The sequence below is a fragment of the Ranitomeya imitator genome, chromosome 7 (genome assembly GCF_032444005.1).
Source record: "Ranitomeya imitator isolate aRanImi1 chromosome 7, aRanImi1.pri, whole genome shotgun sequence".
In the NCBI taxonomy this organism is placed as follows: Eukaryota; Metazoa; Chordata; class Amphibia; order Anura; family Dendrobatidae; genus Ranitomeya; species Ranitomeya imitator.
The window spans coordinates 219,773,924-219,834,871 of record NC_091288.1 but is presented as its reverse complement, the minus strand read 5'-3'; the positions used below and the strand labels follow the sequence as shown (position 1 = coordinate 219,834,871).

Below are 60,948 nucleotides of genomic sequence, written 5' to 3'. Positions count from 1 at the left end.
GAGGAGAGAATTGAAGGTGTTGAATAACTGTTTAGGGTTGTGAGACAGGGAGGATATGAGAGACGAGAAGTAGGTTTGTATAGCTGTGGCGAGTGTGGTCTTGAAAGTAGTGAGGGACTGTTTGAAAGCGATGAAGTGCTCGTTGGAGTGGGATCTTTTCCATCTGCGCTCAGCAGCCCTGGAAGCTCGCCTCAGTTCTTTGGTCAGCCTGATGTGCCAGGGCTGTCACTTTTCAGGACATAATTTCTGGCAAAAATTGGCGTAAACTGTTTTATAAATTATTGCCCGTATGTCTTTCCTTACTTCCACAAAGCATAGTGTATACAGCGATGTAAGTCCTTCTCAAGTTTTGACCTGTACAGAGACATAATATCATGTCAATAGACATTTATGGTTCTGCTGCTTCTTTACACTTCTGACTTAATTTGTTTTGTTTTTTTCTCTCTGATCCATAAGGAATTTCGACGGAAAATCATGACATGCTCCAAAGGATGCCGTATTATGGAGAAATAAATAACCTTTGCTTCCATCAGAGGATACATCAGTAATACGATGACGTTGGTTAACTTGTAGCCCATAAGAGAAGATAACCATAAGAGATTCAACTTCCATCTACTTCCTTCCATTTTGTGTAGGAGAAGCTCCTTCTAGGTTGCCACACTTCATTTATCATTTTTTGTTGTTTTTTAGGTATCAGTACATTTTCTTTCATTATCCGTCATCCTCTTAAACATTGGTTCTGGTTGTTGCGCGTGCTTTAAAATGTAGAATTGCCACATGTTGGAGATCACTGCTGTAGACTCAAATTCTACAATGTCTCCTGATTTCCAGAAAATGTGCTAAAAATGTTGAGTAACTTGTGGAATCTCTTCAATCATCTTACGCCTGTGTTTTATCAGGTTAGTACCTTCCATGAGACCACTGTTCAACAAAAGACATTATTGAGAAGCATTTATAAATCTTGGGCGTGCAATATATCCTTCTCCATTACAGTAGTTTGCATACTGACATTTGTTGGAAATAAATTCTGAAGACAAATCTGATGAATTTCCTTTTGACAATCTCACATTGTTGGCATTCTTAGATGATTAGTAGCAATAAGGTTTTCCCGGTTGCAAAATTCCCCTAAATTCATACATCAGTGCATCCGCGTGTTCCTCATAATCCTGTTATCTCTATCGATGTCCTGTAAATTAACATTACTTTGCGAAGATCTCCGTGGTTGGAATTTCCAAGTTGGACACTGTTCTTGGCTCGTAAACAAGAAATTTCTAGCAGAAGATGGTGAGAAAATACGACTGTGTGGGCCTCAGTTTTAGCATTTCATCCAGTCGATGACCACTCTCCTTGTCCTCAGATACCCTTGCCAGGTGGTCCACTTTTTTTTTTAACATTTAATATAATCTTTAAATAAGAGGTTGACTTAATTGACATAGTTTTGATTTTCCAAAAAGAGCCAAAAGTTGGCTTGGAATGATCATGGACGTTGACTAAAATCACAAAAATAATTTGTCTTCACAAATCACGATACAAGGATTTACCAATGTTCTTCACAATGCAATATCAAGACCTTACAGACATCGCTCGATCAGCAGACTCCAGTAGAGTGATGCTGGAGATTTCTTCTTCACTTTAAAGTTCCCATCTTACCAGGTTTATCAGCTTTAGTCTTCCAATCTTTGATCTCAATCCCATATATTTAGGACCTTTGAAAGGCTGAAGTCATGAAGTTACGCACAAGAGGACACCACCTAAATATCCAACACCCTCAATGATCAAACGCATTTTGTCGATCATCCATATGGAAGACACTTCCAGTAGATCCAACACCATGAACGATTTCACCAAATTTCTTAACCATTGTCTTATTCTGATTGGATGAATGTGCGAAGTTTACTTTCAGGCTAAACTAATTCTCGTTCCGAAATTAATCTCTCGGCAAGTAAATAATTAGATCTGGCGAAATTAATTAACTGCATACCTGGTGCGTGATGTGAACACGATGACATGAACAATTGTAATTCTCATCTAGAGCTGAATCAATAAACAGCGAATGAATGGTCAGGGGAAATCGTTAGATATGGCGCTGAGCCATCACGTGCGGAGCAAGGTAGCAGATACCATGTCTCCAGGTAAAATTTACTAGTCTTGGAGATGGAGGCCACATGTCTGGACAGTGATGAAGGAGGAGTGGAGGGTGTGCCTGCACTCAGCTCTATAGGTGTGCCTGCTTCATCTATATATTTACATCTCTAATGACAGGTAAATGCATGTAGAAATACAAAGTCACATTCGAGGACGCAGCAGCATGGGTCTGCTGGTGGCCACGGTCATGTTCTGCAGTGCAGGTGAGTCCCAGAGGCTACATGGGGTCTGTATATTAGGGGTAAGGGTCAGTCTAAAATATATATATATGCTATATAATTTACTGTGTGATCACACAATTGCTTCATCCTGCTTGCCTTCGAGTGGAAGTCTATAGGACTTCCTGGTCTTACGAGCACAATCTTAGGACCACGACAGACGTTAATGACAAAAATCCAACTGCGGAGCTCAGCTGTAATGCCGGGCACAAGTTTTACCAAGAACTCTAAAATTGATAACTCTTGGGGCCTGGACTGAAAATTGGAGCTTAGTCCCTGAGTCAACGTATTCTGTGAAAAAATGTTGAAAGTTCTCCACTTCTAAGTCAAATCTGGATCGGTGAAATCTAAGTGACTGCCAATATGGTGGACCCGACGGTGCTCACAAAGATAAGAACCTAAGCTTTAAACAAACTCTGCAAAAATGTGAAAAAAAATTGACAGAAGTGGATATTTTCTTTGATTTTCAAACTACTTGAGGCAGAATATAACATAAAGCGAATGATTAGGATGTAGTTTATATTCTCAAACGTTCTGTGGGAGGTTAATAGAGAATTATAGTGACCCGCTCTCCGTAACCCTGCTAATGATGCTTTATTTGCCATCTAATCTCTTCACATCACTGCATCGTAACCTGTTTATAGCCATATGAAAAGACAGTAACTGCGTATTATGTCCACTCTAATGAACAATTATCCCATATTATAAGTTTACTTAGTTATTACAAATTTACATAACCGGCACAAAAATAATTCCAGAGTGACACAGTAAAGGACAAAAATATACTATTATAATAGTACTACTACTATAATACTGCCCCCCCCCTATGTACCAGAATATAACTACTATAATACTGCCCCCCCCTATGTACCAGAATATAACTACTATAATACTACCCCCCTATGTGCAAGAATATAACTACTATAATACTGCCCCCCTATGTACAAGAATATTAACTACTATAATACTGCCCCTATGTACAAGCATATACTATAATACTGCCCCTATGTACAAGAATATAACTACTATGATACTGCTCCTATGTACAAGAATATAACTACTATAATACTGCCCCTATGTACAAGAATATAACTACTATAATACTGCTCCCTATGTACAAGAATATAACTACTATAATACTGCTCCTATATACAAGAATATAACTACTATAATACTGCCCCTATGTATAAGAATATATCTACTATAATACTGCCCCTATGTACAAGAATATAACTACTATAATACTGCCCCTATGTACAAGAATATAACTACTATAATACTGCCCCTATGTACAAGAATATAACTACTATAATACTGCTCCTATGTACAAGAATATAACTACTATAATACTGCCCCATGTACAAGAATATAACTACTATAGAACTGATCCTATGTACAAGAATATAAATACTATAATACTGCACCTATGTACAAGAATATAACTACTATAATACTGCTCCTATGTACAAGAATATAACTACTATAATACTGCCCCATGTACAAGAATATAACTACTATAATACTGATCCTATGTACAAGAATATAAATACTATAATACTGCACCTATGTACAAGAATATAACTACTATAATCCTGCTCCTATATACAGGAATATAACTACTATAATACTGCTCCTATGTACAAGAATATAACTACTATAATACTGCTCCTATGTACAAGAATATAACTACTATAATACTGCCCCTATGTACAAGAATATAACTACTATAATACTGCTCCTATGTACAAGAATATAACTACTATAATACTGCCCCTATGTACAAGAATATAACTACTATAATACTGCTCCTATGTACAAGAATATAAATACTATAATACTGTACCTATGAACAAGACTATAACTACTATAATACTACCCCTATGTACAAGAATATAACTACTAGAATACTGCTCCTATGTACAAGAATATAACTACTAGAATACTGCTCCTATGTACAAGAATATAACTACTATAATACTGCCCCTATGTACAAGAATATAACTACTATAATACTGCCCCTATGTACAAGAATATAACTACTATAATACTGCCCCTATGTACAAGAATATAACTACTATAATACTACCCCTATGTACAAGAATATACTATAATACTGCCCCTATGTACAAGAATATAACTACTATAATACTGCTCCTATGTACAAGAATATAACTACTATAATACTGCCCCTATGTACAAGAATATAACTACTAGAATACTACTCCTATGTACAAGAATATAACTACTATAATACTGCCCCTATGTACAAGAATATAACAACTATAATACTGCTCCTATGTATAAGAATATAACTACTATAATACTGCCCCTATGTACAAGAATATAACTACTATAATACTGCCCCTATGTACAAGAATATAACTACTATAATACTGCCCCTATGTACAAGAATATAACTACTATAATACTGCCCCTATGTACATGAATATAACTACTATAATACTGCCCCCTATGTAGAAGAATATAACTACTATAATACTGCCCCTATGTAGAAGAATATAACTACTATAATACTGCTCCCTATGTACAAGAATATAACTACTATAATACTGCTCCTATGTACAAGAATATAACTACTATAATACTGCCCCCTATGTACAAGAATATAACTACTATAATACTGCCCCTATGTAGAAGAATATAACTACTATAATACTGCCCCTATGTACAAGAATATAACTACTATAATACTGCCCCTATGTACATGAATATAACTACTATAATACTGCCCCCTATGTACAAGAATATAACTACTATAATACTGCCCCTATGTAGAAGAATATAACTACTATAATACTGCCCCTATGTACAAGAATATAACTACTATAATACTGCCCCAATGTACATGAATATAACTACTATAATACTGCCCCCTATGTACAAGAATATAACTACTATAATACTGCCTCCTATGTACATGAATATAACTACTATAATACTGCCCCCTATGTACAAGAATATAACTACTATAATACTGCCCCTATGTACAAGAATATAACTACTAGAATACTGCTCCTATGTACAAGAATATAACTACTATAATACTGCCCCTATGTACAAGAATATAACAACTATAATACTGCTCCTATGTTTAAGAATATAACTACTATAATACTGCCCCTATGTACAAGAATATAACTACTATAATACTGCCCCTATGTACAAGAATATAACTACTATAATACTGCCCCTATGTACAAGAATATAACTACTATAATACTGCCCCTATGTACATGAATATAACTACTATAATACTGCCCCCTATGTACAAGAATATAACTACTATAATACTGTCCCTATGTACAAGAATATAACTACTATAATACTACCCCTATGTACAAGAAAATAACTGCTATAATACTGCCCTATGCACAAGAAAGTAACTACTATAATACTGCTCCTTTGTGCATGAATATAACTACTATAATACTGCCCCTACATACAAGAATATACTATAATACTGCCTATATGTACAAGAATATAACTACTATAATACTGCCCCTATTTATAAGAATATAGCCACTATAATACTTCCCCTACTCTGGGAGGCAGGTAAGACTGCATTCTGTGCTATTCCTGATGACTTCATTAATAAATTGTATGAATCATTGTTGAACCGCATGGATGCCGTCCTTCAGGCTCATGGAAGTCACACAAAATATTAAATATGACTCTAATAGGGCCACAACTTCATTCACCAATGTTATGCAACATATATTTGTATTTTAAGTTAATTATTTGTTTCAATATCACATTACTGTCTGTGGGCGACAAAACTTTTGTCTTGCCAAAATCTGACCATTCTGTGTCATTTCACAGATCAATATTTCTGCATTGATGCCAATTTATTTTCTTAACCTAAACCACATTTCGGAGGGTTTCAGCTTCTTTCAAAAGAATAATTTATAAAACCAATGGATGAATTTAACGTCAGGTCATAAGCTTTTATTTACAGAACATGGATAAGCTACATAACTTCTGTCAGGGTGTGTACAGGAGGAGTGGTACTGTGCAGTGTATATATACAGGAGGAGTGGTACTGTGCAGTGTATATATACAGGAGGAGTGGTATTGTGCAGTGTATATATACAGGAGGAGTGGTCCTGTGCAGTGTATATATACAGGAAGAGTGGTCCTGTGCAGTGTATATATACAGGACAGGAGGAGTGGTCCTGTGCAGTGTATATATACAGGAGGAGTGGTACTGTGCAGTGTATATATACAGGAGCAGCGGTACTGTGCAGTGTATATATACAGGAGGAGTGGTACTGTGCAGTGTATATATACAGGAGGAGTGGTACTGTGCGGTGTATATATACAGGACAGGAGGAGTGGTACTGTGCAGTGTATATATACAGGAGTAGTGGTACTGTGCAGTGTATATATACAGGAGGAGTGGTGCTGTGCAGTGTATATATACAGGACAGGAAGAGTGGTCCTGTGCAGTGTATATATACAGGAGGAGTGGTGCTGTGCAGTGTATATATACAGGACAGGAGGAGTGGTACTGTGCAGTGTATATATACAGGAGGAGTGGTCCTGTGCAGTGTATATATACAGGAAGAGTGGTCCTGTGCAGGGTATATATACAGGAAGAGTGGTCCTGTGCAGTGTATATATACAGGAGGAGTGGTACTGTGCAGTGTATATATACAGGAAGAGTGGTCCTGTGCAGTGTATATATACAGGAGGAGTGGTCCTGTGCAGTGTATATATACAGGACAGGAGGAGTGGTACTGTGCAGTGTATATATACAGGAGGAGCGGTACTGTGCAGTGTATATATATACAGGAGGAGTGGTACTGTGCAGTGTATATATACAGGACAGGAGGAGTGGTACTGTGCAGTGTATATATACAGGAGGAGTGGTACTGTGCAGTGTATATATACAGGAGGAGTGGTACTGTGCAGGGTATATATACAGGAGGAGTGGTACTGTGCAGTGTATATATACAGGAGGAGTGGTAATGTGCAGTGTATATATACAGGAGGAGCGGTACTGTGCAGTGTATATATACAGGAGTGGTACTGTGCAGTGTATATATACAGGAGGAGTGGTACTGTGCAGTGTATATATACAGGACAGGAGGAGTGGTACTGTGCAGTGTATATATACAGGAGGAGTGGTACTGTGCAGTGTATATATACAGGACAGGAGGAGTGGTACTGTGCAGTGTATATATACAGGAGGAGTGGTACTGTGCAGTGTATATATACAGGAGGTGTGGTACTGTGCAGTGTATATACACAGGAGGAGTGGTACTGTGCAGTGTATATATACAGAAGGAGTGGTACTGTGCAGTGTATATATACAGGAGGAGTGGTACTGTGCAGTGTATATATACAGGACAGGAGTGGTACTGTGCAGTGTGTATATACAGGACAGGAGTGGTACTGTGCAGTGTATATATACAGGAGGAGTGGTACTGTGCAGTGTATATATACAGGACAGGAGTGGTGCTGTGCAGTGTGTATATACAGGACAGGAGTGGTACTGTGCAGTGTATATATACAGGACAGGAGGAGCGGTACTGTGCAGTGTATATATACAGGACAGGAGGAGTGGTACTGTGCAGTGTATATATACAGGAGGAGTGGTACTGTGCAGTGTATATATACAGGAGGAGTGGTACTGTGCAGTGTATATATACAGGAGGAGTGGTACTGTGCAGTGTATATATACAGGACAGGAGGAGCGGTACTGTGCAGTGTATATATACAGGAGGAGTGGTACTGTGCAGTGTATATATACAGGAGGAGTGGTACTGTGCAGTGTATATATACAGGAGGAGTGGTACTGTGCAGTGTATATATACAGGACAGGAGGAGCGGTACTGTGCAGTGTATATATACAGGAGGAGTGCTAATGTGCAGTGTATATATACAGGAGGAGTGGTACTGTGCAGTGTATATATACAGGACAGGAGGAGTGGTACTGTGCAGTGTATATATACAGGAGGAGTGCTAATGTGCAGTGTATATATACAGGAGGAGTGGTACTGTGCAGTGTATATATACAGGAGGAGTGGTACTGTGCAGTGTATATATACAGGAGGAGTGGTACTGTGCAGTATATATACAGGAGGAGTGGTACTGTGCAGTGTATATATACAGGACAGGAGGAGCGGTACTGTGCAGTGTATATATACAGGAGGAGTGGTACTGTGCAGTGTATATATACAGGAGGAGTGGTACTGTGCAGTGTATATATACAGGAGGAGTGGTAATGTGCAGTGTATATATACAGAAGGAGTGGTACTGTGCAGTGTATATATACAGGAGGAGTGGTACTGTGCAGTGTATATATACAGGAGGAGTGGTACTGTGCAGTGTATATATACAGGACAGGAGGAGTGGTACTGTGCAGTGTATATATACAGGAGGAGTGGTACTGTGCAGTGTATATATACAGGAGGAGTGGTACTGTGCAGGGTATATATCCAGGAGGAGTGGTACTGTGCAGTGTATATATACAGGACAGGAGGAGTGGTCCTGTGCAGTGTATATATACAGGAGGAGTGGTACTGTGCAGTGTATATATACAGGAGGAGTGGTACTGTGCAGTGTATATATACAGGACAGGAGGAGTGGTCCTGTGCAGTGTATATATACAGGAGGAGTGGTACTGTGCAGTGTATATATACAGGAGGAGTGGTAGTGTGCAGTGTATATATACAGGACAGGAGGAGTGGTACTGTGCAGTGTATATATACAGGAGGAGTGGTACTGTGCAGTGTATACATACAGGACAGGAGGAGTGGTACTGTGCAGTGTATATATACAGGACAGGAGGAGTGGTACTGTGCAGTGTATATATACAGGAGGAGTGGTACTGTGCAGTGTATACATACAGGACAGGAGGAGTGGTACTGTGCAGTGTATATATACAGGAGGAGTGGTACTGTGCAGTGTATATATACAGGAGGAGTGGTACTGTGCAGTGTATATATACAGGAGGAGTGGTACTGTGCAATGTATATATACAGGAGAGGAGGAGTGGTATTGTGCAGTGTATATATACAGGAGGAGTGGTATTGTGCAGTGTATATATACAGGACAGGAGGAGTGGTCCTGTGCAGTGTATATATACAGGAGGAGTGGTACTGTGCAGTGTATATATACAGGAGGAGTGGTACTGTGCAGTGTATATATACAGGACAGGAGGAGTGGTCCTGTGCAGTGTATATATACAGGAGGAGTGGTACTGTGCAGTGTATATATACAGGAGGAGTGGTAGTGTGCAGTGTATATATACAGGAGGAGTGGTACTGTGCAATGTATATATACAGGAGAGGAGGAGTGGTATTGTGCAGTGTATATATACAGGAGGAGTGGTATTGTGCAGTGTATATATACAGGACAGGAGGAGTGGTCCTGTGCAGTGTATATATACAGGAGGAGTGGTACTGTGCAGGGTATATATCCAGGAGGAGTGGTACTGTGCAGTGTATATATACAGGAGGAGCGGTACTGTGCAGTGTATATATACAGGAGGAGTGGTACTGTGCAGTGTATATATACAGGAGGAGTGGTATTGTGCAGTGTATATATACAGGAAGAGTGGTCCTGTGCAGTGTATATATACAGGACAGGAGGAGTGGTCCTGTGCAGTGTATATATACAGGAGGAGTGGTACTGTGCAGTGTATATATACAGGAGCAGCGGTACTGTGCAGTGTATATATACAGGAGGAGTGGTACTGTGCAGTGTATATATACAGGAGGAGTGGTACTGTGCGGTGTATATATACAGGACAGGAGGAGTGGTACTGTGCAGTGTATATATACAGGAGTAGTGGTACTGTGCAGTGTATATATACAGGAGGAGTGGTGCTGTGCAGTGTATATATACAGGACAGGAGGAGTGGTACTGTGCAGTGTATATATACAGGAGGAGTGGTCCTGTGCAGTGTATATATACAGGAAGAGTGGTCCTGTGCAGGGTATATATACAGGAAGAGTGGTCCTGTGCAGTGTATATATACAGGAGGAGTGGTACTGTGCAGTGTATATATACAGGAAGAGTGGTCCTGTGCAGTGTATATATACAGGAGGAGTGGTCCTGTGCAGTGTATATACACAGGACAGGAGGAGTGGTACTGTGCAGTGTATATATACAGGAGGAGCGGTACTGTGCAGTGTATATATATACAGGAGGAGTGGTACTGTGCAGTGTATATATACAGGACAGGAGGAGTGGTACTGTGCAGTGTATATATACAGGAGGAGTGGTACTGTGCAGTGTATATATACAGGAGGAGTGGTACTGTGCAGGGTATATATACAGGAGGAGTGGTACTGTGCAGTGTATATATACAGGAGGAGTGGTAATGTGCAGTGTATATATACAGGAGGAGCGGTACTGTGCAGTGTATATATACAGGAGTGGTACTGTGCAGTGTATATATACAGGAGGAGTGGTACTGTGCAGTGTATATATACAGGACAGGAGGAGTGGTACTGTGCAGTGTATATATACAGGAGGAGTGGTACTGTGCAGTGTATATATACAGGACAGGAGGAGTGGTACTGTGCAGTGTATATATACAGGAGGAGTGGTACTGTGCAGTGTATATATACAGGAGGTGTGGTACTGTGCAGTGTATATACACAGGAGGAGTGGTACTGTGCAGTGTATATATACAGAAGGAGTGGTACTGTGCAGTGTATATATACAGGAGGAGTGGTACTGTGCAGTGTATATATACAGGACAGGAGTGGTACTGTGCAGTGTGTATATACAGGACAGGAGTGGTACTGTGCAGTGTATATATACAGGAGGAGTGGTACTGTGCAGTGTATATATACAGGACAGGAGTGGTGCTGTGCAGTGTGTATATACAGGACAGGAGTGGTACTGTGCAGTGTATATATACAGGACAGGAGGAGCGGTACTGTGCAGTGTATATATACAGGACAGGAGGAGTGGTACTGTGCAGTGTGTATATACAGGACAGGAGTGGTACTGTGCAGTGTATATATACAGGACAGGAGGAGTGGTACTGTGCAGTGTATATATACAGGACAGGAGGAGCGGTACTGTGCAGTGTATATATACAGGACAGGAGGAGTGGTACTGTGCAGTGTATATATACAGGAGGAGTGGTACTGTGCAGTGTATATATACAGGAGGAGTGGTACTGTGCAGTGTATATATACAGGAGGAGTGGTATTGTGCAGTGTATATATACAGGACAGGAGGAGCGGTACTGTGCAGTGTATATATACAGGAGGAGTGGTACTGTGCAGTGTATATATACAGGAGGAGTGGTACTGTGCAGTGTATATATACAGGAGGAGTGGTACTGTGCAGTGTATATATACAGGACAGGAGGAGCGGTACTGTGCAGTGTATATATACAGGAGGAGTGGTACTGTGCAGTGTATATATACAGGAGGAGTGGTACTGTGCAGAGTATATATACAGGACAGGAGGAGTGGTGCTGTGCAGTGTATATATACAGGACAGGAGGAGTGGTACTGTGCAGTGTATATATACAGGAGGAGTGGTACTGTGCAGTGTATATATACAGGAGGAGTGGTACTGTGCAGAGTATATATACAGGACAGGAGGAGTGGTACTGTGCAGTGTATATATACAGGAGGAGTGGTACTGTGCAGTGTATATATACAGGAGGAGTGGTACTGTGCAGTGTATATATAATGGACAGGAGGAGTGGTACTGTGCAGTGTATATATACAGGAGGAGTGGTACTGTGCAGTGTATATATACAGGAGGAGTGGTACTGTGCAGTGTATATACAGGAGGAGTGGTACTGTGCAGTGTATATATACAGGAGGAGTGGTACTGTAGCAGTGTATATATACAGGAGGAGCGGTACTGTGCAGTGTATATATACAGGACAGGAGGAGTTGTACTGTGCAGTGTATATATACAGGAGGAGCGGTACTGTGCAGTGTATATACAGGAGGAGTGGTACTGTGCAGTGTATATATACAGGAGGAGTGGTACTGTGCAGTGTATATATACAGGAGGAGTGGTACTGTGCAGTGTATATACAGGAGGAGGGTACTGTGCAGTGTATATATACAGGAGGACTGGTACTGTGCAGTGTATATATACAGGAGGAGTGGTACTGTGCAGTGTATATATACAGGAGGAGCGGTACTGAGCAGTGTATATATACAGGAGGAGCAGTACTGTGCAGTGTATATACAGGACAAGAGGAGTGGTACTGTGCAGTGTATATATACAGGACAGGAGGAGTGGTACTGTACAGTGTATATATACAGGACAGGAGGAGTGGTACTGTGCAGTGTATATACAGGAGGAGTGGTCCTGTGCAGTGTATATATACAGGAGGAGCGGTACTGTGCAGTGTATACATACAGGACAGGAGGAGCGGTGCTGTGCAGTGTATATATAGAGGAGGAGCGGTGCTGTGCAGTGTATATATAGAGGAGGAGTGGTACTGTGCAGTGTATATATACAGGACAGGAGGAGTGGTACTGTGCAGTGTATATATACAGGACAGGAGGAGTGGTACTGTACAGTGTATATATACAGGAGGAGTGGTACTGTGCAGTGTATATATACAGGAGGAGTGGTAGTGTGCAGTGTATATATACAGGACAGGAGGAGTGGTACTGTGCAGTGTATATATACAGGACAGGAGGAGTGGTACTGTGCGGTGTATATATACAGGACAGGAGGAGTGGTACTGTGCAGTGTATATACAGGAGGAGTGGTCCTGTGCAGTGTATATATACAGGACAGGAGGAGTGGTACTGTGCAGTGTATATATACAGGACAGGAAGAGTGGTGCTGTGCAGTGTATATATACAGGACAGGAGGAGCGGTACTGTGCAGTGTATATATACAGGACAGGAAGAGTGGTGCTGTGCAGTGTATATATACAGGACAGGAGTAGTGGTACTGTGCAGTGTATATATACAGGACAGGAGGAGTGGTACTGTGCAGTGTATATACAGGAGGAGTGGTCCTGTGCAGTGTATATATACAGGACAGGAGGAGTGGTACTGTGCAGTGTATATATACAGGACAGGAGGAATGGTACTGTGCAGTGTATATATACAGGACAGGAGGAGTGGTACTGTGCAGTGTATATATACAGGAGGAGTGGTACTGTGCAGTGTGTATATACAGGACAGGAGGAGTGGTACTGTGCAGTGTATATATACAGGACAGGAGGAGTGGTACTGTGCAGTGTATATATACAGGACAGGAAGAGTGGTACTGTGCAGTGTATATATACAGGAGGAGTGGTACTGTGCAGTGTATATATACAGGAGGAGTGGTACTGTGCAGTGTATATATACAGGAGGAGTGGTACTGTGCAGTGTATATATACAGGAGGAGTGGTACTGTGCAGTGTATATATACAGGAGGAGTGGTACTGTGCAGTGTATATATACAGGAGGAGTGGTACTGTGCAGTGTATATATACAGGAGGAGTGGTACTGTGCAGTGTATATATACAGGACAGGAGGAGTGGTACTGTGCAGTGTATATATACAGGAGGAGTGGTACTGTGCAGTGTATATATACAGGAGGAGTGGTACTGTGCAGTGTATATATACAGGAGGAGTGGTACTGTGCAGTGTATATATACAGGAAGAGTGGTACTGTGCAGTGTATATATACAGGACAGGAAGAGTGGTACTGTGCAGTGTATATATACAGGAGGAGTGGTACTGTGCAGTGTATATATACAGGAGGAGTGGTACTGTGCAGTGTATATATACAGGAGGAGTGGTACTGTGCAGTGTATATATACAGGAAGAGTGGTACTGTGCAGTGTATATATACAGGACAGGAAGAGTGGTACTGTGCAGTGTATATATACAGGAGGAGTGGTACTGTGCAGTGTATATATACAGGAGGAGTGGTACTGTGCAGTGTATATATACAGGAAGAGTGGTACTGTGCAGTGTATATGTACAGGAGGAGTGGTACTGTGCAGTGTATATATACAGGAGGAGTGGTACTGTGCAGGGTATATATACAGGACAGGAGGAGTGGTACTGTGCAGTGTATATATACAGGAGGAGTGGTACTGTGCAGTGTATATATACAGGAGGAGTGGTACTGTGCAGTGTATATATACAGGAGGAGCGGTACTGTGCAGTGTATATATACAGGAGGAGTGGTACTGTGCAGTGTATATATACAGGACAGGAAGAGTGGTACTGTGCAGTGTATATATACAGGAGGAGCAGTACTGTGCAGTGTATATATACAGGAGGAGCGGTACTGTGCAGTGTATATATACAGGAGGAGCGGTACTGTGCAGTGTATATATACAGGAGGAGTGGTACTGTGCAGTGTATATATACAGGAGGAGCAGTACTGTGCAGTGTATATATACAGGAGGAGTGGTACTGTGCAGTGTATATATACAGGACAGGAATGGTACTGTGCAGTGTATATATACAGGAGGAGTGGTACTGTGCAGTGTATATATACAGGACAGGAAGAGTGGTACTGTGCAGTGTATATATACAGGAGGAGTGGTACTGTGCAGGGTATATATACAGGAGGAGTGGTACTGTGCAGTGTATATATACAGGAGGAGTGGTACTGTGCAGGGTATATATACAGGACAGGAGGAGTGGTACTGTGCAGTGTATATATACAGGAGGAGTGGTACTGTGCAGTGTATATATACAGGAGAAGTGGTACTGTGCAGTGTATATATACAGGACAGGAGGAGTGGTACTGTGCAGTGTATATATACAGGAGGAGTGGTACTGTGCAGGGTATATATACAGGACAGGAGGAGTGGTACTGTGCAGTGTATATATACAGGAGGAGTGGTACTGTGCAGTGTATATGTACAGGAGGAGTGCTACTGTGCAGTGTATATATACAGGAGGAGTGGTACTGTGCAGTGTATATATACAGGACAGGAGGAGTGGTACTGTGCAGTGTATATATACAGGAGGAGTGGTACTGTGCAGTGTATATATACAGGACAGGAAGAGCGGTACTGTGCAGTGTATATATACAGGAGGAGTGGTACTGTGCAGTGTATATATACAGGAGGAGTGGTACTGTGCAGTGTATATATACAGGAGGAGTGGTACTGTGCAGTGTATATATACAGGAGGAGTGGTACTGTGCAGTGTATATATACAGGAGGAGTGGTACTGTGCAGTGTATATGTACAGGAGGAGTGGTACTGTGCAGTGTATATATACAGGACAGGAAGAGTGGTACTGTGCAGTGTATATATACAGGACAGGAAGAGTGGTACTGTGCAGTGTATATATACAGGAGGAGTTGTACTGTGCAGTGTATATATACAGGAGGAGCGGTACTGTGCAGTGTATGTACAGGAGGAGTGGTACTGTGCAGTGTATATATACAGGACAGGAAGAGTGGTACTGTGCAGTGTATATATACAGGAGGAGTTGTACTGTGCAGTGTATATATACAGGAGGAGCGGTACTGTGCAGTGTATGTACAGGAGGAGTGGTACTGTGCAGTGTATATATACAGGACAGGAAGAGTGGTGCTGTGCAGTGTATATATACAGGACAGGAGGAGTGGTACTGTGCAGTGTATATATACAGGACAGGAGGAGTGGTACTGTGCAGTGTATATATACAGGAGGAGTGGTACTGTGCAGTGTATATATACAGGAGGAGCGGTACTGTGCAGTGTATATATACAGGAGGAGTGGTACTGTGCAGTGTATATATACAGGAGGAGTGGTACTGTGCAGTGTATATATACAGGAGGAGTGGTACTGTGCAGTGTATATATACAGGAGGAGTGGTACTGTGCAGTGTATATATACAGGAGGAGTGGTACTGTGCAGTGTATATGTACAGGAGGAGTGGTACTGTGCAGTGTATATATACAGGAGGAGTGGTACTGTGCAGTGTATATATACAGGACAGGAAGAGTGGTACTGTGCAGTGTATATATACAGGAGGAGTTGTACTGTGCAGTGTATATATACAGGAGGAGTGGGACTGTGCAGTGTATATATACAGGAGGAGTGGTACTGTGCAGTGTATATATACAGGAGGAGTGGTACTGTGCAGTGTATATATACAGGAGGAGTGGTACTGTGCAGTGTATATGTACAGGAGGAGTGGTACTGTGCAGTGTATATATACAGGAGGAGTGGTACTGTGCAGTGTATATATACAGGACAGGAAGAGTGGTGCTGTGCAGTGTATATATACAGGACAGGAGGAGCGGTACTGTGCAGTGTATATATACAGGAGGAGTGGTACTGTGCAGTGTATATATACAGGACAGGAAGAGTGGTGCTGTGCAGTGTATATATACAGGACAGGAGGAGTGGTACTGTGCAGTGTATATATACAGGACAGGAGGAGTGGTACTGTGCAGTGTATATATACAGGAGGAGTGGTACTGTGCAGTGCATATATACAGGACAGGAGGAGTGGTACTGTACAGTGTATATATACAGGACAGGAGGAGTGGTACTGTGCAGTGTATATATACAGGACAGGAGGAGTGGTACTGTGCAGTGTATATATACAGGAGGAGTGGTACTGTGCAGTGTATATATACAGGAGGAGTGGTACTGTGCAGTGTATATATACAGGAGGAGTGGTACTGTGCAGTGTATATATACAGGAGGAGTGGTACTGTGCAGTGTATATATACAGGGGGAGTGGTACTGTGCAGTGTATATATACAGGACAGGAGGAGTGGTACTGTGCAGTGTATATATACAGGAGGAGCGGTACTGTGCAGTGTATATACAGGAGGAGTGGTACTGTGCAGTGTATATATACAGGACAGGAAGAGTGGTGCTGTGCAGTGTATATATACAGGAGGAGTGGTACTGTGCAGTGTATATATACAGGAGGAGCGGTACTGTGCAGTGTATATACAGGAGGAGTTGTACTGTGCAGTGTATATATACAGGAGGAGTGGTACTGTGCAGTGTATATATACAGGAGGAGTGGTACTGTGCAGTGTATATATACAGGACAGGAGGAGTGGTACTGTGCAGTGTATATATACAGGAGGAGCGGTACTGTGCAGTGTATATACAGGAGGAGTGGTACTGTGCAGTGTATATATACAGGACAGGAAGAGTGGTGCTGTGCAGTGTATATATACAGGAGGAGTGGTACTGTGCAGTGTATATATACAGGAGGAGCGGTACTGTGCAGTGTATATACAGGAGGAGTGGTACTGTGCAGTGTATATATACAGGAGGAGTGGTACTGTGCAGTGTATATATACAGGAGGAGTGGTACTGTGCAGTGTATATATACAGGAGGAGTGGTACTGTGCAGTGTATATATATGAGGAGTGGTACTGTGCAGTGTATATATACAGGAGGAGTGGTACTGTGCAGTGTATATATACAGGAGGAGTGGTACTGTGCAGTGTATATATACAGGAGGAGTGGTGCTGTGCAGTGTATATATACAGGAGGAGTGGTACTGTGCAGTGTATATATACAGGAGGAGCGGTACTGTGCAGTGTATATATACAGGAGGAGTGGTACTGTGCAGTGTATATATACAGGAGGAGTGGTACTGTGCAGTGTATATATATGAGGAGTGGTACTGTGCAGTGTATATATACAGGAGGAGTGGTACTGTGCAGTGTATATATACAGGAGGAGTGGTGCTGTGCAGTGTATATATACAGGAGGAGTGGTACTGTGCAGTGTATATATACAGGAGGAGTGGTACTGTGCAGTGTATATATACAGGAGGAGCGGTACTGTGCAGTGTATATATACAGGAGGAGTGGTACTGTGCAGTGTATATATATGAGGAGTGGTACTGTGCAGTGTATATATACAGGAGGAGTGGTACTGTGCAGTGTATATATACAGGAGGAGTGGTACTGTGCAGTGTATATATACAGGAGGAGTGGTACTGTGCAGTGTATATATACAGGACAGGAAGAGTGGTGCTGTGCAGTGTATATATACAGGAGGAGTGGTGCTGTGCAGTGTATATATACAGGAGGAGTGGTACTGTGCAGTGTATATATACAGGAGGAGTGGTACTGTGCAGTGTATATATACAGGAGGAGTGGTACTGTGCAGTGTATATATACAGGACAGGAGGAGAGGTACTGTGCAGTGTATATATATACAGGAGGAGTGGTACTGTGCAGTGTATATATACAGGAGGAGTGGTACTGTGCAGTGTATATATACAGGAGGAGTGGTACTGTGCAGTGTATATATACAGGAGGAGTGGTACTGTGCAGTGTATATATACAGGAGGAGTGGTACTGTGCAGTGTATATATACAGGAGGAGCGGTACTGTGCAGTGTATATATACAGGAGGAGCGGTGCTGTGCAGGGTATATATACAGGAAGAGTGGTACTGTGCAGTGTATATATACAGGACAGGAGGAGTGGTGCTGTGCAGTGTATATATACAGGAGGAGCGGTACTGTGCAGTGTATATATACAGGAGGAGCGGTGCTGTGCAGTGTATATATACAGGAGGAGCGGTGCTGTGCAGTGTATATATAACTCTCATCTTGTGAAGTTTCTTAGTTTTCTGTGCTTCGGCGTACTCTGGGGGATAGTCACCCAATACACCGCCTAGTGGCGCACGTTCTGCCCCCTGTCGCCCACTTTGGTGCCATCCTCAGTGTCAGACTTGTACAGGCAGGAATGTCAGTCTCTGGCAGGAATATGGCAGATCCTGGTGTTCTTGGACTCTTTCATGCATCAGGGTGTTGTCCTTACAGAAAATAACTCAGGAATCAGAACCCTGAGTCACGGCTGCAGAACTCTCCACGATTGGCCAACAATGCTGCCATGTTATCCCGCTCGTCTGGTTCATACTGCTCTCTGGCTATGGCTTTTACATGTTTAGTAGGAAACAACTGGATAAGACTGAGACAGTAATCTTTATATTAGCTGATGTGTCTAGTTGTAGCACCAAGTGCCAGGCAGCTGCTGTAAAGGCTGATAAAATATGTAATGCAAATGAAGGACACAAAACCAAATACAAAAAATGTAACTGACCTCTGCAACCCAATGATCATCCGTCACGGTACACACTGTCCTGTGCTCCAGTGTACAGAGAAGATATAGCAGAGCTGGACCAGGGCAAGACATAAAGACAATCAGTAGAAATCTGTCCAGGTCTCTCCTGGCAGTGACCGGTCGCGCTCCTACAATACTTGTGAGCATGCATACACATTATTATGCGTAAAGGATAAATATAATAATAAGAATGACTGGTGTGAACACTGCAGAGGACGTGTGCGATCTGACTCTGATCTCTGTCTCCCCACAGTGCTGCAGTCTGGACCAGGCGAAGCAGCAGGTAAGAGAAATGACCCTGAATCCCCTCCGGTCTCAGGGCCCCAACATCTAAAAAGTGTCATTTATAGTGTTAGGGTACCGTCACACAGTGCAATTTTCATCGCTACGACGGTACGATCCGTGACGCTCCAGCGTCGTAGACTGCTGTCACACATTGCAATGTACGACGCTGGAGCGATAATTTCATGACGTATGTGCGATGTAGAAGCCGTTGGTTACTATGCGCACATCGTATACGATATATGTTACACCATGCGATCATGCCGCCACAGCGGGACACTAGACGACGAAAGAAAGTTTCAAACGATCTGCTACGACGTACGATTCTCAGCGGGGTCCCTGATCGCAGGAGCGTGTCAGACACTGCGATATCGTAACTATATCGCTCGAACGTCACAAATCGTGCCGTCGTAGCGATCAAAATTGCACTGTGTGACGGTACCCTTAGTGTGTAGTAGAAGACCCAATAGGGCCCCTAACACCAGGGCTAGGGTGCTGCAGTGGCCTCTGCACCCCTGATGGGATAAGGTGCGGCTGTTACCTCTGCACCCCTGATGGGATAAGGTGCGGCTGTTACCTCTGCACCCCTGATGGGATAAGGTGCGGCTGTTACCTCTGCACCCCTGATGGGATAAGGTGCGGCTGTTACCTCTGCACCCCTGATGGGATAAGGTGCGGCTGTTACCTCTGCACCCCTGATGGGATAAGGTGCGGCTGTTACCTCTGCACCCCTGATGGGATAAGGTGCGGCTGTTACCTCTGCACCCCTGATGGGATGAGGTGCGGCTGTTACGTCTGCACTCCTGATGGGATAAGGTGCGGCTGTTACCTCTGCACCCCTGATGGGATAAGGTGCCGCTGTTACCTCTGCACCCCAGATGGGATAAGGTGCGGCTGTTACCTCTGCACTCCTCATAGGATAAGGTGCGGCTGTTACCTCTGCACCCCTGATGGGATAAGGTGCGGCTGTTACCTCTGCACCCCTGATGAGATAAGGTGCGGCTGTTACCTCTGCACCCCTGATGGGATAAGGTGCGGCTGTTACCTCTGCACCCCTGATGGGATGAGGTGCGGCTGTTACCTCTGCACCCCTGATGGGATAAGGTGCGGCTGTTACCTCTGCACCCCTGATGGGATAAGGTGCGGCTGTTACCTCTGCACCCCTGATGGGATAAGGTGAGGCTGTTACCTCTGCACCCCTGATGGGATAAGGTGCGGCTGTTACCTCTGCACCCCTGATGGGATAAGGTGCGGGTGTTACCTCTGCACCCCTGATGGGATAAGGTGCGGCTGTTACCTCTGCACCCCTGATGGGATAAGGTGCGGCTGTTACCTCTGCACCCCTGATGGGATAAGGTGTGGCTGTTACCTCTGCACCCCTGATGGGATAAGGTGCGGCTGTTACCTCTGCACCCCTGATGGGATAAGGTGCGGCTGTTACCTCTGCACCCCAGATGGGATAAGGTGCGGCTGTTACCTCTGCACCCCTGATGAGATAAGGTGCCGCTGTTACCTCTGCACCCCTGATGGGATAAGGTGCGGCTGTTACCTCTGCACCCCTGATGGGATAAGGTGCGGCTGTTACCTCTGCACCCCCGATGGGATAAGGTGCCGCTGTTACCTCTGCACCCCTGATGGGATAAGGTGCCGCTGTTACCTCTGCACCCCCGATGGGATAAGGTGCGGCTGTTACCTCTACCCCAGATGGGATAAGGTGCTGCTGTTACCTCTGCACCCCCGATGGGATAAGGTGCGGCTGTTACCTCTGCACTCCTGATGGGATAAGGTGCGGCTGTTACCTCTGCACTCCTGATGGGATAAGGTGCGGCTGTTACCTCTGCACTCCTGATGGGATAAGGGGCGGCTGTTACCTCTGCACTCCTGATGGGATAAGGTGCGGCTGTTACCTCTGCACCCCCGATGGGATAAGGTGCGGCTGTTACCTCTGCACCCCCGATGGGATAAGGTGCGGCTGTTACCTCTGCACCCCCGATGGGATAAGGTGCTGCTGTTACCTCTGCACTCCTGATGGGATAAGGTGCGGCTGTTACCTCTGCACCCCTGATGGGATAAGGTGCTGCTGTTACCTCTGCACCCCAGATGGGATAAGGTGCGGCTGTTACCTCTGCACTCCTGATGGGATAAGGTGCGGCTGTTACCTCTGCACTCCTCATAGGATAAGGTGCGGCTGTTACCTCTGCACCCCTGATGGGATAAGGTGCGGCTGTTACCTCTGCACTTCTGATGGGATAAGGTGCCGCTGTTACCTCTGCACCCCAGATGGGATAAGGTGCGGCTGTTACCTCTGCACTCCTCATAGGATAAGGTGCTGCTGTTACCTCTGCACTTCTGATGGGATAAGGTGCGGCTGTTACCTCTGCACCCCAGATGGGATAAGGTGCGGCTGTTACCTCTGCACTCCTCATAGGATAAGGTGCTGCTGTTACCTCTGCACTCCTGATGGGATAAGGTGCGGCTGTTACCTCTGCACTCCTCATAGGATAAGGTGTGGCTGTTACCTCTGCACTCCTGATGGGATAAGGTGTGGCTGTTACCTCTGCACCCCAGATGGGATAAGGTGCGGCTGTTACCTCTGCACTCCTGATGGGATAAGGTGCGGCTGTTTCCTCTGCACCCCCGATGGAATAAGGTGCGGCTGTTACCTCTGCACTCCTCATAGGATAAGGTGCTGCTGTTACCTCTGCACTCCTGATGGGATAAGGTGCGGCTGTTAACTCTGCACCCCTGATGGAATAAGGTGCGGCTGTTACCTCTGCACCCCTGATGGGATAAGGTGCGGCTGTTACCTCTGCACCCCAGATGGGATAAGGTGCGGCTGTTAACTCTGCACCCCTGATGGAATAAGGTGCTGCTGTTACCTCTGCACTCCTGATGGGATAAGGTGCGGCTGTTACCTCTGCACCCCTGATGGGATAAGGTGCGGCTGTTACCTCTGCACCCCAGATGGAATAAGGTGCTGCTGTTACCTCTGCACTCCAGATGGGATAAGGTGCTGCTGTTACCTCTGCACCCCAGATGGGATAAGGTGCGGCTGTTACCTCTGCACCCCAGATGGGATAAGGTGCGGCTGTTACCTCTGCACCCCTGATGGGATAAGGTGCGGCTGTTACCTCTGCACCCCAGATGGGATAAGGTGCGGCTGTTACCTCTGCACTCCTCATAGGATAAGGTGCTGCTGTTACCTCTGCACTCCTGATGGGATAAGGTGCGGCTGTTACCTCTGCACTCCTCATAGGATAAGGTGCTGCTGTTACCTCTGCACTCCTGATGGGATAAGGGGCGGCTGTTAACTCTGCACCCCTGATGGAATAAGGTGCGGCTGTTACCTCTGCACCCCTGATGGGATAAGGTGCGGCTGTTACCTCTGCACCCCAGATGGGGTAAGGTGCGGCTGTTAACTCTGCACCCCTGATGGAATAAGGTGCTGCTGTTACCTCTGCACTCCTGATGGGATAAGGTGCGGCTGTTACCTCTGCACCCCTGATGGAATAAGGTGCGGCTGTTACCTCTGCACCCCAGATGGGATAAGGTGCGGCTGTTACCTCTGCACTCCTCATAGGATAAGGTGCTGCTGTTACCTCTGCACTCCTGATGGGATAAGGTGCGGCTGTTACCTCTGCACCCCTGATGGAATAAGGTGCGGCTGTTACCTCTGCACTCCTCATAGGATAAGGTGCTGCTGTTACCTCTGCACTCCTGATGGGATAAGGTGCGGCTGTTACCTCTGCACCCCAGATGGGATAAAGTGCGGCTGTTACCTCTGCACCCCAGATGGGATAAGGTGCGGCTGTTACCTCTGCACCCCTGATGGGATAAGGTGCGGCTGTTAACTCTGCACCCCTGATGGAATAAGGTGCTGCTGTTACCTCTGCACTCCTGATGGGATAAGGTGCGGCTGTTACCTCTGCACCCCTGATGGAATAAGGTGCGGCTGTTACCTCTGCACTCCTCATAGGATAAGGTGCTGCTGTTACCTCTGCACTCCTGATGGGATAAGGTGCGGCTGTTACCTCTGCACCCCAGATGGGATAAGGTGCGGCTGTTACCTCTGCACCCCAGATGGGATAAGGTGCGGCTGTTACCTCTGCACCCCTGATGGGATAAGGTGCGGCTGTTACCTCTGCACCCCAGATGGGATAAGGTGCGGCTGTTACCTCTGCACTTCTGATGGGATAAGGTGCGGCTGTTACCTCTGCACTCCTGATGGGATAAGGTGCGGCTGTTACCTCTGCACCCCAGATGGGATAAGGTGTGGCTGTTACCTCTGCACTCCTGATGGGATAAGGTGCGGCTGTTACCTCTGCACTCCTCATAGGATAAGGTGCTGCTGTTACCTCTGCACTCCTGATGGGATAAGGTGCGGCTGTTACCTCTGCACCCCTGATGGGATGAGGTGCGGCTGTTACGTCTGCACCCCCGATGGGATAAGGTGCGGCTGTTACCTCTGCACCCCCGATGGGATAAGGTGCTGCTGTTACCTCTGCACCCTTGATGGCATAAGGTGCGGCTGTTTCCTCTGCACACCTGATGGGATAAGGTGTGGCTGTTACCTCTGCACTCCAGATGGGATAAGGTGTGGCTGTTACCTCTGCACTCCATATGGGATAAGGTGTGGCTGTTACCTCTGCACTCCAGATGGCATAAGGTGCGGCTGTTACCTCTGCACCCCCGATGGGATAAGGTGCGGCTGTTACCTTTGCACCCCCGATGGGATAAGGTGCGGCTGTTACCTCTGCACCCCTGATGGGATAAGGTGTGGCTGTTACCTCTGCACCCCCGATGGGATAAGGTGCGGCTGTTACCTCTGCACCCTCGATGGGATAAGGTGCGGCTGTTACGTCTGCACCCCCGATGGGATAAGGTGCGGCTGTTACCTCTGCACCCCTGATGGGATAAGGTGCGGCTGTTACCTCTGCACTCCTCATAGGATAAGGTGCTGCTGTTACCTCTGCACTCCTGATGGGATAAGGTGCGGCTGTTACCTCTGCACCCCTGATGGGATGAGGTGCGGCTGTTACGTCTGCAGCCCCGATGGGATAAGGTGCGGTTGTTACCTCTGCACCCCCGATGGGATAAGGTGCTGCTGTTACCTCTGCACCCTTGATGGGATAAGGTGCGGCTGTTACCTCTGCACCCCCGATGGGATAAGGTGCTGCTGTTACCTCTGCACCCCTGATGGGATAAGGTGCGGCTGTTACCTCTGCACTCCAGATGGGATAAGGTGCGGCTGTTACCTCTGCACTCCCGATGGGATAATGTGCGGCTGTTACCTTTGCACCCCCGATGGGATAAGGTGCGGCTGTTACCTCTGCACCCCCAATGGGATAAGGTGTGGCTGTTACCTCTGCACCCCCGATGGGATAAGGTGCGGCTGTTACCTCTGCACCCTCGATGGGATAAGGTGCGGCTGTTACGTCTGCACCCTGTTGTGGATTCTGTTTTTGGGCTCCCTCTGGTGGTTACAGATGGTACTGGGTGACTTGTGTTCTCTGCGGTCTCTGGTGTCCACCTGTTCTATCAGGATATGGGAGTTTCCTATTTAACCTGGCTTTCTTGTCATTTCCTCGCCGGCGATCAATGTAATCAGTGTGTCTTGTTACCTCTGCTTTCCGCTTCTGTAATCATCAGGACAAGCTAAGTTTTTGATTTTTCTGTTCCACGTTTTGCTTTATTTTTGTTTTAGTCCAGCTTGCAGTTATGTGATTCCTTGTTGCTGGTTGCTCTAGTGGGCTGATATTACTCCTCATGTTCCATGAGTTGGCACATGAGTTCAAGTAATTTCAGGATGGTTTTTTGTAGGGTTTTTCGCTGACCGCGCAGTTCACTTTTGTATCCTCTGCTATCTAGTTTTAGCGGGCCTCATTTTGCTGAATCTGTTTTCATTACTACGTATGTGCTTTCCTCTCATTTCACCGTCATTACATGTGGGGGGCTGCTATTTCTGTGGGGTGTTTCTCTGGAGGCAAGAGAGGTCTTTGTTTCTTCTAATAGGGGAAGCTAGTCCTTCGGCTGGCGCGAGACGTCTAGAATCATCGTAGGCACGTTCCCCGGCTACTGCTAGTGTTGTGAATTAGGTTCAGGATCGCGGTCAGCTCAGTTTCCATCACCCTAGAGCTTGTTCTGTTTTTTTGTGCTTGTTCTTTTGTGATCCCCTGCCATTGGGATCATGACAGTATCGCCGGCCCGAAAAGTGGTAATCGTATTGGCTGAAGTAGGAGGAAAAGTAGTCTGAGGAAGTTTTTTTTTTTTTTTCCTTCCCTCAGAGTTTGCTGCCTAGCCTTAATTGCAGCCTGGCTGCGTCTTACCTCCTCTTAATCCTTGAATGGCTCTGACCTCAGCTGTTTATCATGGACGTCCAGAGTTTGGCTTCCAGCCTGAATAATCTTGCTGCTAAGGTTCAAAATATACAAGATTTTGTTGTACATGCTCCTATGTCTGAACCTAGAATTCCTATCCCAGAGTTTTTTTCTGGAGATAGATCTAGTTTTCTGAATTTTAGGAACAATTGCAAGTTGTTTCTTTCTTTGAAATCTCGCTCCTCTGGAGACCCTGCTCAGCAAGTCAAGATTGTGATATCTTTCCTGCGGGGTGACCCTCAGAATTGGGCATTTGCATTGGCACCAGGGGATCCTGCGTTGCTCAATGTGGATGCGTTTTTTCTGGCATTGGGTTTGCTCTATGAGGAACCTAACCTAGAGATTCAGGCTGAAAAAGCTTTATTGGCTCTCTCTCAGGGGCAAGATGAAGCAGAAATATATTGTCAGAAATTTCGGAAATGGTCGGTGCTTACTCAGTGGAATGAGTGCGCTCTGGCTGCAAAATTCAGAGATGGCCTTTCTGAGGCCATTAAAGATGTTATGGTGGGGTTCCCTGCGCCTACAGGTCTGAATGAGTCTATGACTATGGCTATTCAGATTGATCGGCGTTTACGGGAGCGCAAACCTGTGCACCATTTGGCGGTGTCTTCTGAACAGGCACCTGAGATAATGCAATGTGATAGAATTCAGTCCAGAAGTGAACGGCAAAACTATAGGCGGAAAAATGGGTTGTGTTTTTATTGTGGTGATTCAGCTCATGTTATATCAGCATGCTCTAAACGCACAAAAAAGGTTGATAAGTCTGTTGCCATTAGTACTTTACAGTCTAAGTTCATTCTGTCTGTGACTCTGATTTGTTCATTATCAGCCATTTCCGTCGATGCCTATGTGGATTTAGGCGCTGCCCTGAGTCTTATGGATTGGTCATTTGCCAACCGCTGTGGGTTTAGTCTGGAGCCTCTGGAAGTCCCTATTCCTTTGAAAGGTATTGACTCTACACCTTTGGCTATGAATAAACCTCAGTACTGGACACATGTGACCATGCGTATGACTCCCGTTCATCAGGAGGTGATTCGCTTCCTGGTACTGTATAATTTACATGATGTCTTAGTGCTTGGTCTGCCATAGTTACAAACTCATAACCCAGTCTTGGACTGGAAAACGATGTCTGTGTTAAGCTGGGGATGTCAGGGGGTTCATGATGATGCACTTCCGATTTCTATCGCTTCATCTACTCCTTCTGAGGTTCCTGTATTTTTGTCTGATTATCGGGATGTTTTTGAGGAGCCTAAGCTCAATTCGCTTCCTCCTCACAGGGATTGCGATTGTGCTATAGATTTGATTCCTGGCAGTAAATTTCCTAAAGGTCGTTTGTTCAATCTGTCAGTGCCAGAGCATACTGCTATGCGGGATTATGTTAAGGAGTCCTTGGAAAAGGGACATATCCGTCCATCTTCGTCTCCTTTGGGAGCAGGTTTTTTTTTTCGTGGCCAAAAAAGATGGTTCCTTGAGGCCTAGTATAGATTACCGTCTTTTGAATAAGATTACGGTCAAATATCAGTATCCTTTGCCATTGTTGACTGATTTGTTCGCTCGCATTAAGGGGGCTAAATGGTTCACTAAGATTGATCTTCGGGGTGCATATAATCTTGTGCGGATTAAGCAGGGTGATGAGTGGAAAACCGCATTTAATACGCCTGAGGGCCATTTTGAGTATTTGGTGATGCCTTTTGGACTTTCTAATGCTCCATCTGTCTTCCAGTCCTTTATGCACGATATTTTCCGTGAATATCTGGATAAATTTATGATTGTGTATTTGGATGATGTTTTGGTTTTTTCTGATGACTGGGAGTCCCATGTTCAGCAGGTCAGGAAGGTGTTTCAGGTCCTGCGGGCCAATTCTTTGTTTGTAAAAGGTTCAAAGTGTCTCTTTGGAGTCCAGAAGATTTCTTTTTTGGGGTATATTTTTACCCCTTCTACTATTGAGATGGATCCCGTCAAGGTTCAAGCTATTTGTGACTGGATGCAGCCTACATCTCTTAAGAGTCTACAGAAGTTCTTGGGCTTTGCTAATTTTTATCGTCGTTTCATAACTAATTTTTCTAGTGTTGTTAAGCCTTTGACGGATCTGACTAAGAAGGGTGCTGATGTTGCTGATTGGTCTCCTGCCGCTGTGGAGGCCTTTCAGGAACTTAAGCGCCGGTTTTCTTCTGCTCCTGTGTTGCGTCAGCCAGATGTTTCGCTTCCTTTTCAGGTTGAGGTTGATGCTTCCGAGATTGGAGCGGGGGCGGTTTTGTCACAGAGAAGCTCCGATTGCTCGGTGATGAAGCCATGTGCGTTCTTTTCTAGAAAGTTTTCGCCCACTGAGCGGAATTATGATGTTGGTAATCGGGAGCTTTTGGCCATGAAGTGGGCATTTGAGGAGTGGCGTCATTGGCTTGAGGGTGCTAGACATCGTGTGGTGGTCTTGACTGATCACAAAAATCTGATTTACCTTGAGTCTGCCAAGCGTCTGAATCCTAGACAGGCTCGTTGGTCACTGTTTTTCTCCCGTTTCGATTTTGTGGTTTCGTACCTGCCAGGTTCAAAGAATGTGAAGGCGGATGCTCTTTCTAGCAGTTTTGTGCCTGATTCCCCTGGAAATTCTGAGCCCACTGGTATCCTTAGGGATGGGGTGATTTTGTCGGCTGTCTTCCCAGACTTGCGACGTGCTTTGCAGGAGTTTCAGGCGGATAAACCTGATCGTTGTCCGCCTGAAAGACTGTTTGTTCCGGATAATTGGACCAGTAGAGTCATCTCCGAGGTCCATTCTTCTGCGTTGGCAGGTCATCCTGGAATATTTGGTACTAGAGACTTGGTGGCCAGGTCTTTTTGGTGGCCTTCCTTGTCGAGGGATGTGCGTTCTTTTGTGCAGTCTTGTGAAGTTTGCGCTCGGGCTAAGCCTTGCTGTTCTCGGGCCAGTGGATTGTTGTCACCTTTGCCTATCCCGAAGAGGCCTTGGACGCACATTTCCATGGACTTTATTTCGGATCTCCCTGTCTCTCAAAAAATGTCCGTCATCTGGGTTGTGTGTGACCGCTTTTCTAAGATGGTTCATCTGGTACCCTTGCCTAAGTTACCTTCCTCCTCTGAGTTGGTCCCTCTGTTTTTTCAGAATGTGGTTCGTTTGCATGGGATTCCGGAGAACATTGTTTCTGACAGGGGATCCCAGTTTGTGTCTAGATTTTGGCAGACGTTCTGTGCTAAGATGGGCATTGATTTGTCCTTTTCGTCTGCATTCCATCCTCAGACGAATGGCCAGATGGAACGAACTAATCAGACCTTGGAAACTTATTTAAGGTGTTTTGTTTCTGCTGATCAAGATGACTGGGTTACCTTTTTGCCGCTTGCCGAATTTGCCCTTAATAATCGGGCTAGTTCTGCTACCTTGGTTTCTCCTTTCTTTTGTAATTCGGGGTTTCATCCTCGTTTTTCCTCTGGTCAGGTGGAGCCTTCTGATTGTCCTGGAGTGGACATGGTGGTGGATAGGTTGCATCAGATTTGGAGTCATGTGGTGGACAATTTGAAGTTGTCCCAGGAGAGGGCTCAGCAGTTTGCTAATCGCCGTCGCCGCGTGGGTCCTCGACTTCGTGTTGGGGACTTAGTGTGGTTGTCTTCCCGTTTTGTTCCTATGAAGGTCTCTTCTCCTAAGTTCAAGCCTCGGTTCATCGGTCCCTATAGGATCTTGGAAATTCTTAACCCTGTGTCATTTCGTTTGGATCTCCCGGCATCGTTTGCTATTCATAATGTGTTCCATCGGTCGTTGTTGCGGAGGTATGAGGTACCTTTTGTTCCTTCGCTTGAGCCTCCTGCTCCGGTGCTGGTGGAGGGAGAATTGGAGTATGTTGTGGAGAAGATCTTGGATTCTCGTGTTTCCAGACGGAAACTTCAGTATTTGGTCAAGTGGAAGGGTTATGGTCAGGAGGATAATTCTTGGGTGGTTGCCTCTGATGTTCATGCTGCTGATTTGGTCCGTGCATTTCATAGGGCTCATGCTGGTCGCCCTGGTGGTTCTCGTGAGGGTTCGGTGACCCCTCCTCAAGGGGGGGGGGTACTGTTGTGGATTCTGTTTTTGGGCTCCCTCTGGTGGTTACAGATGGTACTGGGTGACTTGTGTTCTCTGCGGTCTCTGGTGTCCACCTGTTCTATCAGGATATGGGAGTTTCCTATTTAACCTGGCTTTCTTGTCATTTCCTCGCCGGCGATCAATGTAATCAGTGTGTCTTGTTACCTCTGCTTTCCGCTTCTGTAATCATCAGGACAAGCTAAGTTTTTGATTTTTCTGTTCCACCTTTTGCTTTATTTTTGTTTTAGTCCAGCTTGCAGTTATGTGATTCCTTGTTGCTGGTTGCTCTAGTGGGCTGATATTACTCCTCATGTTCCATGAGTTGGCACATGAGTTCAAGTAATTTCAGGATGGTTTTTTGTAGGGTTTTTCGCTGACCGCGCAGTTCACTTTTGTATCCTCTGCTATCTAGTTTTAGCGGGCCTCATTTTGCTGAATCTGTTTTCATTACTACGTATGTGCTTTCCTCTCATTTCACCGTCATTACATGTGGGGGGCTGCTATTTCTGTGGGGTGTTTCTCTGGAGGCAAGAGAGGTCTTTGTTTCTTCTAATAGGGGAAGCTAGTCCTTCGGCTGGCGCGAGACGTCTAGAATCATCGTAGGCACGTTCCCCGGCTACTGCTAGTGTTGTGAATTAGGTTCAGGATCGCGGTCAGCTCAGTTTCCATCACCCTAGAGCTTGTTCTGTTTTTTTGTGCTTGTCCTTTTGTGATCCCCTGCCATTGGGATCATGACAGCACCCCCGATGGGATAAGGTGCGGCTGTTACCTCTGCACCCCCGATGGGATAAGGTGCGGCTGTTACCTCTGCACCCCCGATGGGATAAGGTGTGGCTGTTACCTCTGCACCCCTGATGGGATAAGGTGCGGCTGTTACCTCTGCACTCCAGATGGGATAAGGTGCGGCTGTTACCTCTGCACCCCCGATGGGATAAGGTGCTGCTGTTACCTCTGCACCCTTGATGGGATAAGGTGCGGCTGTTACCTCTGCACCCCCGATGGGATAAGGTGCTGCTGTTACCTCTGCACCCCTGATGGGATAAGGTGCAGCTGTTACCTCTGCACTCCAGATGGGATAAGGTGCGGCTGTTACCTCTGCACTCCTGATGGGATAAGGTGCTGCTGTTACCTTTGCACCCCCGATGGGATAAGGTGCGGCTGTTACCTCTGCACCCCCGATGGGATAAGGTGTGGCTGTTACCTCTGCACCCCCGATGGGATAAGGTGCGGCTGTTACCTCTGCACCCCCGATGGGATAAGGTGCGGCTGTTACCTCTGCACCCTCGATGGGATAAGGTGCGGCTGTTACGTCTGCACCCCCGATGGGATAAGGTGCTGCTGTTACCTTTGCACCCCCGATGGGATAAGGTGCGGCTGTTACCTCTGCGCCCCCGATGGGATAAGGTGCGGCTGTTACCTCTGCACCCCCGATGGGATAAGGTGTGGCTGTTACCTCTGCACCCCTGATGGGATAAGGTTCAGTTGTTACCTCTGCACCTTTGATGCGGTTTCCCAGGAATTCTCCTAGGATCAGTGAATGGTGACAGTTTGTTCTCCGGTAACAGAAGCACAGGAGGGTCAGCAGAGATACTGAATCTTCTGTCCTCCTTGTTGTCCTGCGGTTGCAGCTGTTGAACAGCAGTGATCAAACATTGCTAATCCTGGGAATATTCCGGCAATATTCGAGCCCTGGTGACTACCTTTTTCAACATTTTTCAAGCTTTTTCAATCTACACTACATCTCCATCGGCCGCTCTTCTCTATAGTGTCTATTTGTGTTGCAGTCTGTGGAAAGCAGGGATTGCGCTCCAGGGTCTATGGTGGAACCGATGCGGCCCCGGGGGAATGGCCATGGCATGCCAGCCTGAGCTTCAATGGGAAGCCAGAGTGTGCGGGAAACCTGATCTCTGAGAAATGGATCCTCACCGCTGCTCACTGCTTCAGCAAGTAAGTGTAATGAACCCCGAATAAGCACCGGACCTGATGATCTGGTAGCGAAGAACCAGACACTCGGACCCCATGTGGATCCTTTGGCCAATGTCATTACGGTTGGGTACTTTGTTCTATGAAGTTGACTTTCTTCTTTATTTTTAGAAAATCCACAGATATTAAACAGGACCCGACATTATGGAGAGTGCACCTGGGCTTCACCAAAATGGGATATACCCCAGAGGAAAGCACGGCTGTCACTATTGTGCCATCGAGGATCGTGGTGCATGGCAGCTACGCCAGCTACGTCCTAGGACATGACATCGCCCTCATGGAACTGTCCCAACCTGTCAATTTGACAAGGTTTATTTCTCCTGTTTGCCTGCCTGAGGTCACCCACCGATTCCATTTTCGAAGCACATGCTATGCAACCGGCCTCGAGGATGTTCTAGAAGACGGTTAGTAAATTTACAAGTGGCGGGAATGGAGGCGAAGACCATAGCTTTGATCAGTCTTCCAACATTGCCAACCATAGACCTTTGCATGACTCCTCTTCATTTTCCATAGTTCCCCTGGAAAGCAAGAGGTCACTGAAGACAATTGCCCAAACACTGATTGGCTGGAAAACATGTAATTGTATCTACAACACTCACGTAAGACCAGACGTGTTCCAACCTGCAAAGCCCGGCATGTTGTGTATAGTGGACCCTTATGGAAAGAAAGGTCCTTGTCAGGTAACTATGGATGACTGAGACCTTCATGGTAAGTTGGGGGAGACGCCTCTGTTTTCATCCATCTCATGTCCTGTATGTCTTAGGGAGACTCAGGGGGTCCTGTGGTCTGCAATGAAGATGGTGTTTGGTTCCTTGCCGGAGTCATTAGCTTTTCTGAAGGTTGTCACTTAAAAGACAATCCCACCATTGTCACCTCTGCGTCCTTCTACAAAGACTGGATCCAGAAGTGGACGGACTCTTCTGTTACCTTCTCCCCTCAGTTCATTAATGTCACTGATGATGTGGATAACGACACCTGCAGTGACCTACTCAGCAATCTGACCACAGGTAACCTCTACGATAGGACATACTTCATTGCTCATCAAGGTCTAGGCTTTAAGCAATGTACATATAGAGAACTATAATGACATTGAACATAGAAAGTCATCGATGTAGACCAGAGAAATCCCATCATTACAAGAGCATTACAGGCCGGTGGGGGGAACATTGGGATATATAGTAGTGATGCCATCAGTGCCATCGGTAAGGAATGAAGAGATGCATTGCTTCTTGGATCTCCTAGATTGAAGGTTATAGAAGTTGACATCTCACTGGTTAATTGTCCAAAAAAATCGTTACAACATTGACTTTATTTTGTGTGGGCTACATTGATAAACTTTCCATCTAAAACTTCAATTATTTTTCTCAAGGTTGTGGATTTTCGAATGTGGACACTTCAGGCTCAGTAAGTCCTGGGCCGTGGCCATGGCACGTGGACCTGTGGAAAGATGATCGAAGGGCCTGTGGAGGGGCTCTAATCTCAACCAAATGGGTTATAACGGCGGCAAAATGCTTTGTTGGGTGAGACAATCGTCAATGATCAGACGGGGTTAAGGGTAGACGTAATTAAAGGCATAAACAAGGGGAAAATGACTACAAAAGGCTGATTTATGGGAAAGGATTTGGTTCTAGTAAAGTATTGTGGAAACGGAAGATATAAAGGTAGAAATAAAGAAAGTGAAGTAGTAGATGGGGAAACAAAAGAAAGATTACAGGGCAGTCAGACTGTAGGATGGTTGTGGCCATGTTTGGGTCTTCACTCTTGTGTCCATGTCTTCCCTTCGGATGTAAGCCCGGACTCTTCTGACTTCCCTTTGGACTGGTCAGTCACTATAGCCACCGGGACACAGGAAATGAGGCACCTTGCTGTAGAGAAGATCAGCATTCATGGGTCTTACATCACTCCAGAACAGGGATACAATGTGGCCCTCGTCCGGCTCGCCATGCCGCCACCTTTAGGAACCTACGCTGGGCCAATCTGCGTTCCCTACTCTTCCCATAAGATCCCGCATAACTCATCCTGTTGGCTCAGTGGCAATGATGGTGATCATCCAGGTGAGGTTCTCCAGTTCTTTCGTCTTATAGGGATGAATTAGCACTCGAATCCCAAATTTTTATCTCTGATTGGTTTCCTTTTCCACCCTTCAGTTCAGCCTTCCCGAGGAGTCAAAATGGATCTGGTTGGCCCAAACCAATGCAACTGCATCTACAGTCAATCAAACTCTGACAAGCCCAGTGTCTCCATACTGCCCGGTATGATATGTGCCACCAGGCAGGAGACTATGGGCAAGTGTCTGGTAAGTGTGGCTTTGGGGTTTAATATTATTGCGAACTCATTTTAGCACCTCTAGTGGCAGGAGGACTGAAATGCATCTACCAATCATAGAGCCATCATTCTACCAAAAACACCACCTAATGCTTGAGAACATTGAGGCAACTCCAGTGTCTACTGCTTGTAATCACAGCGTGTAAGGTGCAGGAAAGAAACACAATAGGTGAACATCTCCTTTAAGCCTTTACTAAATTTGACCCCTCAAACTACCATTATCCAATATAGATTGATTATTATCAGCATCAAATATGTATAAAATATACAGAATTACTCTCTGACATTAGCCATTTAACGTAGCAGGATGAGAGCGCCCTCAGCAGCTGATGAGAGTCATTGCACCTCTGTGATCATTGTCAGCAGTGGGTGGGCTAAACCATTTTCCATGACTTTCTTTACAGATTGATTCTGGGGGTCCGCTGGCCTGTAAAGAGAATAACACATGGTTTCTGATTGGGGTACAGAGCTTCGGGGGCGGTTGTGGCACTTCACTCCCTGAGGTGTTCACCGACCTCACGCACTATGAAAGTTGGATATTACAGGAGACCCGAGACGCCTTCTTCCGCTTACAGCCGAAAACTCAGCCTGCAGAGCTGGACTCCGACCGGTGCTCAATCAACAGCCCAAGAGGTAACGAGCATGCAGACCTATCATATACAGTGCGTGACCCATGTGAGACCCCAGAACGTACAGTACAGACCAAAAGTTTGGACACACCTTCTCATTTAAAGATTTTTCTGTATTTTCATGACTATGAAAATTGTACATTCACACTGAAGGCATCAAAACTATGAATTACCACATGTGGAATTATATACTTAACAAAAAAGTGTGAAACAACTGAAAATATGTCTTATATTCTAGGTTCTTCACAGTAGCCACCTTTTGCTTTGAAGACTGCTTTGCACACTCTTGGCATTCTCTTGATGAGGTTCAAGAGGTAGTCACCGGGAATGGTCTTCCAACAATCTTGAAGGAGTTCCCAGAGATGCTTAGCACTTCTTGGCCCTTTTGCCTTCACTCTGCGGTCCAGCTCACCCCAAACCATCTCGATTGGGTCCAGGTCTGGTGACTGTGGAGGCCAGGTCATCTGGTGTAGCACCCCATCACTCTCCTTCTTGGTCAAATAGTACTTACACAGCCTGGAGGTGTTTGAGGTCATTGTCCTGTTGAAAAATAAATGATGGTCCAACTAAACGCAAACCGGATGGAATAGCATGCCGCTTAAAGATGCTGTGGTAGCTATGCACCCCCACACCATCACACCTCCTCCTCCATGCTTCACGGTGGGAACCAGGCATGTAAAGTCCATCCGTTCACCTTTTCTGTGTCGCACAAAGACACGGTGGTTGGAACCAAACATCTCAAATTTGGACTCATCAGACCAAAGCACAGATTTCCACTGGTCTAATGTCCATTCCTTGTGTTCTTTAGCCAAAACAAGTCTCTTCTGCTTGTTGCCTGTCCTTAGCAGTGGTTTCCTAGCAGCTATTTTACCATGAAGGCTGCTGCACAAAGTCTCCTCTTAACAGTTGTTGTAGAGATGTGTCTGCTGCTAGAAATCTGTGTGGCATTGACCTGGTCTCTAATCTGAGCTGCTGTTAACCTGCGATTTCTGAGGCTGGTGACTCGGATAAACTTATCCTCAGAAGCAGAGGTGACTCTTGGTCTTCCTTTCCTGGGGCGGTCCTCATGTGAGCCAATTTCTTTGTAGTGCTTGATGGTTTTTGCCACTGCACTTGGGGACACTTTAAAAGTTTTCCCAATTTTTCGGTCTGACTGACCTTCATTTTTTAAAGTAATGATGGCCACACGTTTTTCTTTACTTAGCTGCTTTTTTCTTGCCATAATACAAATTCTAAAAGTCTATTCAGTAGGACTATCAGCTGTGTATCCACCAGACTTCTGCACAACACAACTGATGGTCCCAACCCCATTTATAAGGCAAGAAATCCCACTTATTAAACCTGACAGGGCACACCTGTGAAGTGAAAACCATTCCCGGTAACTACCTCTTGAAGCTCATCAAGAGAATGCCAAGAGTGTGCAAAGCAGTCATCAAAGCAAAAGGTGGCTACTTTGAAGAACCTAGAATATAAGACATAATTTCAGTTGTTTCACACTTTTTTTAAGTATATAATTCCACATGTGTTAATTCATAGTTTTGATGCCTTCAGTGTGATTGTACAATTTTCATAGTCATGAAAATGCAGAAAAATCTTTAAATGAGAAGGTGTGTCCAAACTTTTGGTCTGTACTGTAGATCTGAGTTCATGGAACGAGATCCCAGGTTGGTGACATCACTGTCCATCTTTAAGTGATGACATCACTGCTCTCTAACTATAAGTGATGACATCACTGCTCTCTAACTATAAGTGATGACATCACTGCTCTCTAACTATAAGTGATGACCTCACTAGGCCTCCAATATAAATGTGTATTGCAGGTTGTGGGCTCTCAATCATTTCCCCGGGGTCTATTGGTGACGCCACAGACAAGACGTGGCCATGGCAGGTCAGTCTACAGCTGTACGAATCTCATGTCTGCTCCGGTGTCCTGATTGCTGAAACCTGGTTCCTCATTGCTGCTCACTGTATACCGAGGTATTACGGCGGAGGTGGTTGTATTTGGGCTTTTTCTACGTGGTGCCATCCTGGTGCTCACACATGACTTGTCTCCGTAGGTATACCTCCATCAATGAGTACAAAGTCTCACTGTCCACTCAACTCCTATATGGACCCAATCTCCAAAGGGTGACGCGGAAGATCAAGAAGGTGGTGCCCCATCCTAGATACAACACAAAGACTGGAGAAGATGACCTGGCTCTGGTGGAGATGTTCTACGGAGTCACATTCTCTGACTACATCCTGCCCATTTGCCTTCCCCATGACCGGTCTCTACTTCCTTCCAGTAGATGTTGGGTCACTGGCTGGGGAAAGCTGTACCCATCAGGTAGCACACTTAGGACATAGTAGCAGTAAATATAATGGGCGTCCTTCATGAGGTGCCAGGACTTATACAATAGATTTTGCTAGTGATTCCATTGAACAATGATGAGAATAGGGATTTATCAACTCGATGCCAACTGCTAGTTGGGGGCCAGTTTGTTGTACATAGGCCCTGGTGACAGACACAGTGGGTACCCTTAGCTTGTAGAGCATGTACGGCCATATTGTAATGTGCTTTCAAGCTTGTTGTTCCCGGGTTTCCCTGGTGCTGATGCCAGAGTAGACTACCTCTGGTTAAACCGATCTCAAGCCCACAGGAGACAACATAGACATTTCTCATATTCTTGGTGCAGATCGGTGGGTTACTTATAGATATTGCCACCTTAAGACAGATTTGGACAAGGTCAGCTTCCATGGTTCATCTCCAGTCATACCTACAATATCTCCTAGAGTTCGGGGCTGATGATAGACCCCATTGCCAGTCCACTGTACCTCCAATATAGTCATTCCTAGACTACATGTCCTTCACTTATCCATTTGCTTCTCTTTTCCAGATAGTATCTCATGAGTTCAGGGCTGATGATAGACCCCATTGCCAGTCCACTGTACCTCCAAGATAGTCATTCCTAGACTACATGTCCTTCACTTATCCATTTGCTTCTCTTTTCCAGATAGTATCTCATGAGTTCAGGGCTGATGATAGACCCCATTGCCAGTCCACTGTACCTCCAAGATAGTCATTCCTAGACTACATGTCCTTCACTTATCCATTTGCTTCTCTTTTGCAGATAGTATCTCATCCTCTCCATCTCTGAGACATCTTGAGATCTCTCTGTTGGAAGCCAATAAGTGTGGAGCTGAAGGAGACATCACAGAAAGCGAAAGACGATTGTGTGCAGCAGCGAAAAGAAACAACGCATTTACTTGTCTGGTATGTACATAAGAAGATGAGGGACATGATGGGAACGGGAATCAGAAGTGCTAAAAAACTCATGACCATTGTCCTTCAAATATATTGCCCACAGATGGATTCCAGCGCCCCGCTTGTATGTCAGCCCAAGTCTGGAGGTCCCTGGTTTTTGCACGGCATGTTCAGCCAAAGTTCTCCACCCAAGAAGAATTCATGCCCAGGTAACTTTACTGCAGTCATGCCCAACTTGTCCTGGATCCAAGAGGTGGTTCCCAAGAAAGACCTCAGCTACTTGGAAAGTAATAAGACGATTCCTGATGACTCTGTGCCCGCAGCCAATACACCTGTCCCACCACTTCAGCCTAGCACAACACTGATATCACACACTGCTAATGCCACCCACACTGGTTCCTGTTCTGGGACCGTCACTGAGGATGGAGTCACTTGTGCCGGACACAGAACAACCACCCCCTACAATATAAGTTTCACCATTAAAGATGGGAACCGACAAATAAACTCAACTGGGCCTTCACCAACAACGAGCTCTGGTGTGGGACATTTATGGTGGAACTGGTCTACACATTGTCTTCTACTTCTCCTGAGCCTTGGTCTCTACGACTGAGGACCTTCAAATCCCGGAAGTCATGCAGCGGACTTGTGAGCCTCCTGAGCAGCACGAGTAGCGCTGCTTTCTTGCGAAGAGTCTCCACTACCGGCATCCATATTGTATGGAGAGTAGAACCACCAAGATGACGCTGCTATCCCACAGACGACCAGTGGGTTGCAGTGCAGTCGCCTATCTCAATATTTAGACTATTCCAAGGATGACGTGTACATACCGTAAAAGTGATCACAGGAAGTTCTACCTGCTGTACATGGGACTGCTTCTCTATGTGGCACAGACTTGTCTAATCCCCTCCCACTTATGGATATAACACACAAGAGCAGCATCTTTACCTTGTGCTGGGAGGGGGCTCTGCGTGCAGGGCAGATACAGGTGCGCTGTATGTTTTTCAGGCACATGCCCTATGCCGATACTGTCTGGCAAAGCCCATGATGGGAGGGGTGTTCACCTCTGGTCGCTTCCATTTCTCTTTCCTAGAAGGAGAGCTGCGGTTATATGTTTTTACGCATAACAGCCTCCTGGAACTACAAGTGCCAGGATTTCCTAATCATGTTTCATTTAATTACTGTGAAAACAAAATCTAGCAATATTTGTATGATTTCAATTCTAGAAAAATAAATTATGTTATTTGAATATTTTTTCGTCTATTGCTTACAATTACAGGAGTTATTATTCCAAATAACTCTCCTAAAATGTTGATTTATTATCCCATTGTCTCAGAGAATTGAACTAATATCGCTGAGGAGCCTTATTATCTTAGAGAACTCTAATTTCATAGATCAGACTTATTATGTCAGAGATCTCACCTATTATCTCATAGATCAGACTTATTAAGTCAGAGATCTCACCTATTATCTCATAGATCAGACTTATTAAGTCAGAGATCTCACCTATTATCTCATAGATCAGACTTATTATGTCAGAGATCTCACCTATTATCTCATAGATCAGACTTATTATCTCAGAGATCTCACCTATTATCTCATAGATCAGACTTATTATGTCAGAGATCTCACCTATTATCTCATAGATCAGACTTATTATGTCAGAGATCTCACCTATTATCTCATAGATCAGACTTATTATCTCAGAGATCTCACCTATTATCTCATAGATCAGACTTATTATGTCAGAGATCTCACCTATTATCTCATAGATCAGACTTATTATGTCAGAGATCTCACCTATTATCTCATAGATCTGACTTATCTCAAAGATCTCACCTATAATCTCATAGATCAGACTTATTATCTCAGAGATCTCACCTATTATCTCATAGATCAGACTTATTATGTCAGAGATCTCACCTATTATCTCATAGATCAGACTTATTATGTCAGAGATCTCACCTATTATCTCATAGATCAGACTTATGTCAGAGATCTCACCTATTATCTCATAGATCAGACTTATTATGTTAGAGATCTCACCTATTATCTCATAGATCAGACTTATTATGTCAGAGATCTCACCTATTATCTCATAGATCAGACTTATTATGTCAGAGATCTCACCTATTATCTCATAGATCACTTATTATGTCAGAGATCTCACCTATTATCTCATAGATCAGACTTATTATGTCAGAGATCTCACCTATTATCTCATAGATCAGACTTATTATCTCAGAGGTCTCACCTATTATCTCATAGATCAGACTTAATATCTCAGAGATCTCACCTATTATCTCATAGATCAGACTTCGTATCTCAGAGATCTCACCTATTATCTCATAGATCAGACTTATTATGTCAAAGATCTCACCTATTATCTCATAGATCAGACTCATTATGTCAGAGATCTCACCTATTATCTCATAGATCAGACTTATTATGTCAGAGATCTCACCTATTTTCTCATAGATCAGACTTATTAACTCAACTAACTCACCTATTATCTCATAGATCAGACTTAATATCTCAGAGATCTCACCTATTATCTCATAGATCAGACTTATTATGTCAAAGATCTCACCTATTATTGCATAGATCAGATTTATTGTGTCAGAGATCTCATCTATTATCTCAAAGATCAGACTTATTATCTCAGAGGTCTCACCTATTATCTCATAGATCAGACTTATTATCTCAGCTAACTCACCTATTATATCATAGATCAGACTTAATATCTCAGAGATCTCACCTATTCTCTCATAGATCTGACTTATTATCTCAAAGATCTCACCTATTATCTCATAGATCAGACTTATTATATCAGAGATCTCACCTATTATCTCATAGATCAGACTTATTATCTCAGCTAACTCACCTATTCTCTCAAAGAAGGACACGTTTTCTATTATTTCAGTCATTTGCTTATTATCTCAGAGAACTGATTTATCTCAAAGCAGTAGCTTATTCTCTCAGAAAACAGACGTAATATCTCAAAGTTTGGATGAATTATCCCAGAAAATGAACTCACTATCTCATAAACAAATCAATTTTCCCCTAGCCCTGCCACCAATCTCAAACAATAGACTTGTTATCTCAGACACTTGCTTATTATCTCAGTGAACTGACTTGTCTCAGAGAACAGAGTTATGATCTCAGGCATTTTCTTATTGTCATGATCTGAGAGGACAGACTAATCTGAAAGAAGAGAATCAGACTTATTATCTCAGCGAATAGAGTTATTATTTAAAAATTGCAGCTATCTCAGGAAAGTAACCGATTATCTAAAAAAAAAATCAACTTGCATCAGAGAACAGATTGATTGTTTCATAACACTGATGTATTTATTCTGGAAACCTTATCGTCTCAGACAACATATTTACTCTTAGAGAACAGACTTATTATCTCAAAAAGCTGATTATCTCATAGAAAGAACTTAGCATCTCAGTCACTGACTTATTACCTCAGAGACAATATCTGGAGAGAACAGACTTATCTTGAGGAAACTGACTTATTATCTCTGAGAACAGACTTATTATCTCGAAATATTACTGCTTTCTTCATCAGGCAGACGTTTTCAGTTGTTTCATGTTTCTGATCTTTTCATCACGCAAGATACGAGAATAAAATGATCGATGACTATTATAAAAGTCACAATTTATTTATTTTTACAGTTTTTTTACAATAATTTATAATTCAGCTTAAAAAATAAATAATCAGTTTAATGACATAAATAATATAAATACTCTGCGTCCGGACATAGTAGAGCAGGGCCGCGGTCCGCACGCCGCCGCACATCGTCCAGTATAAATAGTACAAAGTCATAAGTACAAAAGTTGCATAGCAGCGAATGGATATAAATATAGTGCACAGGTGACCCGCGGCGTCACCCGGATATAAAAGTATAGAATTCTTCATAAAGCTCAAACTATAAAAAAATATAAAATATGAAATAAAAACTTAGTGCTCATATTTATTACAGATCATTCCAAGCTCATTGTTCTGGAGCTCTAACTTATTATCTCAGTGCCCTTGCTTATCGTCTATTATCTTAGTTCTTATTCTTTAATTCAGCCCTTGGTTACTATCTCATAGCTCTTACTTATTATCTCGGAGTGCTTGCTTATTATCACATAGCGATTGCTTATTATCTCAGAGCTGTTATTTATTATCTTATAGCCATGACTTATTGTCTCAGATCTCTTACTTATCTCACAGCGCTCACTTATTATCTCTGATCTCTTACTTCTCAGCTCTTGCTTATTATCCCAAAGCTGTTGTCTATTATCTCATAGCACTCACTTATTATCTCCGATCTCTTACTTCTCAGCTCTTGCTTATTATCCCAAAGCTGTTGTCTATTATCTCATAGCACTCACTTAGTATCTCAGAGCTCTTACTTATTACCTAACAGCTCTCACTTATTATCTCGGAACTCTTATTATCTCAAAGCTGTTATTTATTATCTCGTAGCCCTCACTTATCATCTTAAATTTCTCATTTATCTCACAGCCCTCACTTATTATCCCAGAGGTCTTACTTATTGTGTAAGTGCCCTCATTTATTATCTCAGAGCTCTAACTAATTATCTCATAGTCCTCACTTATAATCCCACAGCTCTCGCGTATTATCTCACAGATCTTGTTTGTTATTTCACAGCACTTACTTTTTTATATCAAAGCTCTCGCTTATTATCTCAGAACTCTTTCATTTGATCTTTGTCCTCATTTATTGTCCTTGCGTAAAGTCTCAGATCTTTTATTGTTTGCTTACTCTTGCAGAGCCCTTGCTTATTATCTCGCAGTCCTTGCAGCATTACCGCATACAGTAATTGTTTATCTTTGTTTATTACCGCTAGAATTCTGACTTACTATCTCACCATAATGGCTGTGACTATTTGCAGTGTTCCACGACTAGAGGGTTGTGTATGTACGGAGCACATCTCCATGCTCTAGACTGTAGTACTGCAAGTGTAAGCATGTCCTGCACACTCCCTACCTAGAGCTGGGACAGCTGCACACTCCAGAGCCATGCTGGGACTTGCAGTGCCATGCACAGGGGTATAAGGGGTTAGGATTTAGTAGAACTAGAAAGGAATTCTGGGAGCGATCTGCAATCTTCTGCGGAATTCTGCATTGGTCGGATGATGTAATGGGGTCTGCACTACAGGAAATGTGATGCCAGGAAGCCCCATCTCACTGCTGACTCACAGGAGTGACATCACCGCTGCTGATGACATCATAGAATGAGAACATCAGCAAACTAATTCTGATACATTTAAATCTCTTTTCTGGTCCCACAGTCCTGGGCAACTTGTTGGGACTTGTAGTCCTTATTTAGACCACACAGACTCATCCATGCATGAGCCCGGGACCATCAGTCAAGAGCTTGTGATTGGTAAGTCAGCTGCTACCCCCTGGTGGGAGAGCTGGCAAAGTGCAGCGCAGAATCCACGAGGTCCTCGAATGGTCCTGATGTGGCAAGTGGTGGCCGCTCTGGAGATACGTAGGATGGAGGCTTGGCTACATCGGCTGACGTTCCGCATGCTTCTCTGAGGCTGTATCACACTTTCCCACTGTCGTCTCCTGGACGGGCCCCGTGCTGCCTTTGGCCATCGTGTAGGGTCCACCTTTGGCTTCTCATACTTTAGGACATTTATGTCTCCTTAGACGTCTTCTACGAGTGGCAACAATCCTTCCTGCTCTGCCCGAAAGTGTCTCTCTTGTTCCTTGCGGCCCTCAGTATGTCCATGTCTTTGGGCACCCTCATCAGCCAGTCCTTGTACTCTCTGCACAGGACGTAGCCCCGGACCTTCCTCTTGAAGGTGTTTTCGTCTGTAGAGGTCCAGCTCAGGGGTTCGGCCAGGGTGGACGGAGGCTGGTAGCCCAGGATGAAGATGGCATCGTTGAGGTTACTGAGTAAAGCCTCTGAGGACATCTGGGCGATCTCCAGGAGCTGGTGGAGCAAGGCCGCCGATGGGTTTAGGGTCAACTGTTCATCGCGAACCAGCTGGAAGAACTCGGACATGGTGGAGAAGGCTTGTCTGGCCAGTAGAAGACGGTCACTGGGACATAGACACCTCCAGGCCCTGAAGCCCATGGCAGCGGTGGGAAGACCGTTCTCAAACCAGGAAGGGAAGCTGAAGTTATCGTCATTGAACGGAGAACCTTGGTGCTGCAGCTACGGGAGAGAAACACAGAGATGAGAACCAGCCACAAGAAAGAGGGTCATAACAAGGGTCAAAGGGGTCCTCTCGAGTGTGCCATGTTCAGCCCCCTCCACCCATGGGCAATAGAAATGACCAGGGAAATGTGGTGCTGTAATGCAGCAGGGTAATGTGGTGCTGTCATGTAGCAGGGAAATGTGGTGCTGTAATGCGGCAGGGAAATGTGGTGCTGTAATGCGGCAGGGAAATGTGGTGCTGTAATGCAGCAGGGAAATGTGGTGCTGTAACGCGGCAGGGCAGGGAAATGTGCTGTAATGAGGCAGGGAAATGTGGTGCTGTAATGAGGCAGGGAAATGTGGTGCTGTAATGCGGCAGGAAAATGTGGTGCTGTAATGCAGCAGGGAAATGTGGTACTGTAATGCGGCAGGGAAATGTGCTGTAATGCAGCAGGGAAATGTGGTGCTGTAATGCAGCAGGGCAGGGAAATTTGGTGCTGTAATGCGGCAGGAAAATGTGGTGCTGTAATGCAGCAGGGAAATCTGGTGCTGTAATGCAGCAGGGAAATGTGGTACTGTAATGCGGCAGGGAAATGTGGTGCTGTAATGCAGCAGGGAAATGTGGTGCTGTAATGCGGCAGGGCAGGGAAAAGTGGTGCTGTAATGCGGCAGGGAAATGTGGTGCTGAAATGCGGCAGGGAAATGTGGTGCTGTAATGAGGCAGGGAAATGTGGTGCTGTAATGCGGCAGGGAAATGTGGTGCTGTAATGCGGCAGGGCAGGGAAATGTGGTGCTGTAACGCGGCAGGGCAGGGAAATGTGGTGCTGTAATGAGGCAGGAAAATGTGGTGCTGTAATGCGTCAGGGCAGGGAAATGTGGTGCTGTAATGCGTCAGGGCAGGGAAATGTGGTGCTGTAACGCGGCAGGGCAGGGAAATGTGGTGCTGTAATGCAGCAGGGAAATGTGGTACTGTAATGCGGCAGGGAAATGTGGTGCTGTAATGCAGCAGGGAAATGTGGTGCTGTAATGCAGCAGGGAAATGTGGTACTGTAATGCGGCAGGGAAATGTGGTGCTGTAATGCGGCAGGGAAATGTGGTGCTGTAATGCAGCAGGGAAATGTGGTGCTGTAATGCGGCAGGGCAGGGAAAAGTGGTGCTGTAATGCGGCAGGGAAATGTGGTGCTGAAATGCGGCAGGGAAATGTGGTGCTGTAATGAGGCAGGGAAATGTGGTGCTGTAATGCGGCAGGGCAGGGAAATGTGGTGCTGTAATGCGGCAGGGAAATGTGGTGCTGTAATGCGGCAGGGAAATGTGGTGCTGTAATGCGGCAGGGAAATGTGGTGCTGTAATGCAGCAGGGAAATGTGGTGCTGTAATGAGGCAGGGAAATGTGGTGCTGTAATGCGGCAGGGCAGGGAAATGTGGTGCTGTAATGCGGCAGGGAAATGTGGTGCTGTAATGCGGCAGGGAAATGTGGTGCTGTAATGCGGCAGGGAAATGTGGTGCTGTAATGCGGCAGGGAAATGTGGTGCTGTAATGCGGCAGGGAAATGTGGTGCTGTAATGCAGCAGGGAAATGTGGTGCTGTAACGCGGCAGGGCAGGGAAATGTGCTGTAATGAGGCAGGGAAATGTGGTGCTGTAATGAGGCAGGGAAATGTGGTGCTGTAATGCGGCAGGAAAATGTGGTGCTGTAATGCAGCAGGGAAATGTGGTACTGTAATGCGGCAGGGAAATGTGCTGTAATGCAGCAGGGAAATGTGGTGCTGTAATGCAGCAGGGCAGGGAAATTTGGTGCTGTAATGCGGCAGGAAAATGTGGTGCTGTAATGCAGCAGGGAAATCTGGTGCTGTAATGCAGCAGGGAAATGTGGTACTGTAATGCGGCAGGGAAATGTGGTGCTGTAATGCAGCAGGGAAATGTGGTGCTGTAATGCGGCAGGGCAGGGAAAAGTGGTGCTGTAATGCGGCAGGGAAATGTGGTGCTGAAATGCGGCAGGGAAATGTGGTGCTGTAATGAGGCAGGGAAATGTGGTGCTGTAATGCGGCAGGGAAATGTGGTGCTGTAATGCGGCAGGGCAGGGAAATGTGGTGCTGTAACGCGGCAGGGCAGGGAAATGTGGTGCTGTAATGAGGCAGGAAAATGTGGTGCTGTAATGCGTCAGGGCAGGGAAATGTGGTGCTGTAATGCGTCAGGGCAGGGAAATGTGGTGCTGTAACGCGGCAGGGCAGGGAAATGTGGTGCTGTAATGCAGCAGGGAAATGTGGTACTGTAATGCGGCAGGGAAATGTGGTGCTGTAATGCAGCAGGGAAATGTGGTGCTGTAATGCAGCAGGGAAATGTGGTACTGTAATGCGGCAGGGAAATGTGGTGCTGTAATGCGGCAGGGAAATGTGGTGCTGTAATGCAGCAGGGAAATGTGGTGCTGTAATGCGGCAGGGCAGGGAAAAGTGGTGCTGTAATGCGGCAGGGAAATGTGGTGCTGAAATGCGGCAGGGAAATGTGGTGCTGTAATGAGGCAGGGAAATGTGGTGCTGTAATGCGGCAGGGCAGGGAAATGTGGTGCTGTAATGCGGCAGGGAAATGTGGTGCTGTAATGCGGCAGGGAAATGTGGTGCTGTAATGCGGCAGGGAAATGTGGTGCTGTAATGCAGCAGGGAAATGTGGTGCTGTAATGAGGCAGGGAAATGTGGTGCTGTAATGCGGCAGGGCAGGGAAATGTGGTGCTGTAATGCGGCAGGGAAATGTGGTGCTGTAATGCGGCAGGGAAATGTGGTGCTGTAATGCGGCAGGGAAATGTGGTGCTGTAATGCGGCAGGGAAATGTGGTGCTGTAATGCGGCAGGGGACTTCGGCATCGTTGGTCGCTGGAGAGCTGTCTGTGTGACAGCTCTCCAGCGACCACACAACGACTAAACAGCGACGCTGCAGCGATCGGCATCGTTGTCGGTATCGCTGCAGCGTCGCTAAATGTGACGGTACCTTTAGGTTTTTATAATCTAAGGTCTCAGCTTGTTATATCAGGTCCTCACATGTTATCTCAGGTTCTTACTTATTATTTCTGGCCCTAGCTTATTATCTTATGTACTTGTTATCCCAGGTTGTAGCTTAATATCCCAAGCCTTTGCCTATCATTTTAGGTTCTCACTTATTATCTCAGGCCCTAGATTATTATCTTTTGGTTCTTGTTATCTCAGTCTGTTCCGATAATCTCAGGATCTAGCCGAATATCTCAGTTTTATGCTTATCATTGATATCATGGGATCTAACTGAATATCTCAGGTATTTGCTTATTATCTCAGGTCCTCACTTATTATCATAGGACCTAAGTTATTATCTCACATTCTAATAATTCCAGGCTCTAGCTTATTATCTTCACTTTATGTTAGGTACTTGCTTTCTAGCAGAGGCCCAAACTTATTATGTCAGGTTTTTATTAGATTGCGAGCTATTTCGAGTAGATTTATATGTGTATATATAAGCCCTGTGGATTGTGAATAATAATAATGGAGGAGCAGAGTGGGACTGACAACCGTCCCGTACAGCTAGTTGTCAGAGAGGGGGTTACTTACATATGTGTTCAGCACCACAGTCGCATTGCTCTTGTATAAAGAAGCCAAACTGCTTATTCTGGTGATGATCTCTTCTCCTGATAGAGGAAGGGCGGCCGATCCGCGGTACCACGCAACAACGCCAAACGCCACAAACACTGCACAGAGGATGGAGAATATAAATGTATGTACAGTTTAGCGACCACGATATTATGCACCATAGTAATAATACAGAGCACCAACATAGTAGTAGTGTACAGTACCACCGTAGTAATAATACAGAGCACCAATACCGTAATAATGCACAGCATCACTATGTCTGCTGTAACCACAGTACCACTGTCAGCACCATCTTGTCCAAAGTAAGCACAATACCACCATGTTGGTTGTAAGCGTAGTACCCCTATGGAGTGCAGCGCCACCATGTCTGCAGTGAGCCCAGCACCACCATGTCTGCAGTGAGCGCAGTACCACCATGTCTGCAGTGAGCGCAGTACCACCATGTCGGCAGTGAGCCAGGACCACCATGTCTGCAGTGAGCCCAGCACCACCATGTCGGCAGTGAGCCCAGCACCACCATGTCGGCAGTGAGCCCAGCACCACCATGTCTGCAGTGAGCCCAGCACCACCATGTCTGCAGTGAGCCCAGCACCACCATGTCTGCAGTGAGCCCAGCACCACCATGTCTGCAGTGAGCCCAGCACCACCATGTCGGCAGTGAGCCAGGACCACCATGTCGGCAGTGAGCCAGGACCACCATGTCGGCAGTGAGCCCAGCACCACCATGTCGGCAGTGAGCGCAGTACCACCATGTCGGCAGTGAGCCAGGACCACCATGTCGGCAGTGAGCCAGGACCACCATGTCGGCAGTGAGCCAGGACCACCATGTCGGCAGTGAGCCAGGACCACCATGTCGGCAGTGAGCCAGGACCACCATGTCGGCAGTGAGCCCAGCACCACCATGTCGGCAGTGAGCCAGGACCACCATGTCGGCAGTGAGCCAGGACCACCATGTTGGCAGTGAGCCCAGCACCACCATGTCGGCAGTGAGCCAGGACCACCATGTCGGCAGTGAGCCAGGACCACCATGTCGGCAGTGAGCCAGGACCACCATGTTGGCAGTGAGCCAGGACCACCATGTCGGCAGTGAGCCCAGCACCACCATGTCGGCAGTGAGCCAGGACCACCATGTCGGCAGTGAGCCAGGACCACCATGTCGGCAGTGAGCCAGGACCACCATGTTGGCAGTGAGCCAGGACCACCATGTCGGCAGTGAGCCCAGCACCACCATGTCGGCAGTGAGCCAGGACCACCATGTCGGCAGTGAGCCAGGACCACCATGTCAGCAGTGAGCCAGGACCACCATGTTGGCAGTGAGCCAGGACCACCATGTCGGCAGTGGGCCCAGTCCCACCATGTCGGCAGTGAGCGAAGTACCACCATGTCGGCAGTGAGCCCAGTCCCACCATGTCGGCAGTGAGCCCAGTCCCACAATGTCGCCAGTGAGCACAGTACCACCATGTCGGCAGTGAGCCCAGTACCACCATGTCGGCAGTGGGCGCAGTACCACCATGTCGGCAGTGAGCCCAGTACCACCATGTCGGCAGTGAGCCCAGTCCCACCATGTTGGCAGTGGGCGCAGTCCCACCATGTTGGCAGTGAGCCCAGTCCCACCATGTTGGCAGTGGGCGCAGTACCACCATGTCGGCAGTGGGCGCAGTCCCACCATGTTGGCAGTGGGCGCAGTACCACCATGTTGGCAGTGGGCGCAGTACCACCATGTTGGCAGTGGGCGCAGTACCACCATGTTGGCAGTGGGCGCAGTACCACCATGTCGGCAGTGGGCGCAGTCCCACCATGTTGGCAGTGGGCGCAGTACCACCATGTTGGCAGTGGGCGCAGTACCACCATGTCGGCAGTGGGTGCAGTACCACCATGTTGGCAGTGGGCCCAGTCCCACCATGTTGGCAGTGGGCGCAGTACCACCATGTTGGCAGTGGGCGCAGTACCACCATGTCGGCAGTGGGCGCAGTACCACCATGTTGGCAGTGGGCGCAGTACCACCATGTCGGCAGTGGGCGCAGTACCACCATGTCGGCAGTGGGCGCAGTACCACCATGTTGGCAGTGGGCGCAGTACCACCATGTTGGCAGTGGGCGCAGTACCACCATGTTGCCAGTGAGCCCAGTCCCACCATGTCGGCAGTGGGCGCAGTCCCACCATGTTGGCAGTGGGCGCAGTACCACCATGTTGGCAGTGGGCGCAGTACCACCATGTCGGCAGTGGGCGCAGTCCCACCATGTTGGCAGTGGGCCCAGTCCCACCATGTTGCCAGTGAGCCCAGTACCACCATGTTGGCAGTGGGCGCAGTACCACCATGTCGGCAGTGAGCGCAGTACCACCATGTCGGCAGTGAGCGCAGTACCACCATGTCGGCAGTGGGCGCAGTCCCACCATGTTGGCAGTGGGCGCAGTACCACCATGTTGCCAGTGAGCCCAGTACCACCATGTTGCCAGTGAGCCCAGTACCACCATGTTGGCAGTGGGCCCAGTCCCACCATGTTGGCAGTGGGCGCAGTACCACCATGTTGGCAGTGAGCCCAGTACCACCATGTTGGCAGTGGGCGCAGTCCCACCACTTTCGTTCATCCTCTCTGTATGGAGATGGGACTTACCTGCCCCTGCCAGCATCCTGCATCAGCTCCCTGTCCCAGTGCTCCACCTGCCCTGCAGGTGAGCGGCCTTTATACCTGTCCCCTCCACCCCCCATGTCCTTTTCCCGGTGTAGTAATCTGTAGACGTCACACACCCCCTGCCGTGCTGCCTCAGAGAGGAATCCCCATTCTCCGCTCCACGCTGTCATTCCTGCTTCCTTCTAAGAAATCCAGGAGGAGGAGAGTCAGGTGCTGACTCGAAGAGAAAGTATGTAAAGGGGGCGGCGAGGTGACCCATCCAAAGAAGCCCAAATACACCTGACCAGTGACTCGTGCCCCCTCGTCTGCCCTCACCCCCCAGAGCTGTCACCTCGCTGACGGAAGCGCTGCCAAGACAATGAAGCACTGCAGGAGTTGGGTTACCATCCTTCACCCCCCTAGGAGGTATTATATGAGTCGCCCGCCTTCCCCCCCAGGGATTTGGCACAAATCTGGTGTAAAGCACACGTACACACGTGAAACATGTAATTACACTTCATGCCTGACGTCCCGTGAATCGCTACCTGATACGGGCAGGTGATAAGTGCCGCCACCGTCACCAACCACTGCGTCAGTCATGGCACGGGGTGATGGAGGCTGCAGAGCGGCGTGAACGTCCAAACTTTACACCTCACTAGTGCGGTGGTCTCCTGTCTGAGCTTGTTGGGGGTTGCAGTTTTTCAGCAGCAAAGGGGTCATAGGTCTGACACCTGTCTCATACTCTGGGGAGCTGCCGGCAGCTAGGGGGTCATAGGTCTGACACCTGTCTCATACTCTGGGGAGCTGCCGGAAGCTAGGGGGACATAGGTCTGACACCTGTCTCATACTCTGGGGAGCTGCCGGAAGCTAGGGGGTCATAGGTCTGACACCTGTCTCATACACTGGGGAGCTGCCGGCAGCTAGGGGGACATAGGTCTGACACCTGTCTCATACTCTGGGGTGCTGCCGGCAGCTAGGGGGACATAGGTCTGACACCTGTCTCATACACTGGGGAGCTGCCGGCAGCTAGGGGGACATAGGTCTGACACCTGTCTCATACTCTGGGGAGCTGCCGGAAGCTAGGGGGTCATAGGTCTGACACCTGTCTCATACACTGGGGAGCTGCCGGCAGCTAGGGGGACATAGGTCTGACACCTGTCTCATACTCTGGGGAGCTGCCGGCAGCTAGGGGGTCATAGGTCTGACACCTGTCTCATACTCTGGGGAGCTGCCGGAAGCTAGGGGGACATAGGTCTGACACCTGTCTCATACTCTGGGGTGCTGCCGGAAGCTAGGGGGACATAGGTCTGACACCTGTCTCATACTCTGGGGAGCTGCCGGCAGCTAGGGGGTCATAGGTCTGACACCTGTCTCATACTCTGGGGAGCTGCCGGAAGCTAGGGGGACATAGGTCTGACACCTGTCTCATACTCTGGGGTGCTGCCGGAAGCTAGGGGGACATAGGTCTGACACCTGTCTCATACTCTGGGGAGCTGCCGGCAGCTAGGGGGTCATAGGTCTGACACCTGTCTCATACTCTGGGGAGCTGCCGGAAGCTAGGGGGTCATAGGTCTGACACCTGTCTCATACTCTGGGGTGCTGCCGGAAGCTAGGGGGTCATAGGTCTGACACCTGTCTCATACTCTGGGGAGCTGCCGGAAGCTAGGGGGACATAGGTCTGACACCTGTCTCATACTCTGGGGTGCTGCCGGAAGCTAGGGGGACATAGGTCTGACACCTGTCTCATACTCTGGGGAGCTGCCGGCAGCTAGGGGGTCATAGGTCTGACACCTGTCTCATACTCTGGGGAGCTGCCGGAAGCTAGGGGGACATAGGTCTGACACCTGTCTCATACTCTGGGGTGCTGCCGGCAGCTAGGGGGACATAGGTCTGACACCTGTCTCATACTCTGTGGTGCTGCTGGAAGCTAGGGGGACATAGGTCTGACACCTGTCTCATACTCTGGGGAGCTGCCGGAAGCTAGGGGGTCATAGGTCTGACACCTGTCTCATACTCTGTGGTGCTGCTGGAAGCTAGGGGGACATAGGTCTGACACCTGTCTCATACTCTGGGGAGCTGCCGGAAGCTAGGGGGACATAGGTCTGACACCTGTCTCATACTCTGTGGTGCTGCTGGAAGCTAGGGGGACATAGGTCTGACACCTGTCTCATACTCTGTGGTGCTGCTGGAAGCTAGGGGGTCATAGGTCTGACACCTGTCTCATACTCTGGGGAGCTGCCGGAAGCTAGGGGGACATAGGTCTGACACCTGTCTCATACTCTGGGGTGCTGCCGGCAGCTAGGGGGACATAGGTCTGACACCTGTCTCATACTCTGTGGTGCTGCTGGAAGCTAGGGGGACATAGGTCTGACACCTGTCTCATACTCTGGGGAGCTGCCGGAAGCTAGGGGGTCATAGGTCTGACACCTGTCTCATACTCTGTGGTGCTGCTGGAAGCTAGGGGGACATAGGTCTGACACCTGTCTCATACTCTGGGGAGCTGCCGGAAGCTAGGGGGACATAGGTCTGACACCTGTCTCATACTCTGGGGTGCTGCCGGCAGCTAGGGGGACATAGGTCTGACACCTGTCTCATACTCTGGGGTGCTGCCGGCAGCTAGGGGGTCATAGGTCTGACACCTGTCTCATACACTGGGGAGCTGCCGGCAGCTAGGGGGACATAGGTCTGACACCTGTCTCATACACTGGGGTGCTGCCGGAAGCTAGGGGGACATAGGTCTGACACCTGTCTCATACTCTGGGGTGCTGCCGGAAGCTAGGGGGACATAGGTCTGACACCTGTCTCATACTCTGGGGAGCTGCCGGCAGCTAGGGGGACATAGGTCTGACACCTGTCTCATACACTGGGGAGCTGCCGGCAGCTAGGGGGACATAGGTCTGACACCTGTCTCATACACTGGGGTGCTGCCGGAAGCTAGGGGGACATAGGTCTGACACCTGTCTCATACTCTGGGGAGCTGCCGGCAGCTAGGGGGACATAGGTCTGACACCTGTCTCATACACTGGGGTGCTGCCGGAAGCTAGGGGGACATAGGTCTGACACCTGTCTCATAGTCTGGGGTGCTGCCGGAAGCTAGGGGGTCATAGGTCTGACACCTGTCTCATACTCTGGGGTGCTGCCGGCAGCTAGGGGGACATAGGTCTGACACCTGTCTCATACTCTGGGGAGCTGCCGGAAGCTAGGGGGTCATAGGTCTGACACCTGTCTCATACTCTGGGGTGCTGCCGGAAGCTAGGGGGACATAGGTCTGACACCTGTCTCATACTCTGGGGTGCTGCCGGAAGCTAGGGGGACATAGGTCTGACACCTGTCTTATAGTCTGGGGTGCTGCCGGCAGCTAGGGGGACATAGGTCTGACACCTGTCTCATACTCTGGGGTGCTGCCGGCAGCTAGGGGGACATAGGTCTGACACCTGTCTCATACTCTGGGGAGCTGCCGGAAGCTAGGGGGACATAGGTCTGACACCTGTCTCATACTCTGGGGAGCTGCCGGAAGCTAGGGGGACATAGGTCTGACACCTGTCTCATACTCTGGGGTGCTGCCGGAAGCTAGGGGGACATAGGTCTGACACCTGTCTCATACTCTGGGGTGCTGCCGGCAGCTAGGGGGACATAGGTCTGACACCTGTCTCATACTCTGGGGTGCTGCCGGCAGCTAGGGGGACATAGGTCTGACACCTGTCTCATACTCTGGGGAGCTGCCGGAAGCTAGGGGGACATAGGTCTGACACCTGTCTCATACACTGGGGAGCTGCCGGAAGCTAGGGGGACATAGGTCTGACACCTGTCTCATACTCTGGGGAGCTGCCGGAAGCTAGGGGGACATAGGTCTGACACCTGTCTCATACACTGGGGAGCTGCCGGAAGCTAGGGGGACATAGGTCTGACACCTGTCTCATACTCTGGGGAGCTGCCGGCAGCTAGGGGGTCATAGGTCTGACACCTGTCTCATACTCTGGGGAGCTGCCGGAAGCTAGGGGGACATAGGTCTGACACCTGTCTCATACACTGGGTAGCTGCCGGCAGCTAGGGGGACATAGGTCTGACACCTGTCTCATACTCTGGGGAGCTGCCGGCAGCTAGGGGGACATAGGTCTGACACCTGTCTCATACTCTGGGGTGCTGCCGGCAGCTAGGGGGACATAGGTCTGACACCTGTCTCATACTCTGGGGAGCTGCCGGAAGCTAGGGGGACATAGGTCTGACACCTGTCTCATACTCTGGGGAGCTGCCGGAAGCTAGGGGGACATAGGTCTGACACCTGTCTCATACACTGGGGAGCTGCCGGAAGCTAGGGGGACATAGGTCTGACACCTGTCTCATACTCTGGGGAGCTGCCGGCAGCTAGGGGGTCATAGGTCTGACACCTGTCTCATACTCTGGGGAGCTGCCGGAAGCTAGGGGGACATAGGTCTGACACCTGTCTCATACACTGGGGAGCTGCCGGCAGCTAGGGGGACATAGGTCTGACACCTGTCTCATACTCTGGGGAGCTGCCGGCAGCTAGGGGGTCATAGGTCTGACACCTGTCTCATACTCTGGGGAGCTGCCGGCAGCTAGGAGGACATAGGTCTGACACCTGTCTCATACTCTGGGGAGCTGCCGGCAGCTAGGGGGACATAGGTCTGACACCTGTCTCATACTCTGGGGTGCTGCCGGCAGCTAGGGGGTCATAGGTCTGACACCTGTCTTATAGTCTGGGGTGCTGCCGGCAGCTAGGGGGACATAGGTCTGACACCTGTCTCATACTCTGGGGTGCTGCCGGCAGCTAGGGGGTCATAGGTCTGACACCTGTCTCATACTCTGGGGAGCTGCCGGCAGCTAGGGGGTCATAGGTCTGACACCTGTCTCATACTCTGGGGTGCTGCCGGCAGCTAGGGGGTCATAGGTCTGACACCTGTCTCATACTCTGGGGTGCTGCCGGCAGCTAGGGGGACATAGGTCTGACACCTGTCTCATACTCTGGGGTGCTGCCGGCAGCTAGGGGGTCATAGGTCTGACACCTGTCTCATACTCTGGGGTGCTGCCGGCAGCTAGGGGGTCATAGGTCTGACACCTGTCTCATACTCTGGGGAGCTGCCGGAAGCTAGGGGGACATAGGTCTGACACCTGTCTCATACTCTGGGGAGCTGCCGGCAGCTAGGGGGACATAGGTCTGACACCTGTCTCATACTCTGGGGTGCTGCCGGAAGCTAGGGGGACATAAGTCTGACACCTGTCTCATAGTCTGGGGTGCTGCCGGTAGCTAGGGGGACATAGGTGTGACACCTGTCTCATACTCTGGGGTGCTGCCGGCAGCTAGGGGGTCATAGGTCTGACACCTGTCTCATACTCTGGGGTGCTGCCGGCAGCTAGGGGGACATAGGTCTGACACCTGTCTCATACTCTGGGGTGCTGCCGGCATCTAGGGGGTCATAGGTCTGACACCTGTCTCATACTCTGGGGTGCTGCCGGCAGCTAGGGGGTCATAGGTCTGACACCTGTCTCATACTCTGGGGTGCTGCCGGCAACTAGGGGGTCATAGGTCTGACACCTGTCTCATACTCTGGGGAGCTGCCGGCAGCTAGGGGGTCATAGGTCTGACACCTGTCTCATACTCTGGGTAGCTGCCGGCAGCTAGGGGGTCATAGGTCTGACACCTGTCTCATACACTGGGGAGCTGCCGGCAGCTAAGGGGACATAGGTCTGACACCTGTCTCATACACTGGGGAGCTGCCGGAAGCTAGGGGGACATAGGTCTGACACCTGTCTCATACTCTGGGGTGCTGCCGGAAGCTAGGGGGACATAGGTCTGACACCTGTCTCATACTCTGGGGTGCTGCCGGCAGCTAGGGGGACATAGGTCTGACACCTGTCTCATACTCTGGGGTGCTGCCGGCAGCTAGGGGGACATAGGTCTCACACCTGTCTCATACACTGGGGTGCTGCCGGCAGCTAGGGGGACATAGGTCTGACACCTGTCTCATACACTGGGGTGCTGCCGGCAGCTAGGGGGACATAGGTCTGACACCTGTCTCATAGTCTGGGGAGCTGCCGGCAGCTAGGGGGACATAGGTCTGACACCTGTCTCATACTCTGGGGTGCTGCCGGCAGCTAGGGGGACATAGGTCTGACACCTGTCTCATAGTCTGGGGAGCTGCCGGAAGCTAGGGGGACATAGGTCTGACACCTGTCTCATAGTCTGGGGAGCTGCCGGCAGCTAGGGGGACATAGGTCTGACACCTGTCTCATACTCTGGGGAGCTGCCGGAAGCTAGGGGGACATAGGTCTGACACCTGTCTCATACTCTGGGGTGCTGCCGGCAGCTAGGGGGACATAGGTCTGACACCTGTCTCATAGTCTGGGGAGCTGCCGGCAGCTAGGGGGACATAGGTCTGACACCTGTCTCATACTCTGGGGTGCTGCCGGCAGCTAGGGGGACATAGGTCTGACACCTGTCTCATAGTCTGGGGAGCTGCCGGCAGCTAGGGGGACATAGGTCTGACACCTGTCTCATACTCTGGGGTGCTGCCGGAAGCTAGGGGGACATAGGTCTGACACCTGTCTCATACACTGTGGTGCTGCCGGCAGCTAGGGGGACATAGGTCTGACACCTGTCTCATACTCTGGGGAGCTGCCAGCAGCTAGGGGGACATAGGTCTGACACCTGTCTCATACTCTGGGGTGCTGCCGGCAGCTAGGGGGACATAGGTCTGACACCTGTCTCATACACTGGGGAGCTGCCGGAAGCTAGGGGGACATAGGTCTGACACCTGTCTCATACTCTGGGGTGCTGCCGGAAGCTAGGGGGACATAGGTCTGACACCTGTCTCATACTCTGGGGTGCTGCCGGAAGCTAGGGGGACATAGGTCTGACACCTGTCTCATACTCTGGGGTGCTGCCGGCAGCTAGGGGGACATAGGTCTGACACCTGTCTCATACTCTGGGGTGCTGCCGGCAGCTAGGGGGACATAGGTCTGACACCTGTCTCATACACTGTGGTGCTGCCGGCAGCTAGGGGGACATAGGTCTGACACCTGTCTCATACACTGTGGTGCTGCCGGCAGCTAGGGGGACATAGGTCTGACACCTGTCTCATAGTCTGGGGTGCTGCCCGGAAGCTAGGGGGTCATAGGTCTGACACCTGTCTCATAGTCTGGGGTGCTGCCCGGAAGCTAGGGGGACATAGGTCTGACACCTGTCTCATAGTCTGGGGTGCTGCCGGCAGCTAGGGGGACATAGGTCTGACACCTGTCTCATACACTGTGGTGCTGCCGGCAGCTAGGGGGACATAGGTCTGACACCTGTCTCATAGTCTGGGGTGCTGCCCGGAAGCTAGGGGGTCATAGGTCTGACACCTGTCTCATACTCTGGGGTGCTGCCGGCAGCTAGGGGGACATAGGTCTGACACCTGTCTCATACACTGTGGTGCTGCCGGAAGCTAGGGGGACATAGGTCTGACACCTGTCTCATACTCTGGGGAGCTGCCGGCAGCTAGGGGGACATAGGTCTGACACCTGTCTCATAGTCTGGGGTGCTGCCGGAAGCTAGGGGGACATAGGTCTGACACCTGTCTCATACACTGTGGTGCTGCCGGAAGCTAGGGGGACATAGGTCTGACACCTGTCTCATAGTCTGGGGTGCTGCCGGAAGCTAGGGGGTCATAGGTCTGACACCTGTCTCATACTCTGGGGTGCTGCCGGCAGCTAGGGGGACATAGGTCTGACACCTGTCTCATAGTCTGGGGAGCTGCCGGCAGCTAGGGGGACATAGGTCTGACACCTGTCTCATACTCTGGGGTGCTGCCGGCAGCTAGGGGGACATAGGTCTGACACCTGTCTCATACTCTGGGGTGCTGCCGGCAGCTAGGGGGACATAGGTCTGACACCTGTCTCATACTCTGGGGTGCTGCCGGCAGCTAGGGGGACATAGGTCTGACACCTGTCTCATACTCTGGGGTGCTGCCGGCAGCTAGGGGGACATAGGTCTGACACCTGTCTCATAGTATGGGGTGCTGCCGGAAGCTAGGGGGACATAGGTCTGACACCTGTCTCATACTCTGGGGTGCTGCCGGAAGCTAGGGGGACATAGGTCTGACACCTGTCTCATACTCTGGGGAGCTGCCGGAAGCTAGGGGGACATAGGTCTGACACCTGTCTCATACTCTGGGGTGCTGCCGGAAGCTAGGGGGACATAGGTCTGACACCTGTCTCATACTCTGGGGTGCTGCCGGAAGCTAGGGGGTCATAGGTCTGACACCTGTCTCATACTCTGGGGTGCTGCCGGCAGCTAGGGGGTCATAGGTCTGACACCTGTCTCATACTCTGGGGAGCTGCCAGCAGCTAGGGGGACATAGGTCTGACACCTGTCTCATACTCAGGGGTGCTGCCGGCAGCTAGGGGGACATAGGTCTGACACCTGTCTCATACTCTGGGGAGCTGCCAGCAGCTAGGGGGACATAGGTCTGACACCTGTCTCATACTCTGGGGAGCTGCCGGAAGCTAGGGGGACATAGGTCTGACACCTGTCTCATACTCTGGGGTGCTGCCGGCAGCTAGGGGGACATAGGTCTGACACCTGTCTCATACTCTGGGGTGCTGCCGGCAGCTAGGGGGACATAGGTCTGACACCTGTCTCATAGTATGGGGTGCTGCCGGAAGCTAGGGGGACATAGGTCTGACACCTGTCTCATACTCTGGGGTGCTGCCGGAAGCTAGGGGGACATAGGTCTGACACCTGTCTCATACTCTGGGGAGCTGCCGGAAGCTAGGGGGACATAGGTCTGACACCTGTCTCATACTCTGGGGTGCTGCCGGAAGCTAGGGGGACATAGGTCTGACACCTGTCTCATACTCTGGGGTGCTGCCGGAAGCTAGGGGGTCATAGGTCTGACACCTGTCTCATACTCTGGGGTGCTGCCGGCAGCTAGGGGGTCATAGGTCTGACACCTGTCTCATACTCTGGGGAGCTGCCAGCAGCTAGGGGGACATAGGTCTGACACCTGTCTCATACTCAGGGGTGCTGCCGGCAGCTAGGGGGACATAGGTCTGACACCTGTCTCATACTCTGGGGAGCTGCCGGAAGCTAGGGGGACATAGGTCTGACACCTGTCTCATACTCTGGGGAGCTGCCGGAAGCTAGGGGGACATAGGTCTGACACCTGTCTCATACTCTGGGGAGCTGCCGGAAGCTAGGGGGACATAGGTCTGACACCTGTCTCATACTCTGGGGTGCTGCCGGAAGCTAGGGGGTCATAGGTCTGACACCTGTCTCATACTCTGGGGTGCTGCCGGAAGCTAGGGGGTCATAGGTCTGACACCTGTCTCATACTCTGGGGTGCTGCCGGAAGCTAGGGGGTCATAGGTCTGACACCTGTCTCATACTCTGGGGTGCTGCCGGCAGCTAGGGGGACATAGGTCTGACACCTGTCTCATAGTATGGGGTGCTGCCGGAAGCTAGGGGGACATAGGTCTGACACCTGTCTCATACTCTGGGGAGCTGCCGGAAGCTAGGGGGACATAGGTCTGACACCTGTCTCATACTCTGGGGAGCTGCCGGAAGCTAGGGGGTCATAGGTCTGACACCTGTCTCATACTCTGGGGTGCTGCCGGAAGCTAGGGGGTCATAGGTCTGACACCTGTCTCATACTCTGGGGTGCTGCCGGCAGCTAGGGGGACATAGGTCTGACACCTGTCTCATAGTATGGGGTGCTGCCGGAAGCTAGGGGGACATAGGTCTGACACCTGTCTCATACTCTGGGGTGCTGCCGGAAGCTAGTGGGACATAGGTCTGACACCTGTCTCATACTCTGGGGTGCTGCCGGAAGCTAGGGGGACATAGGTCTGACACCTGTCTCATACTCTGTGGTGCTGCCGGAAGCTAGGGGGACATAGGTGTGACACCTGTCTCATACTCTGGGGTGCTGCCGGAAGCTAGGGGGACATAGGTCTGACACCTGTCTCATACTCTGGGGTGCTGCCGGCAGCTAGGGGGACATAGGTCTGACACCTGTCTCATACTCTGGGGTGCTGCCGGCAGCTAGGGGGACATAGGTCTGACACCTGTCTCATACTCTGGGGTGCTGCCGGCAGCTAGGGGGACATAGGTCTGACACCTGTCTCATACTCTGGGGAGCTGCCGGAAGCTAGGGGGACATAGGTCTGACACCTGTCTCATACTCTGGGGAGCTGCCGGAAGCTAGGGGGACATAGGTCTGACACCTGTCTCATACTCTGGGGTGCTGCCGGCAGCTAGGGGGTCATAGGTCTGACACCTG

At 48.1% G+C, this 60,948-nt stretch overlaps 2 protein-coding genes across 2 annotated transcripts; one reads left to right on the top strand and one right to left on the bottom strand.

The window, feature by feature from the left end:
- The first annotated feature begins 2,267 nt into the window (after window positions 1-2,267).
- On the top strand, window positions 2,268-39,535 carry PRSS53 (serine protease 53). The gene is made up of 14 exons (XM_069735053.1): window positions 2,268-2,348; window positions 19,635-19,664; window positions 31,891-32,053; window positions 32,201-32,493; window positions 32,603-32,769; window positions 32,853-33,096; window positions 33,459-33,609; window positions 33,881-34,143; window positions 34,237-34,385; window positions 34,819-35,047; window positions 36,864-37,020; window positions 37,101-37,369; window positions 38,154-38,296; window positions 38,391-39,535. Exons 1-14 carry the CDS (start codon window positions 2,309-2,311, stop codon window positions 38,895-38,897), a joined length of 2,805 nt encoding a protein of 934 aa, XP_069591154.1. The 5' UTR covers window positions 2,268-2,308; the 3' UTR covers window positions 38,898-39,535.
- Window positions 39,536-42,512: 2,977 nt separating this feature from the next.
- Window positions 42,513-50,717, bottom strand: LOC138646051 (cardiotrophin-2-like). Its single transcript, XM_069735522.1, has 3 exons — window positions 50,675-50,717; window positions 48,021-48,157; window positions 42,513-44,470 (listed from the first exon to the last, which is right to left on the bottom strand). The coding sequence occupies exons 1-3, from the start codon at window positions 50,688-50,690 to the stop codon at window positions 43,967-43,969; spliced, it is 657 nt and encodes a 218-aa protein (XP_069591623.1). The 5' UTR covers window positions 50,691-50,717; the 3' UTR covers window positions 42,513-43,966.
- Window positions 50,718-60,948: the final 10,231 nt, after the last annotated feature.

Excerpts from the sequence above, each read along its gene's own strand:
- PRSS53 (XM_069735053.1), top strand. The coding sequence starts at position 2,309 with ATGGGTCTGCTGGTGGCCACGGTCATGTTCTGCAGTGCAG. Across the intron at positions 37,021-37,100 it reads GCTGCTCACTGTATACCGAG|GTATACCTCCATCAATGAGT; the intron begins GTATTACGGCGG and ends TTGTCTCCGTAG. Across the intron at positions 38,297-38,390 it reads ACAACGCATTTACTTGTCTG|ATGGATTCCAGCGCCCCGCT; the intron begins GTATGTACATAA and ends TATTGCCCACAG.
- LOC138646051 (XM_069735522.1), bottom strand. Across the intron at positions 44,471-48,020 it reads CTGTGGTGCTGAACACATAT|CTGCAGCACCAAGGTTCTCC; the intron begins GTAAGTAACCCC and ends TCTCTCCCGTAG.